This window comes from Dendrobates tinctorius, unplaced genomic scaffold (genome assembly GCF_039654945.1).
Source record: "Dendrobates tinctorius isolate UK_male_01 unplaced genomic scaffold, ASM3965494v1 ptg000162l, whole genome shotgun sequence".
NCBI classification, from domain to species: domain Eukaryota; kingdom Metazoa; phylum Chordata; class Amphibia; order Anura; family Dendrobatidae; genus Dendrobates; species Dendrobates tinctorius.
In genome coordinates, this window is record NW_027361829.1 from 25532283 (window position 1) to 25604371 (window position 72089).

Below are 72089 nucleotides of genomic sequence, written 5' to 3' on the forward strand. Positions count from 1 at the left end.
GTGTCAGGTAATGGAGCTATGTGGTGGCAAAAACACAAAGTGTACAGTGCAGTGTGTGTACGGCGCAGTGTGTGTAGCCGGCGAAAGACACATTAATCAAACATTATTATGGTAAACCATAAATTCACATTTATTTTAAAAGCAAACAAAAAATGTTTTATTTGGACCGACATTTTGGGGAAGATGGAGGGAATTTTGCGGTGTGGAGAGATGAGGAATGGCTTAAAGGGGGAAGGGGTTCTAGGGGAAGGGGCGACGAAAGTAGTGAGGTAAGGGAGCTCAGGGATGGAACTGGAGGCAGGTTGAGACACAGTGGGAGGTGATGGGGGAGGGAGGGTAAGAGTCCTTCTCTTTTTTTGTCTCCTGTAGCCTTGTGGGTCCTGCCTGGAGCGCCTGCTAGTTGTGGACCTCCTTGTGCTGGGTGACCGCCTGGAGCTGGTGGACCTGGGCCTGGTTTCTGAAAACAGTGAATGCAGGTCACCCCTCTGCTGCTGATGCTCGGTGGTGGCAGTGGCAGTGCTGGTCCAGGCAGGAGGAGCGGCGGTGGTGCTCAAAACAGGAGTATCAGTGGCGGTGCTCATAGCAGGCGGAGCGGTGGCGGTGCTCCTATCAGGAGGAGCGGTGGCGGTGCTCCTATCAGGAGGAGCGGTGGCGGTTCTCCTAGGAGGATGAGCGGTGGCGGTGCTCCTAGCAGGCGGAGTGGTAGCGATGCTCCGAGCAGGAGTTGTTTCAGCAGAGGCTCTACAAGCAGGCGGAGTGTTTTCTGCGCCGGTGTGCCAAGCTGGAGGAGTGGTGCCGGTGGTCCAAGCAGGCATGGTGGTGGCGGTGGTGGTCCAGACAGGAGCAGCGCTTGCCATGGTGGTGGTGGAGCATCCAGCAGCACTCGGACTTGGGGTGGTGTAGTGGTGTCCGGCTTGGCTTGGAATGCAGGTGGCCGTGCAGTGGTATGCAGCAGAAGATGGTAGTGATGTGAAGTGAGTCAGTGGTGGCACAGGTGGAAATGCCACCACTGACTGCTGCCCGTATTGACTCCGCTCTATAGCCTGCAAGAAAGCATTGTTGCAGGCCTGCATCACAGTCAGCTGGAGATCTGGACTAAGGTGTTCCGACATGGCCCATTCAATTTTGCTGAAAAAATGGTGTGCTGGTCTGTTGAGGTCGGCTTCCAGACGGTCAAGGCGACTGTCGACAGAGTGGAAGCGGTGGTTCATGTGGTTAAAACCACGTTCCATGATGGCAAAGCCAATTTCCACTCTGTCTGCCAGCGTCTTGAGGCCATTCTAAAAGGCCGAGCTCAAGTGAAGGAACTCGGGCATGACATTCCTGTCCGAGGCCCTCTGCCGCTGGCGAGAAGTGCTCGCAAGACCAGTGGCAGAGACCTGGGACAGGGGAAGACCTGAAAGACCAACTTCCTGGTCTCCAGTTGTCTGTGTTGCTGACCTGCAAGATGTTTCCTGGCTGTCGGATGGCTGGGACGGGTCCAAGGCAGCTTGATGAAGGACCGCTCCAGGGACAGGTTGCAGGGTGCTGCTCCAGATGCTGTGAAAAGCAAAGAAAAACATTAGTATCATGCATTTACAAGCGCCAACTGCTGAGGAATAGAAAAGCACTGGTTAAAAAACAATACAATACACCAAAATACTTACGCTCTGGTGGTAAGGACCGGTCTTAGGAACGCCAACTCCCGATGATATGTGTATTTTGTTCTGGTCCTTGCCGCTGAACCACTGCGAACCTGGCCCTCATCACGAACATCCCTGTTGAAGCGGTCCTTCATCGAGCGCCAACGGGTTCCGACTTTGTTCACTGTGGGAAAAACAAAGAAAAAAAATTATACAATGCACTGATGACAAAACAAAATCTCTATCTTGACACACACCTGTGTGAACATGGCCAACAGTCATTGCGGCATCACACAGGAATACAATAGACAATGCACTCACTGTTGGCCATGATAACACAATTGTGTATCATGCTAGAATACATCTAGCATGACACACACCTGTGTGAACATGGCCAACAGCCAATGCAGCATCACACAGCAATACAATAGACAATGCACTCACTGTTGGCCATGATAACACAATTGTGTAGTATGCTAGAATATATCTAGCATGACACACACCTGCGTGATCACGACCAAGTGTCACTGCGGCATCACAGAGCATTGAAATACTTACGAAAATCCTTGCGGACCCTGGTACAGGCGTTGTCCCAGCCATCCATTAGCGCTGCGGCAACCTCATTCCAGAGCTGCCGGGTCACCAACGTGTTCGCGTGCTGCGGATCACAGCTGTCCCACAACGGGACACGCTCCTGGACCAGGTTAATCAGGGCTTCATTGTCCAGAAAGATGTCTTCATCCCGCTGTGGAATCTAGAAAAAAAAATTACATTCTTGGAAATATTTGTAAATGAAAAAGATAGAAAAACATACAGAAAAGAAAAAGGTTTAAGATGAAAAACAGGACAGAAAAAAAACCAGGGGAGAAAAAAAAATGGACATTCACAGTCAGTCTATACTTACAGCCCGTCTCACCGCCGGTACTTGGCTTGGCTACTCCTGCACTTCGGACACTGAAAACGTGTCCGATGATGTCTGAAAAAGAAAAAAAATTAATTTTAAACGTGTACATGTTGAAGCAGATACTTACCCAAATTGTAGGGCAGGAAGATACTCACATCACACTCTGCTTGGGCCAGTTCACCACGGGACGGCAGATATTCACCCCCAGAAGATATGCTGCAATAAAAAAAAATAAAAGGCATTAGTACATAATACATTTAAAAGGACAGGCGGACATTAGGTTTTAGAATACTCACATTCTTGAAGTTGCAGCTTTGCTCCAAATGCTGAAAGGGCTCTGGTCTCTTGCAGGCTGTCTGTAGAGTATTGTTCTGCCAGCGCAAACACCTTCTTTTATCTACACTACCCCCCAAACAATGTTGCTTTGTGTAGGAGGTGGTTTATACCAGTGTCTAGACATTGTTTACTCAAAAATCGCATGCGTTCAAAAGCGCTGGAGTGCACATGACCAAGCGCACGTCTGCTCTCCCATAGACTGTAATGTGTTATTTTGGCGCATTTCGATCGCATGCGTTTATTTGACAAGGTTGGGCGGAACAAAAAATGCAATACCTGGAAAAAGCGCATGAGCACGAAAACACTGATGAACGCGTGCAAGCGCTAGATCATGCGTCCACCACGTTAAACATAGGGGCGCATGCGACTGATAGCGCACGATGCACTGCAAGCAAAAAAGCTAATGTGAAACCAGCCTTAGACATATGGAGAGATTTGGGAGGAACGGAGCACTATTTGCTCTCATATTCTGTCTGTGCACATATCATATCTCCACGGATCGTGTGTCCGTGGGCAAAACATGCTGACATGTCTGTTTTTAATGTCAGCACAGGCCGCAAAAAGTCCCGCATACGTGCACACACATGGATGTCATCTGTGTGATATGCATCCGCGCCAGGGAAGAAGTGTTAGAGTAAGCGCTGTTCACCAGCGCCGGGTGCTGAACACGGCTCTCATCATTCTCCCCTGCTCGCCGGCGATCGGCACAAGGAGAAAATGATGAGTTACATTTAAGTGATAAAATAGACAACAGGCAGTGGCGGATGGAACTATTACTCCCATCAGCCTGCCCCTGCTGCTGCTAAGAAGAGTAATAGCAGGAGCGGCTGTTGGGGGTATTCATCAGCTGTGGTCAGCGCTATAAATAAATGAATGAAAAAAAACATGTGGGTTCCCCTGCATTTTCTATAACCAGCTAGGCAAAACTCACAGCTGGGGGCTGCAACCCTCAGCTGTCAGCTTCAGCAAGGTTGATTATAAAGAATAAAGGGGTCCCCATGCTGTTTTTTTAAAAAAAGAATTACTGTATATACTTGTGTATAAGCCGACCCCCCTAATTTTGCCACAAAAAACTGGGAAAACTTATTGACTCGCGTATAAGCCTAGGGTGGAAAATGAAGCAGCTACTGGTACATTTCAAAAATAAAAATAGATACCAATAAAAGCAAAATTAATTGAGACATCAGTTGGTTAAATGTTTTTGAATATGCATATTGAAGGAGCCCCATATAATGCTTCATACAGTTCATGATGGCCCCATAAGATGCCCCACACAAAATATACCCCATATAATACTGCACAAAGGATAATAATGGCCCCATAAGATGTTCCATAGATTATGCCCCATATGCTGCCCCATAAAATGCTCCATAGATTATGCCCCCATAAGATGCTCCACAAAATGCTCCATAGATTATTCCCCATGAGATGCTCCATAGATTATGCCCTGTTGTGAGTTCATTTTCCCCTTCACTACTGAGGCCCAAGGAACTCCCTCTTCTGGTGAAGAAAGGTAGTGAGCCTGATTGTCAAACACCTGGGGCTGATGATGATGACTGGCTGAGTGGAGTTAATGACTGGATATAAGGCTGCCGACGCCCTTCTGGCCTGCGGGTGATTTCTCTGTGGACTTCTAGGAAACCAGTCTGATTCCTGCTCATCTAAAGCTAAGATTTCTGCTTTGCCTTTTTGCATTAGTGTTTTGTTTTCCTTGCTTTTCTGGATTCTGCCATTCCCTGCTGGGGTGAGCTGAATCTCCTTTTGCCTGTTGCTCTGTCTTCAGAATATTCCTGAGTACTGACATAGCTTTTTGAAGCCTAGCGTCTTCAGGGCCTTTTTTACTGTCAGTTTGTTGGCTCTTATTTTCATAGGGTTTTTCACGGATTGCAGACAGCAGCCTTCCTGTCCTTTCCTATCTAAGCTAGCGTGGGCCCCATCTTTGCTCAGTCTATCTTTCTGTCTGTTTTGTTCTTACTTCTTGCTTCACCGGCATTATATGTGGGGGGCTGCCTTTTGCTTTGGGGTCTGCTCTGGGGCAGTTTAGATTTCCCTTTCTGTCTTTAGGCTATGTAGTCCTCCGGCTGTGATCGAGGGGCCTAGGGCATCGTAGGAGCCCCCACGGCTACTGCTAGTTGTGTTGATAGGTTCAGGGGTCTGCAATCTGATAGCTGCCAACTTCTCTGGTTTTCTGGACTTAGCTAGCATTTCTATTTTTGCCTCCTACGGTGACTCAATCATAACAATGCCCCATAAGATGCTCCATAGATTATGCCCCCATATGCGGCCCCATAAGATGCTTCATAACATGCCACATAAAATGATCAATAGACTATGCCCCATATGCTGCTCCATAGATTATGCCCCATAAGATGCTCCATAGACTATGCCCCATATGCTACTCCATAGATTATACCCCCATAAAATGCCCCATATGCTGCCCCATAAAATGGTCCATAGATTATGCCCCCATATGCTGCCGCAGAAAATAAAAAAATGACATACTCACCTCTCCATCGCTGGGGTCCAGGTGCCGGGGCTCTAAGCAGGTGGGAACAGGTGCCGGTGTCACCACTGGCTCAGAGCCCCGGTACCTGTGATATTCACCTATCCCCGCTCCATCACTTCGCGCCACATTGTCTCTTCTGCGTCTTGTCAGTGACTGCTCAGGCAGAGGGCGTGGTGCGCACTAACTACGTCACCGCGCCCTCTGACCTGAACATCACAGCCAGAGGATGTGGACAGGGTAGTGCGCAGCAATGGACCAGGGACAGGTGAATATTGCATATACTTACCCCCTCCTGGCGTGGTCTCTGCAGCCCCGCTTCTCCCGATCTCAGGCTCCTTCCTTCAGCGGTCATGCTGTACCGCTCATTAAAGTCATGAATATGCGCATTCATGACTTTAATGAGCGGTACCACCAGACCACTGAAGGAAGGAGCCTGAGACCGGGGGAAGCAGGGGGGCTGCAGGGACGTGCCGGGGCGGTGTAAGTATGATCTGACACCCCTGCCGAATGTGACCCGCGTATCAGCCAAGAGGGGGGCTTTCAGCCCCAAAAATGGGCTGAAAATCTCAGCTTATACGCGAGTATATACAGTATTTAAATTAAAAAAACCGCTTGGGGTCCCCCCCATTTTTGACAACCAACCTTGCTAAAGCTCACAGCTGGGGGGCTGGTATTCTCAGGCTGGTAAGGAGCCATGGCTCTTTCCACTTTCCTGTAGCCGTGGCATGTGGGGTTGATGTCACCTTTATATTGTCAGGTGACATCAAGACCATGGCTTAGTAATGGAGAAGCATCTATAAGGCCTGTTTCACACTTGCTTTTTTTTGCAGCGCGTTTTTCCCGCAAAAAAACGCATTGAAAAACGCATACAAAAGCATACAACTGCTGCGTTTTTTTCAAGCATTTTTATGAGCATGCATGAAAAAAACGCAGCGTTTTTATGCGTTTGTATGCGTTTTTAGTGCGTTTTTACCGCGTTTGCGTTTTTTTCCAACATTAGGTGGCCCCTCACGCTAACCCAAACCATGACTTTACTAACCCTAACCCTGACCCTAACCCTTAACCAAACCATACTTAACCCTAACCCTGACCCTAACCCTTAACCAAACCATACTTAACCCTAACCCAAACCCTAACTAACCTTAACCCTAACCCTGACCCTAACCCTAACCCTTAACCAAACCATACTTAACCCTAACCCTGACCCTGACCCTAACCCTGACCCTAACCCTAACCCTGACCCTAACCCTTAACCAAACCATACTTAACCTTAACCCTAACCCTGACCCTAACCCTTAACCAAACCATACTTAACCTTAACCCTAACCCTGACCCTGACCCTAACCCTTAACCAAACCATACTTAACCCTAACCCTGACCCTAACCCTGACCCTAACCCTAACCCTGACCCTGACCCTAACCCTTAACCAAACCATACTTAACCCTAACCCTGACCCTAACCCTGACCCTAACCCTAACCCTGACCCTAACCCTTAACCAAACCATACTTAACATTAACCCTAACCCTGACCCTAACCCTAACCCTGACCCTAACCCTTAACCAAACCATACTTAACCCTAACCCTGACCCTAACCCTAACCCTGACCCTAACCCTTAACCAAACCATACTTAACCCTAACCCTGACCCTAACCCTTAACCAAACCATACTTAACCCTAACCCTGACCCTAACCCTGACCCTAACCCTAAACCCCCTTAACTAACCCTAACTTTACCCAAACCCCTAAATTCCATTGTCTAAACTAATGGTAAAAAAAAAACGCATGTGCAAAAAAACGCATACATAAGCATGCCAATGCACACATATGCTCACCATAGACTTTTAATGGGTGTCTTGCTGTAAAAAAACGCATTGCGCGCGCATGCGTTTTTTTGAGGCAAATCGGACGCACAAAAAATGCAACAAGTTGCATTTTGTGCGCCCGAGCGCATACCGCAAAAAAACGCATGCGCGGTAAAACGCGTACAAACGCATGTGTATGCGCACATAAGCGCATCCCATGCAAAGTATAGGAAAAAAAACACGCATGCGCTATTTAGCGCTAAATTACCGCGAAAAAAAACGCAAATGTGAAACCAGCCTAAGACACCTATCCATTACAAATAGTATAGTTACATGGTAAATAAAGACAGCCAGAATAAAGTCTTTTATTAGAAATAAAACAAAACATACTTTTCCATTGTCATTTAAAAATAACAAACAGTTATACTCACCTAACACCTATTCCACCGATGCCTCGTTCTCCTGTAATAAAATAAAAAATAATATCCCTCACCTGTCTGTGGTTCTGTCCCACGCCATAATCCATGTCAGTGGGATAATTAGTTTTCAACCTGGACGGTGTCGAGATATGACCGTCCAGGCTGAAAACCACTGGTGAATGAGCTGCTGGGAACAGTGAGGCTCCGTTCCCAGCCAGTCTGCTCTGCGGTGAGATCCCCGCTAGCACCGTGAGCACAAAGGTAACATTGACATTGTGAGCGCTTGAAGTGCTAGCGGGGATCTCATCGCATTTCAGACCAGATGGGAACGGAGCCTCAGTGACCGGAGGTAACCTCTATGACATCACCGCCGGTCACTGACGCTGCGTTCCCAGCAGCTCATTCACCAGTGGTTCTCAGCCTAGATGGTCGCATCTTGGCACCGTCCAGACTGAAAACTATTTATCCTCCAGACATGGATTACGGCTTGGAACAGAACGACAGACAGGTGGGGGATACTGTTTTTTTATTTTAGTTTATTACAGGAGGAGGGCTTTGGTGGAATTAGGCGTTAAGTGAGTATAACTGTGTTTGTTATTTTTCAATAAAAATAGAAAAGTGTGTTTTTTTATTTCTAATAAAAGACTTTTTCTGGCTGTGTCTTTATTTACTATGTAACTATATGATTAGTAATGGATAGGTGTCTTACAAACACTTCTCAATTACTAAGCCTTGGACTTGATGTCACCTGACAACACAAAGGTGACATCAGCCCCACAAATATGAACCCAACTTGCCACCGCTACAGGGCAAGTGGGAAGAGCCGTGCAAAGCACCAGAATTGGCGCATCTAATAATGTGTCTTTCCAGCTGCGGGCTGCTATTTTTAGGCTTGGTGGGGCCAATATCCATGGCTCCTAACCAGCCTGAGAATACCAGCCCCCAGCTGTCTGCTTTAGCAAGGCTGGTTTTCAAGAATGGGGGGACACCAAGCCATTTTTTTTTAATTTATTTAAATAATTTAAGAAAACAACTTGGGGACCCCTCTATTCTTGATAACTAGCCTTGCTGAAGCTGAGGGTTGCAGCTCCCAGCTGTGAATTTTGCCTGGCTGGCTATAGAAAATACAGAGGAACCCATGCCATTTTTTTCATTTATTTATTTAATTATAGCATGGCTGACGTATACTTCCATCAGCCATTTCTGTTGTCTCTTTTATCACTTGAACATAACTCTCATCATTCTCCCCTGCTTGCGCCAATCGCCGGCAGAGCAGGGGAAAATGATGAGAGCCGTGTTCAGCACCTGGCGCTGGGAAACAGCACTTAATGTAATGCTTCTTCCCTTGCGCCCATCTGTGTGGTACGGATGCCACACGTGTGCTGCAAGTATTACACCCATGAACACTGACATCTCTGGTACCGGAAATATCAGGACGTGTGAAAGAGGCCTTATAGCGGGTTTTTATGTTTGGCTGCTGTCACACACTAAAATACGCTTTTTATTGCAAAAAAATTGTGTTTGCATCACATTTTGAGAGCCATAATTTTTCCATATTTTGGCCCACAGAGTCATGTGAGGTCTTGTTTTTTGCGGGATGAGTTGATGTTTTTATTGGTACCATTTTCGGGCACATGACATTTTTCATCGCTTTCTATTTCGATTTTTGGGAGGCAGAATGAACAAAAACCAGCAATTCCTGTATTTCTTTTTTTAAGGGGAGGTTTATGCCATTCCGTGTGTGGTAAAATTGATAAGGCAGTTTTATTCTTCTGGTCAGTATGATTACAGCGATACCAAATTTATATATTACTTTATATTTTGGCGCTTTTATACAATAAAAACTATTTTATAGAAAAAATTATTTTTGCATCGCTTTATTCTAAGAGCTATAACTTTTTTATTTTTCCACTGATGGAGCTGTATGGCAGCTTGTTTTTTGCGGGACAAGATGCATTTTCAGCAGTACAATGTTTATTTGTATTTGTCTTTTTGATCGCATTTTATTCCACTTTTTGTTCGGCGGTATGATGATAAAGCATTGTTTTTTGCCTTTTTTATGGTGCTTACTAAAGGAGTTAACTAGTGGGACAATTTTATAGGTCGGGTCGTTGTTGACGCGACAATACCAAATATTTGTACTTTTACTGTTTATATTTTTTTCATTCAAATATTTATTTAGAGATAGAATATATATAGATTTTTTTTTATATTTTTGATTTTTTTAAAATAGTTTTACAATTATTAATTTTTATTTTACTTTTTGCTAACTTTTTTACTTTGTCCCACTATGGGACAATCATTGTTTGCAAGCTGATCGTTTCTATAACATGGAGATGAAGCAGCATCGCCATGTACTGTGCATGATCAGCAAATTTCCTAGCTCTGGTGACCCGGTTGTCGTCATGACTACATCGGGTCACCATGGCAACGATCGGGACCCCGCGTCACACCAAGGGACTTCTGATCCAAAGGCAGATGGGCTGTCAGCCCTCTGCTGGCTTCCGGAATGCTGCGATCAAACACATTTGGGGGTTAAAGTGCTGGGAGTGGTCTGTAACCGCTCCTGGCACCTAGTGCCAGGTGTCAGCTGTCAGAATCAGCTGACACCCGGCGACGATCGCCCGTACACCCCCATGTGTGCGGTGATCACGATGACGTAATGATCCATCCGTGGTTAAATAGGCCCAGGGCACATGGATAGATTATTATGTCTAATGTCATAAAGGGGTTAAAGAAATTGCAGCCCTACCTTTACGGCAAGGAATTCACTGTCATCACGGACCATAACCCTATAAGTTGGCTAAATCGGACTGCTGGGGATAACGGACGTTTACTCAGATGGAGTCTGGCCTTACAATCCTATAATTTTTCTGTGTCCCAGAAAAGGGCAAAGATCATGGAAACGCCGATGGACTGTCCCGACACGTAGAGAAGGATGACCGGAAGGAAGCCTATCACTAATACAGGTTCCAGTAGTCTTCGAGGCTATTTAAGAAGGGGGGGGAATGTGACAACTCAACATTTTATCTTAATTTTGCCAGATGTAAATTGTGTAGACCCAGAATCATAAACTGTTGACTCTTCTTGTGGGACGAATATTGGACCTCAATGTTGTCTCCTACAGTTTGTCTTTTATCTTTGGAAAACAGTGAGGCATGGCCACTAAACAATGATGTTTGCTGATATGCTAATTATGCATTTGTTACAGAGCCAGTTTGCTGACTTCAAAAGCAGAGGGAAAACTATGCAAATAGCTTAAATATTCAAATAATGCTACTTGATCTCATCACCATTCTTCCCCTTATCTGCGATGCTAGACTGAAGGATATTTGCTAAATCTAAAAATAGAATACATGCCACTATATAAAGACTTTTTCTTCTGGTCAGTATGACTCTTAAGGATCTTAGCTTAGGGTACTACAGCCCCAGCTGGACGAACACAGGACTGCTTCATTGACCATCACTGAAACCTCAGTCATATACTTCTCTGCTCTCGGTTAGCTTCCTAGGTTTGTCATTACCGTCTCACTCCGGGGGCCTGCCAGAAGTGGGGAGCCACTGGTCAGGGTATGTAACACTGGAAGTGGCTCTAATCCCGGTGACTCAGCAGAAGGGTGAGACTCTGTAATTTGCACCATTTAGGGTATTTGCTGGGATTGTTCTGTATGCCATTGTGTGTTGTGGTTCAACAAAGTATTGCCACACTGTTTTAACCTCACCCTGTGTTGTTTGAGTGGTGTTCTGCAAATGGGGAGAGAGAGCAGGCGTTCAGTGGAATGAGCCCTGGTCCATGCAGTCTTGCTAAAGACTATAGTCTGCCTATGGGGGTGCATTATACAATATAGAATATGCCTATGGATGGTGCATTATACAACATAGAGTCTGCCTATGGGGAGTGCATTATACTCTATAGTCTATGGGGAGTTCATTATACTATATACAGTCTGACTTTGGGGAGTGAATTATACTATAGAGGCCTATGGGGAGTGCATTATACTAAAGGCCTTTGAGGCGTGTATTACTCTATTTGGAGGCCAATGGGGAGTACATTATACTATATAGCGGCATATGGGGAGCAAATTATACTATATTGAGGACTATCTTGTGCATTATACTATATGGAGGCTATTTAAGGGTCAATCATACAGTGTGGGAATTACAGTGAGGGGTCCTTCATACAGTGTGGGAGATAACATGGAGGTCTTTGTACGGTGTGGGGGCCATCATACAAAGTTGGAGCCATTCAAACACTTTGGGGGCTACTAAATGGGTATACTGTCTCAGGCCAGTATATGAGTTTCAAGCCAGCATATAAGAGCACCCACTGTACCCAGTGTCTGAAATCTTCACAGCTCCCCTATAGTGTTAGATGTTCCCGTTAGTAGTCCAATGCTGTATCATCATACATACTGTTAGAGAGATCCCTTAGTATCCTCCACACTGTATCATGGCTCATTTAATAGCCACCACTCTGTAAGAAAGATCCCATAGTAGCCCCCACACTATATCATGGCTTCCTTAGAAGCCCCAACTCTGTATGAGGGGACCCTTAGTAAGCCCCACACTGTATCATGGCTTCCTTAGAAGCCCCCAGTCTGTATCATGGCTCCCTTAGAAGCCCCCACACTGTATGAGGGACCCCTTAGTAGACCCCACTGCATCATGGCTCCCTTAGAAGCCCTCACTCTGTACGAGAGCTCCCATAGCTATATCATGGTCCCTTAGTGGGCTCCGCTCTGTACAAAGTGTCCTTTAATAAGCCACACACTTTATCATGACTCCCTTAGAAGCCCCCACACTGTAAGAGGGGTCCCTTAGTAGACCCCCACTGTATCCATGGTTCTCTTAGAAGCCCTTACTCTGTATGAGGGGCTCCTTTTTTGACCCCACACTTAGTAGTCCCCCATCGGTATCATGGCTCCCTTAGTAGCGCCCACTCTGTATGAGGGGTTCCTTAGTAGTGCCCACACACTGTATCATGGCCCCCTTAGTATCCCCCACTGTATCATGGCTCCCTTAATAGCCACCACTCTGCATGAAAGACGTCGCTCTCGTAGATGGTCTTGGATTCTTGTTAATAAAGTGGACACTGTTCAAATCTGAAATAATCCTGTGATGTGGCTACGGGCGTACCAGGGTGAAGGTGTGGCAGAGGGGGCACCACCATAGGAATTCAGCGAATGATGTCAGGCAGGGAAATTAACTGCTACGTTACGGACACACCCAATGTCTCTGAGCAGCCATGAATACGTACCCAGAATCCTGCGGAGCGTCCACATGCCGTCAGGGTGAGCCGCTTTATTTCTCTTAATGGAGAATATGCTTGAAAAGCTAATGTCAGGTGTGAGGGAAGGCGAGTGTGAAGATCTCTGATGACCGTCAGCTCCATTACAGCCACGTCAGATGTTGTGTCGTCCGGCTCATAAACAAACGCAGCCTGTAAATGGTGGGCTGTTATTCTCTCCACTGACTGATTTATGACGCTGACTACTAAGGTCAGTGACCTAATGCTCGGACCAACATATTGTATTTCACACGTTTTTGTTTCCAACAGTTTGATGAAATTGCTGTTCTATACAGCGGAAAAAAACAGCATACAAAAGTGTAAATTATTTATTCCAAAGAAATGAATCTGAGGGAAGACGTGATGTGCGCGTCCTCATGTGTCGGAGGTGCGCAAAAAATTTCTATGAGGAGACGCCGCAGCTTGTCTGCCTGTTCCCCTCTCAGAACAAATTCAGTTTTGACTTTTGCATTAAGGTAGATCTGAATGACCGCGTTCACATTACCATATGATGTGCTGAAAACCAGAAACAAATCCACATGGGGTTAAATGATGAAAAATCCTCAATTCCTCCATTTTGGGGGATATTTTTATGACATTCACTGAGCAGTAAGGATGACCTGAAAGGTATTGCCATGACTGTTCTGACTGGGATGATTTTCTATAGGGTCTTCCCCATAACAGCCTGATTGCAGCCAGGGATATTAATCTCTCAAATGTTCTGGCATTTCATAATCGGGGACCAGACTATCCTGGCGCTGCCCCAGACGGCTCTTCCCAGCGCCGCGGTCAGTGATTGACGGGTCTCTCCTCTTGTACACGTGAGGGGGAGATGCCGCAGGATTTGTGAAAATACTATACCTGGCTGTACTCTGATTCCCAATGCCCACGGTTTTGGGTAAAACAAATTACCTCACAAATTCTCATTAAATATAAAAAATACTAATAAAAAAAGAATTCATGAAAATTCATTATTGTGGCAGTCATATGAGCCGGAGAATCCGGTTTCCAGGCCGTTTTCACCATACAATGAATGCCATAAATACCCCAAAACAATGGTGAATTTGTGCTGTTTCTTTCGCCATTTCATCCAACCTGGAATTTTTTTCACATTATTTGAATGACATTATTCAAGAGTCAAGACAGAACATGTCCTGCAAAAAAACACTCAATGAAAGGACAAAAAGGAAAAATCGTCCCGCCCGTAAAGGTTTTAAAACTGCAATTGTCTGACCAGACACTGGAGGCTTCAGTATCGCAGTATGGAGTACATGTAAGGATCTACGAAGAAGCCCAGCATGATGCAAAGGAGTACAAAGATGGCAGCAATGATGGTCTTCAATTGGCTCCAACTGCCATGCTAATCCGGTAACCTGTAAGGGTGATGGGAACCCAGAGAGGGCAGAAGAGCTTGTTTAAAATATTTAGAAGTGGCTTCCAGAGAATGACTTTGGCAACTCAATGGTTAAAACAGCAGTGATCAAACAACCAAACAACACTTGGTGCATGACGTAACCATGTATCGCGGTTCTGGTAAGGGTTAATATAGGAGAAACAGCGATTACACCTAACTTAAGAGCCATTAAACAAAAAGACCAGAGGTCAGTGATCCTTAGATCTATATCACACAGTCTCTTAAGAGTAGCTACGCCTGTGAAAAGTGTTTTACATTCATTAGTACGTGCAGATCAGTGGAGGTCTGGGTCCTCAGACCATCACTAATTGCTCCAACCTTCCTTCCTCAAGAGGTGCACAACTCAAAAGCTCCTGGCTGTGTGTACGCCTGGCTGAGCGTGCCCCTGGCTGCGCATGCTCTCGGCTGAGCATGCTCGTAGCTGCATGTGCCCCTGGCTGCACGTGCCCCTGGCTGAGCCTGCTTCTATCTGCGAGTGCCACTGGCTGAGCGTGCTCCTGGCTGCACGTGCCCCTGGCTGAGCCTGCTCCTAGCTGCAAGTATTTATAGCTGCGCGTTTCCCTGGCTGCACGTGCCCCTGGTTCAGCATTCTCCTAGCTGCACGTACCCCAAGGGGTCTGCTCCTGGCTGCGGGTGCTCCTGGCTTAGCCTGCTCCTAGCTGTGTGTGCCACTGGCTGTGTGTGCTCCTGGCTGTACGTGCTCCAGGCTGCGAGTGCCCCTTACTGAGCATGCCCCTAACAGAGAGTGCCCCTGGCTGCATGTGTTCCTGGGTGAGTGGCGTATGTGTTCCATAGGAAGCACAAGCTCTGTAGCATGTTTTCTGCTCCCTCCGTACTCTGGGTTGTATGTGCTACTGTCTTCTGACCTGTTCCCTATCAGGGGAGACTGAGCAATCGGTAGGGGTATCAGGAGCAAGACCCGGTAGGGGTATCAGGAGCAAGACCACCACCAATCTGCCTGTAAATAGTAGGGCAATCAAATATGAAAACAACATTTCAAAGGTTTAGTTAACTCTTTACAGATTGCCAGGCAAACAAGTCGGAACTTGGTAGATCTTGGATTGATCTGCCCGGATCCTCAGGATCATTTCAGTATGGTATTTAGTGCTGAAGGGTGGACGTCTGCGGCCTGTAAAGCTTCCCACAGATCCTGCATTGTCGCTTTCCGTCCACTTTGTTGCTTCCATTTGATGAACCCTTCCATTGCTTGTGAGTGCACACAGTAAGGATGCTGTGCTTTACATTTGTAGAGGTCCACATGATCCAGTCCTAGATAACCAAGTACTTTTTCCCATTCTGCACCCAAATGATCTGCCAGAAAGCTGAGCTGTTTATCGCTGGGGCAGATGTCTTTAATATTATGAGGCAGATCGGATGTTTTTCCTACCAAACTTTCTTTGCATATTTCCTCTAATTTATCATGGATCCATGGAAATTCAGATAAGGATGCCAAAAAAACATCAAATGCCTTGGGCCCTCGGGTAGGAAGAACATCCAGAAGCTTCATAGCCCGTCTCTGACTGGTGGCCTGCGAGGTGATGTCCTCAAGCTGCTCACTTGTGATGACACCTTCCTGAAACAAATACTGAGGCACCAGTCCCTCAGCCAGTCCCTGTGAGCAGAGGTCCAGCCGCATTCTCCGGAGAACGTCCCGATGTGTAGGATCCATCGTCTAGTAGATGTCCTGTAGGACTACAAGCAGAACTGTCATTACTTATGCATGCTCACTATGAGGTGTCGTATGTTCACACAAACACATTATTTCCATGTGGAGAACAGACAGTACATAGCCTTAACATTAGCCATTATATCAGTGCACACGGGCCATCTTCTCACACCGACCTAAGCTGCATGAGAAAACAAATTGCAGCATGTGCTAATCTGATTTATGAACCAGCTTCAGGTAATAGCAGGTGGCTCATGGGGAAGTTCACAGAGACATAGTCACAGGCTGTGTGAACGTGGCCTACTGAAATACATTTAACGTGTCTACACATGACTAATAGCTCCCAATGCCACAAACACAAGTAAAATAGGTCTGAAGCTACATGCGCCATAATCAGTCAAGAACACAAGAACTTCTACAAAACCAATGACATTAGTGAACAGGTTCTGAGCAATTTATTCAAATGTAATGCTTCACTTACAGCGCCGACGCTACAGTCTCCCGCACACAAAAAATAGGGGTCTCCTGAGCCTCTCATACATAGGAACACTCGGCCCATCGCTCCCTCCTTCTCTATGATAAAGCCACGGCCACACTTCCAAACACATGATACCGTGTTCGGGAGTGTGGCCGTGGCTTTATTTGCCCCTGTGGCGCATGCTCAGTTCCTGAACTGGCCTCACACAGCAGTGGTATCAGCACCTGCCTCTAACTTCAGCAACTGGAGCTCGTTTGCCTGGTATTAGAGGAGAGCAAATTCCTAAGGCCTTTTTCCTCATAAGGGTCCCAGCGCTTCAAGTCCAGCACTGCACTGATAATATATATTCTGCATTATCAGTGCACTTACTGAGGTTACAACTGCAGCAGGACTTAAATCAGTCCTGGGACCATGTAACATCAGTCATGGGAGCATGATGTCACCAAAAGTCCTTTACACTGCTGGATGCTAGAGGAGCTAAAGGGGAGACAGGCTCGAAAGTCCTCTGTAATGTGTGTGCGTGTGTGTATATGCTGTGTTTATTGTGTATGTGCTGTATGTATTTATGTGTGTATCTTCAGTATGTATATACTTGTGTGTATGTGCCGTATATATACTTATGTATACAGTGGGTACAGAAAGTATTCAAGACCCCTTTACATTTTTCACCCTTTGTTTCATTGCAGTCATTTTGTAAATTTAAAAAAGCTCATTTTTTTCCTCATTAATGTACACTCTGCACCCCATCTTGACTGAAAAAAAACAGAAAGGTAGAAATTTTTGCAAATTTATTAAAAAAGAAAAACTGAAATATCACATGATCATAACCATTCAGACCCTTTGCTCAGTATTGAGTAGAAACACCCTTTTGAACTAGTACAGCCAAGAGACTTCTTGGGAATGATGCAACAAGTTTTTCACACCTGGATTTGGGAATCCTCTGCCATTCTTCCTTGCAGATCCTCTCCAGTTACATCAGACTGGATTGTGAACGTAGGTGGACAGCCATCTCAGGTCTCTCCAGAGATGCTCAATTGGGTTTAGGTCAGGGCTCTGGCTGGGACAGTCACGAATCGTCACAGAGTTGTTCTGAAGCCACTCCCTTGTTATTTTAGCTGTGTGCTTAGGGTCATTGTCTTGTTGGAAGGTGAACCCTCGGCCAAGTCTGAGGTCCAGAGCACTCTGGAAGAGGTTTTCATCCAGGATATCAATGTACTTGACCACATTCATATTTCCTTCAATTACAACCAGTTGTTCTTTCCCTGCAGCTGAAAAACACTCCTTAGCATGATGCTACCACCACGTTTCACTGATGGGATTGCATTGGGCAGGTGACAAGCAGTGCATGGTTTTATCCACACATACTGCTTAGAATTATCACCAAAAGGTTGTATCTTCGTCTCATCAGACCAGAGAATCTTATTTCTCATAGTGTGGGAGTCCTTCATGTGTTTTAGCAAACTCTATGCGGGCTTTTATATGTCTTGCACTGAGGAAAGGCTTCCGTCGGGTCACTCTGCCATAAAGGCCCTACTGGTGGAGGGATGCAGTGATAGTTGCCTTTGTGGAACTTTCCCCCATCTCACTATTGCATCTGTGGAGCTCAGCCACAGTGATCTTGGGGTTCTTCTTTACCTCTCTCACCAAGGCTGTTCTTCCACGACTGCTCAGTTTGGCTGGACAGCCAGGTCTAGGAAGACTTCTTGTGGTCCCAAACTTCTTCCATTTAAGGATTATGGAGGCCACTGTGCTCTTAGGCACCTTGAGTACAGCAGAAAATCTTATGTAACCTTGGCCAGATCTGTGCTTTGCCATAATTCTGTTTCTGAGCTCCTTGGCCAGTTCCCATGACCTCATGATTCTCATTTGGTCTGACATGCAGTGTGAGTAGAGATGAGCGACTTTGCCTTTTTTAGGGTCGAGTCGGGATTCATGAAACCCGACTTTCGCAAAAGTCGGGTCGAACGAAATCAGCCGACTAGAGGGAAAAGTCGGAGGCCGACTGAAACACGAAACCCAATGCAAGTCAATGGGGAAGCAAAGTCGGCAGGGAGTGGAGGACAGTAAACACACCTACAGTGCCCATTTCAATGCCAAAAACATCAATTCTTATTACTGAAGCTTGTAAACCTTAATTTACTTCATAACAGTTACGCATTGAAAACTGGGGGTTATTTGGCTAAAGTTGTGGGGGGGTAGGGCTGGCTCCAGGTTTTCGTGTGCCCTGGGCCAAAGAGTGTCAGTGCGCCCCTTTAACACATACCTCAACTCATGATGCTCCGATACGGCACAGAAATATAGGTATAGTACAATGAAAAACACTTCACTGCTTACATGACATGACTGATCTATTTTAAACTGTACAATAGCTCAAAAAAAGGACAGTATATTACTCCATACAGTATTATGGCCACCACATTGTCCGCCATACAGAATAATGAGCCCCATATATTTCTCCATACAGAATAATTGGTCACATATAATGTCCCATACAGTATATGATGAGCTCCACATAATGCTACAGTATATGATGGTCCCTATGGACGATGCTCCAGTGTGTTATAGGCCCAAATAATGCTCCAGTATATAATGTGCCCCATAGATGCTGCTCCAGTGTCTGATCTGCCCCATTTAGAATGCTCCAGTATATGATGGGCCCCATGGATGATGCTCCAGTGTATGATGGGCCCAAATAATGCTCCATATATAATGGGCACCATTTCTAATGCTCCAGTGTATAATGAGCCCCGTAAATGCTGCTCCAGTGTCTGATGTCCCCCATTTGGAATGCTCCAGTATATGATGGGCCTCATGAATGATGCTCCAGTGTATGATGGGCCCAAATAATGGTCCATATATAATGGGTGCCATTTCTAATGCTCCAGTGTATAATGTGCCCCATAGATGCTGCTCCAGTGTCTGATCTGCCCCAATCTGGAAAGCTCCAGTATATGATGGACCTCATGGATGATGCTCCAGTGTATCATGGGCCCTAACAATGCTCCATATATAATCGGCTCCATTTCTAATGTTCCAGTGTATAATGGGCCCCGTAAATGCTGCTCCAGTGTCTGATGTCCCCCATTTGGAATGCTACAGTATATGATGATCCCCATTTTTAATTAACCCAGGCATGGTATGTGAAAAGAGCTCCATGGAGTAATCTGAAGTGTGTGCTGCCGCATCCTTCACTTTTGGTGTGGGTGAAGGACACAAGGAAAGGGGTTGCTCCTGACCAGAAGCCTGCACTGATAACTCAGTGCTTGCATTTTTTGAAACTTCAGAAGAGGAGGCGATAGAGCTGGAGGCGGTTTCAACAATGTAAGCCAAAAACAGTTCCTGATGCTCCGGCTTTAAAAGCAGTCTACCTACTCCCAGAAAAGGGAGCCTTACTGGCCTTCCTGTTATGATGAGTCACCGAAGGAGGAAAAAACAAAATACCAGCTAAGTCCAGAAAAACCAGAGAGGTTGGCAGCTATCGGATTGCAGACCCCTGGACCTATCCACAACTAGCAGTAGCCGTGGGGGGTTCCTACGGTGCCCTAGACCCCTCGATCACAGCCGGAGAACTACATAGCCTAAAGACAGAAAGGGGAAAAACTAAACTGCCCCAGAGCAGACCCCAAAGCAATAGGCAGCCCCCAACATATAATGACGGTGAAGCAAGATGAAAACACTAACACAGATAGAAAGATAGGTTGAGCAAATGATGGGGCCCAAGCTAACTACATAGGACAGGATAGGAAAGCTGCTGTCTGCCATCCGCAAAAACCCTATCAAAATGAGCCAACCGACTGATAGGAAAAACAGGCCCTGAAGTCGCTAGGCTTCAAAAGACTATATCAGCACTCAGGTATATTCTGAAGACAGAGCAAAAGATCAACAGATCAGAGACAAAAATGGAATTCAGCTCACCCCCGGCCGGGGATGGCAGAACTCCCAAAAAACAAGGCAAAACAAAAACAAAAACTGAAGAGTACAAAGCAGAGCAGAAAAACTTAGCTTTGAGATGCAGGAAACAGACTGGTCTCCAAGAATCCAGCAGGAAAATCACCAGCCAGGAAGAAGGGCGTCGGCAGCCTTATATCCAGTCCTCAATTCCAGCCACCCAGTCATCATCTAGCTGCCTAGGTGTTTGGTAATCAGCCTCACTACCTTCCTTCACCAGAGGAGGGAGTTCATCAGACCTCAATGGTGAAGGGAAAAATGAACTCACAACACCTTCCAGAGCTATACCATGACGCAGGCTCAACACCTCCTGCCTTAGCTGCTATTGTGTTTTTGGCATTACCAGCAGATGTACCACCACCACCACCAGTACCAGGTGGCCCCCCACGCCCACATCCGCTTCCTCTTCCACCATACTTCCTAATGTTTTGGAAAATGGACCCAAAATACCAGCAGATATATGGTACTGTATCAGAAGTGTAAAGCTCTATTAGGGATAACAGTAAATCTCTGTATATATTTCATGAGTCATACACAGACACTCACAGGCTCAGTATGGATTACACAATAAAATAAAAAGATGAAAAAGGGTACAGTATCAACAGATACAAGGTATATATAGTATAGTGTAAACATTATGAATCTCCGTATATATTTCAGGAGGCAGACACAAACGCTCTCAGGCCCAGTATGGATTACACAAGAATATGAAAGGCTGTAAATGGGTAATGTAACACAAGCGTACAGCTGTATACAGTGTTGGGGTAATCTTAAAGGTCCAAATATATTTCCGGAGTAACAGACAGATGTTCACAGGCTCATTATGGATTACACCATAATATAAATAGCAAAAAAGGTTACTGTATCAGAAGCGTACAGCTGTATACAGTGTTGGCCAAATTTGCAATCTCTGTATATATTTCCGGAGTCAACCTCAGACGCTCACTCAGTCTGGGTTTGACCATAATAAAAAATGTTGTAAAAAAGGTACTGGATAACATGATAGCAAGTATATATATTATAGGGTACAATTGAAATCTCCATATACATAGTCTCATAGTCACTCTCAGACGCTTACCCAGTATGGATTTGACCGTAATACTAAATATCGAACAAAGGTACTGTATAACAAGATACAAGCTGTATTGTGTATAGGGTAAAAATTGGTACCTCCGATTCACCGTATAAATAGAAGGCGTAAACCACACACGCTCACTCACTATGGATACCATAATAAAAAATTTTGAACAAAGGTACTGTATCAGCACATACCAGGTGTATCCAGTCTAGGGGTAATTGTAAATTTCCGTCTATACTTCCGGAGTCAGACACAGACATTCACAGGCTCACTATGTATTACACCAGAATTTAAAAAGTAGAAAAAGGGAAAGGTATTCGAAGCATACAACAGTAAACAGTGTTGTGGTACTTAAATCTTCATATATATTTCGATCTCAGTAAGCAAGTCCAGACTCTCCGCTACTGGAAACTACATGGATACAAGTACAGACGGAAAGTCGAGTGTTAGCAGAAATTTGGGAATTACTCATCGCGGAAAAACCTCCCGGTAGATGTTGCAGAGGCGATGTAGACCCTCAATTACTGTGTCTGTGGAGACAGCGAAAACGGTTCTTTGTGAAGAAAGGATTGCTTTATCGCAATAGCGTGGATCACATCACCGTTACTCGTCTCCATCAAATTGTGATCACAGGGAGAGATGTAGACATGGTCCTCACTGCCTATAATGATGTGTCTCGTCATTTTGGAGGGCAAAAGACAGAAGCCACAGGCCGTAGGCGATTCTATTGGATTGGCATGAGAGGAGACATTGAAAAATGGTGGCAGGAATGTCACACGTCTGTGACTATCACAACTGTGAAATGTGATCATAAAGCAAAACTGCATCCGCTTGTAAGTTGACGTCCATTACAAATGGTAGCCATTGATCATCTGAAGGTAGATGCCAGCAGGACAGGCCATAGCTACATCTTAACCATCATCGATCAATACACCAAATTTCTAGTGGCCGTCCCTGTGAAGGATTTAACTGGCCAGACTACACAGCGGTGGAGCAGGGAGAGGTAAGTATTGCAACTTGAAAGTGCTGTGGCCATGACCAAACAGGGGGGGCACACTCGTGGGCGACGGTACTGGCACAGGGCCCCTCATAGTACGCTGGTGTGTCAGACGGCGAGTGGGCCCCCCACCATCAGAGACACTGTATTGTACTATGAGGGGCCCTGTGCCAGTGCTGTCGGCCATCAGTAGGCCCATCCACCTGTCCAGAGCAACGGCACTTGCCCGGGTGCACCAGGTGTTTACCCCAGTCCTTGGGGGGGGGCAGCCCAGTTAGGGAGGTTTAAAAAATGGCATATGTTGATGTGTAGGCTGAACATTCAGCTGCTGCAAATGGTGGAATAGGGCAAGTCCGAGGAAGAGGAGGACAAAAGCGAGGCAGATTTCTGGTAACCTATGTGTCATCAGGGGAAGGTGGGACTAAATCCTTTGAAACCCATGCATGGTTCATTTTAATGAAGGTTAGATCATCAACATTTTGGGTCGACAGACGGGTCCTTTTTTTCTGTCAGGATTGATCCAGCAGCACTGAAGACTCTTTCAGATAACACACTAGCAGCAGGGCAAGCGAGCTCCTGTAAGGCACAGTGTGCCAATTCAGGCCAGGTGTCCAGTTTAGAGGTCCAATAGTCAAAGGGGAATGACCTGTGAGGGAGAACATCGATATGTGAGAAGTAGTTTGTAACCATAGTTGACAACTGCTGTCTCCTGTCACTTGTAATCGATGCAGTATTAGCAGTCGTGTGAGCGGTACTTGAGAAATCATTCCACAACATGGTCATTAAACCCGTCTCCAACGCCACTTCGGCTGTGTGCACCACGAACACCTCTTCGATTGTGCCCACTACGGCTCGTGGGAGAACCAGCACCGCTGCTGTGTGAAAGCCTCGAACAAACGGTTTACCAGAGTTGCTTGTTTGTTAGCCAATATTATCTCTAGGTTCTCCTGTGGCATGATGTTGTGTAATTTGCCTTTGTAGCATGCATCGAGGATACTGGCCAGCCAGTATCGTCATCCATCATTTTGGCAATGTGGGGGTCCCTTTTTAGGATCCGCAAGGCAAAATCACACATGTGGGCCAATGTTCCAGGTGTCAATGCGCTGCCACTGCTGGGTGGAGCACTTTCTGGCAAAGCCACATCCCTATAGTCACGCACAAACACTGTACCTGACCTTGGAACGCAAACATTTTCTCTTGCCCCCTGAGAAGCATCCTCCTGCCCAAAATAATCATCCCCCTCCTCCTCTTCTTCCTCCACCTCGTCCAGGACAGATCCCTGACCAGACAATGGCTGACTGTCAGCAAGGCTTCCCTCCTGCTCCTCCTCCTCTGCAGACGCCAGATCCTTAATGTGCATCAAACTTTGCATGAGCAGACGCCTAAGTGGGATACTCATGCTTATGATGGCGTCGTCTGCGCTTACCAGCTGTGTGCATACCTCAAAACACTGAAGGACTTTACAGAGGTCTTTCAGCTTTGACCACTGCACACACGACAATTCCATGTCTTCCCTCAAACTGACTGCCCGTGTATCCTCCCACAAATGCATTACAGCCTGCCTCTGTTCGCACAGCCTCTCAACCATGTGCAGGGTGGAGTTTCACCTTGTTGCAACGTCTATGATTAGGCGGTGCTTGGGGAGGTGGAGCAATCGCTGCAGCTTCTGCATACGAGTAGAGTGGATGTTTGAGCGATGAATGTGCGAGCACAGTCTTCGCACCTTATGGAGCAGGGATGTTAACTCTGGATAATTATTAAGGAAGCACTGCACCACCATGTTCAAAGTGTGAGCCAGGCAAGTTATGTGTGTGAGTTTTGCACGGGCTATGGCAGCCACAAAATTACGTCCTTTATCACGGACTACCTTGCCTGGCTCAAGATGTAGAGTGCTCAGCCATGACTCAGTTTGTCGCTGCAAGTAGTCGGCCAGTACCTCAGCAGTGTGTCTGTTGATGCCCAAAGACATCATCTTTAACACAGCATGCTGACGCTTACCACTAGCTGTTCGATAGTGGCACACCTCGTGTGCAACACTGGATGGAGTGTTCAGGCGACCGCGCTCTGTGAACGAGCTTTCGCTTATGGAGGAGGAGGGTCGAAAGCCTACAGCCAACTGTTTCCTATACCGTGGACTAGGCAGCACTGTTCCACCACCGCTGTCCCCTGAGGAGCCTGCATCCACCACATTAACCAAGTGCGCAGTGATGGACACGTAACGGTCCTGGCCATACCTACTGGACCATGCATCTGTTGTGAGGTGCACCTTTCCACTCACTGATTGCTTGAGTGCATGAACAATGAGGTCTTTCACATGCAGGTGGAGGGCTGGGATGGCTTTTCGAGAAAAGAAGTGCCAACTGGGTAGGTCATAGCGTGGGACTGCGTAGGCCATGAGCTCGCGGTAGGGCATCATCTCTAATGAGATTAGTCTGGCAATGTAGGCGTGCAAACACAGTGTACGCGGATGAGAGGATGAGTACTTTCTTGTCCTACTCAGTGTCTGGTAGGCTGAGCTGGACTGGAGAGCTGCATATGGGGGAAGTAGATGTGGACCAGACGGAGTGAGCGGGAGTTGGTGATGGTATTGGTGGTGATGGCCTAGATTCAGTGTTGTGTTGCAAAACCATTGTGATTCCCTGAGTGCTTTGGCCTTGTGACGACACCTCAACATTTAGTGCTGGTGGTGTGCTTAACGGTTGCGGTGGTCTTACAGTGGGGGAAGCGATGGAGCGTTGCTGGCTACCTTTAGTCGGAGCAGGTGCACATGTGCTACCTGAGGTTGTGTAGTCCATCCACGCTTGCAAGTGCATGTTGATAAAATGTCTAAGCATGCAACTGGTATTCAAATTTCTGAGTTGTTTACCTCAGCTAAAGGTCCTTCCGCACTTCTTACAGGTAACCTTTGCCTCATCAGTAGGATTTTGGACAAAGAAGTGCCACACTGCACTCTTTCTACTATGGTATACATTTTCTGGCCTTGCACGCTGTGCTAAGTTGACCGTCTGGCCAAGCTGTCCTGCAACTCTTTTAGTTTTTGGTCCACGTTATTGGACAGCTATGGGCCTGCCAGATAACCGCTGCTGCGATGTCAATGCCTGCTGCGGATCCTTCTCCTTATCTGAACTATTGCCAGCGCCACCCTCCTCCCCCAATGGATGTCAATCCAAGTCAAGAACTGGGTCATCCATCACCTCCTCTTCAAAGTCACCTTCTTCTTTACCTTCCTTTGTGTCACCGTGTAAGGTGGTATAGAATGTGGGAAGGGGCACCTGAATTTCATCAGGGTCAGATTCTGGCTCAGTAGACTGCGAGGGCAATGTTGTGCTCTGGGTCAATGTACCAGCAGAATCATCTAGCAGTGGCTGTGCATCAGTGCGCTCCATGTTAGATTCATCTTGGACTGGGGAATTCAGGATTTGACTGGATAACCCAGGCATGGTATATGAAAAGAGCTCCATATAGTAATCTGAAGTGTTGGCTGCCGCATCCTTAACTTTTGGTGGGGGTGAAGGACACAAGGAAAGGTGTTTTTACTGACCAGAAACCTGCACTGACTACTCCGTGCTTGCAGGTTTCGAACGTTCAGAAGAGGAGTAACATAGTAACATAGTTTTGAAGGCTGAAGGAAGACCTTATGTCCATCTAGTTCAGCCTATTTTTAGTGCAGCTGTTCTGCATTGTTGATCCTGGGGGGAAGGCAAAAAAAACTCAGAGTAGAAGCCAATTTTCTCCATAGGGAAAAAATTTCCTTCCCCTAAGCTGAGTCAACCATCTACCTACAGTTGTGGCCAAAAGTATTGACACCCTTGCAATTCTGTCAGATACTACTCAGTTTCTTCCTAAAAATTATTGCAAACACAAATTCTTTGGTATTATTATCTTCATTTAATTTGTCTTAAATCAAAAAACACAAAAAGAATTGTCCTAAAGCCAAATTGGATATAATTCCACACCAAACATAAAAAAGAGGGCGGACAAAAGTATTGGCACTGTTCGAAAAATCATGTGATGCTTCTCTAATTTGTGTAATTAACAGCACCTGTAACTTAACCTGTGGCACCTAACAGGTGTTGGCAATAACTAAATCACACTTGCAGCCAGTTGACATGGATTAAAGTTGACTCAACCTCTGTCCTGTGTCCTTGTGTGTACCACGTTGAGCATGGAGAAAAGAAAGAAGACCAAAGAACTGTCTGAGGACTTGAGAAACCAAATTGTGAGGAAGCATGAGCAATCTCAAGGCTACAAGTCCATCTCCAAAGACCTGAATGTTCCTGTGTCTACCGTGCGCAGTGTCATCAAGAAGTTTAAAGCCCATGGCACTGTGGCTAACCTCCCTAGATGTGGACGGAAAAGAAAAATTGACAAGAGATTTCAACGCAAGATTGTGCGGATGTTGGATAAAGAACCTCGACTAACATCCAAACAAGTTCAAGCTGCCCTGCAGTCCGAGGGTACAACAGTGTCAACCCGTACTATCCGTCGGCGTCTGAATGAAAAGGGACTGTATGGTAGGAGACCCAGGAAGACCCCACTTCTTACCCCGAGACATAAAAAAACTAGGCTGGAGTTTGCCAAAACTTACCTGAAAAAGCCTAAAACGTTTTGGAAGAATGTTCTCTGGATAAGACAAAAGTAGAGCTTTTTGGGCAAAGGCATCAACATAGGGTTTACAGGAGAAAAAAAGAGGCATTCAAAGAAAAGAACACGGTCCCTAGAGTCAAACATGGCGGAGGTTCCCTGATGTTTTGGGGTTGCTTTGCTGCCTCTGGCACTGGACTACTTGACCGTGTGCATGGGATTATGAAGTCAGAAGACTACCAACAAATTTTGCAGCATAATGTAGGGCCCAGTGTGAGAAAGCTGGGTCTCCCTCAGAGGTCATGGGTCTTCCAGCAGGACAATGACCCAAAACACACTTCAAAAAGCACTAGAAAATGGTTTGAGAGAAAGCAATGGAGACTTCTAAGGTGGCCAGCAATGAGTCCAGACCTGAATCCCATAGAACACCTGTGGAGAGATCTAAAAATGGCAGTTTGGAGAAAACACCATTCAAATATCAGGAACCTGGAGCAGTTTGCCAAAGAAGAATGGTCTAAAATTCCAGCAGAGCATTGTAAGAAACTCATTGATGGATACCGGAAGCGGTTGGTCGCAGTTAGGCTAGTTTCACACTAGCGTTTTGGAGCGCAGCGACGGCCTGCGCACGGCCGCCGCTAAGCCCCGCCCCTGCCGCGCCCCCGCCGGTAGCTCCGCCCACCGGCGCATGACGCTGCATGTGCCCTGCGTCCCCTATCTTTATCACAGGGGGCGCAGGCCGTGCGCAGTATGCGTTTGGCGGCGCATGCGCCTTTTTGACGGTGCGCCGACGCAACCAAAATGCAGCAGGTTGCGTTTGGCGCAGGTCGGCGCACCGTCAAAAGGACGCATGCGCCGCCAAACACATACTGCGCACGGCCTGTGCCCCCTGTGATAAAGATAGGGGACGCAGGGCGCATGCAGCGTCATGCGCCGGTGGGCGGAGCTACAGGCGGGGGCGCGGCAGGGGGCGGGGCTTAGCGGCGGCCGTGCGCAGGCCGTCGCTGCGCTCCAAAATGCTAGTGTGAAACTAGCCTTATTTTGGCTAAAGGTTGTGCAACCAAGTATTAGGCTGAGGGTGCCAATACTTTTGTCTGGCCCATTTTTGGAGTTTTGTATGAAATGATCAATGTTTTGCTTTTTGCTTCATTCTCTTTTGTGTTTTTTCATTTAAGACAAATTAAATGAAGATAATAATACCAAAGAATTTGTGATTGCAATCATTTTCAGGAAGAAACTGAGTATTATCTGACAGAATTGCAGGGGTGTCAATACTTTTGGCCACAACTGTAGGAGCATATCGGGGAGATTACACAGCGTCACATAGGAGCACCATGGGGAGTGTACTCAGCACTACATAGGAGCACAGCGGGGAGTGTACACAGCGTCGCATAGGAGCACAGCGGGGAGATTACACAGTCACATAGGAGCACCACGGGAAGTTTACACACATAGGAGCACAGCGGGGAGATTACACAGCGTCACATAGGAGCACCATGGGGAGTGTACTCAGCGCTACATAGGAGCACAGCGGGGAGTGTACACAGCGTCACATAGGAGCACAACGAGGAGATTACAGAGCGTCACATAGGAGCACAGCGGGGAGTGTACCCAGCGTCACATAGGAGCTGTGAGGAAAATATGAGTCATTGCGTAAATAACCGAAGCATCCATCCAGGACTGCCTGCTGCATCTCCTTGGTTTGTGAATGACATGCTGCCCCACTCCCCCTCCCCAGGTTTGTGCAGTGTAATCCAGCCCCCCCTCTTTCTCCCTGTTGGAATGTCCACTCTCCCCTCCCTTCAGGTAAGCAAGCTTGTGTAATGTGAGCTCCTGACCAGTTAAATCTGGTTGTTTCCAGCACATGGTTCTTTGTCCATTCAAACTCGACTTTAATAACTCACCATAATCATAGGGACAGGACAAATATATTTCAGGAATCAGCATAATTAAATCTAAGCACAGCAACGTTTTGCAGCCGTGCGTCCACCAGAAACCGGGAAAAGGGTATATGCCTCCCAGTAATACAAAGACATATGATGTTTGGTATCTAAAGAAAAATAAATCCGTAAGCGAACATATGATACCCGTCGTCACTCTGTGAGTTTCCCAACAAGAGATACGAAAGACAGAATTTTCTAAGAACTTTTTAAGAGGGGGCGTATATCCTCTAGCTCGGCCCCCCCAGTGAGATTAGCAATGGAAAGGTATAAAGCTCAGATGCTGAATCCGGGGGGGGGGGGGGGATTGTCACTTGCCTGGAAAATCAGCTACATGAAGCTGTGCAGACGTTCCCTTTGTTCTGGGACGATTCTCCTCCCTTCATCAACACGTCATACCAGTGACTGAGATGTAGTAAGTTCTTATTTTAATCCTCTTTTATTAGTAAGTTTGTATATACCGTATTTTGTCTCCTTTTGTGATATCTTCTGAATTTTTGTAAACACTGCCTATACTTTTGGAGTAAACGTATAAAATTTACTAGCTTCGATTTCCTTGCTCTATGAACGAACCGCCACATCCTCCGCGCTAAACTACACTATCTTTGGGTGCGTTCCTAACCCGATTTTGGTTTTAATATCAAACAAGGAGCTGGTGACAGCAAAGTGTTCTGGGGGATTTCGGAGACCCTAGCAGTGACAGAACGAGGGTTTATGTGTGTATTTCCTGCCTGAGACTGGGGGATATACATATCACCCTCACTGCAGAGTGCCCAATAGCCAATACACAGCAAGGAAGTCTTTCTGGCGACTACTTATCCTAAGTGTAGCTCCCCGACTGACCTGAGGGTGAGGCTGGTTTCACATTTGCGTTTTTTAGCGCTGGAAAAAAACGCTAACCTGCGCATGCGTTTTTTCCCCTATATTTAACATGGGTGCGCATACCTGCGCGGTTGTAAGCGCATGTATGCGATTTTCATGCGCTGCGTTTTTTTGGGGTGTGCGATTGGATTTTCCAGACGCATCATGTTGCATTTTTTGGCCCTGCAAAAAAGCGCATGCGCACATATGCGCACGTTTTGCGCTAAAAATGGCCATTATAGCCTATGGATGCGCATATGTGCGCACTGGCATGCTCATGTAAGCGTTTTTTTGCATATGCGTTTTTTTTTTTTAACCATGGAATTTAGGGGTTTGAGTTAGAGTTAGGGTTAGTTAAGGGGGTTTAGGGTTAGGGTTAGGGTCAGGGTTAGGGTTGGGTTTTGGGTCAGGGTTAGGGTTTAGTATGGTTTGGTTAAGGGTTAGGGTCAGGGTTAGGGTCAGGATTAGGGTTAAGTATGGTTTTGTTAAGGGTTAGGGTCAGGGTTAGGGTTAGGGTCAGGGTTAGGGTTAAGTATGGTTTTGTTAAGGATTAGGGTCAGGGTTAGGGTCAGGATTAGGGTTAAGTATGGTTTTGTTAAGGGTTAGGGTCAGGGTTAGGGTTAGGGTCAGGGTTAGGGTTAGGGTCAGGGTTAGGGTTAAGTATGGTTTTGTTAAGGATTAGGGTCAGGGTTAGGGTCAGGATTAGGGTTAAGTATGGTTTGGTTAAGGGTTAGGGTCAGGGTTAGGGTTAGGGTCAGGGTTAAGTATGGTTTTGTTAAGGATTAGGGTCAGGGTTAGGGTCAGGATTTGGGTTAAGTATGGTTTGGTTAAGGGTTAGGGTCAGGGTTAGGGTTAGGGTCAGGGTTAGGGTCAGGATTAGGGTTAGGGTTAGGGTCAGGGTTAGGGTCAGGGTTAGGGTTAGGGTCAGGGTTAGGGTTAGTAAAGTCATGGTTTGGGTAGTGTGAGGGGCCACCTAAAAATGTTGGAAAAAAACGCAAACGCGGTAAAAACGCGCTAAAAACGCATACAAACGCATAAAAACGCTGCGTTTTTTTCATGCATGCTCATAAAAATGCTTGAAAAAAACGCAGCAGTTGTATGCTTATGTATGCGTTTTTTCAATGCGTTTTTTTGCGGGAAAAACGCGCTGCAAAAAAAAGCAAGTGTGAAACTAGCCTGAGGGGGGCACCAGAGAGCTGCAATTTCCTAACCGGAACTGAAAGTGGAAACAAAAGTTGTGTGGGTTTACATACCTCACGACAATATATATAAGTAGATTTTTAACCTTTGGGGGAGACTTTCTTAAACCCTGACATATTGGTGTCAGCAGTGGGATAGACAAATAAATCCCTGACATATTGATAGTGTGGCAGACCGGTGGGATCAAAGAGCATTAGTGACCTGGTTTGAGCAATCATCCCTCTCACTAAAAACGTGCACCGTTCTTGCGAGGACACTGCGCAAAAGGTTTGGAGAACGAACTCAGTGTTTGTTAGTGCAAAGACAATACTGTGTGTATAGCAGTTACCCCCTCTCTTTCTCTTTGTTTTCTGTGATATCTTCTATTTGGCAATTATGGCTACATGGTAGAGGTCTGGTATAAATAAGGACACTCTTTTGCCATTTGCATGCATAAACAGATTGTCTCCATGGGCAAAACCAAGGCCAAACTGGTTGCTGCCCTGATGCAATGTGGTTTGGAAGCCAGCCCAAGCGTAGGTGGTGCTGCTTCAGAGGTTCAACCGATGCCTGCCAGCACTACTCGCAACAGGGGTAGTGTGGACCCCTACCTCCGAATGGCCTTGGAAAAACTCCCCGCAGATGATCAGGAGAGATGTCTTCTATTGGCCCAAATTGGGGACAGATGTGACAAACTACTGCCTCTTCTGTATCACCGTCAAAGAGTGCGGAAGTCAGGGCCTGCGCACAAAGCTCCCCTGATCTCTTTGCCAGTGATAGAGGAGCCTTTCCAGAGGACTGATGTTGACACTGTGGGACCACTAGCCATTCCCAGAAGCTCTGGAAAAGGTTTCTATCTTACTGTGGTAGACTATGCTACCTGGTACTCAGAGGCAGTGGCTGTCCTCAACTAGGGCAGATAGGGTGGCGGAGGCCCTGTTGGCCTTCTTTTCAAGAGTAGGATTTCCCAGGAAGATGCTTACCAACCAGGAAGCTCAATTTAAGTCTCAAAGAATGGAGGTTCTCTGTAAAAAAAATGCAGGTGAAGCATCTGGTATCTGGAGAAAACACCCCCAAACCAAAGGTTTGTGTGAGCGATTCAACGGTACCCATAAACAGATGCTAAAAGTGCTGGTTGAGACCCAAGGACGCGACTAGGAGAGGTACCTCCCACACCTGCTATTTGCTTACCGAGAGGTTCCGCAGGCCTCGACAGGGTTCTCCCTCTTCGAGCTCCTGTAGGACAGCCGAATCCGGGGACCCCTTGGGTTGGTAAGGGAATCCTGGGAAGAAGAGCCGAGCCCTTCAGAATTTTCTATCATGGAGTATGTCAGGCGCTTCAGTGACAAGATGCAGTTGGTGCATGACAACAGGGCGCAGGCCCTGGCTGACCAGAAGCACTGGTACGACCAGAACGTGGACCTACCAGGTAGGTCACAAGGTGTGGGTGCTGGTCCCCATACCAAAAGCCTCAGGTGGCCTGGGAAGGCACGTATGTCGTACACCAGCAGCTCAACCCAGTCACCTACGTGGCCACCCTTGATCTCGCTCGGGGTAGGCGGAAGGCCTTCCACGTTAACATTATGAAGGCTCATCAAGAACGTGGAGCCTGGGTCCTACCGGTCTGCAACCTGCCTGAGGCTGGGGAGGAAAACCCCCATCTTGGACATGCTGGCTCAAGCCAAGGCGGACAGGTCCATAGAGGACGTGAAGGTAAGCGCATTGCTATCCGCACACCAACAGTCACAGTTGCAAGCCACACTGGAACCCTTCCAGGCCGTGTTTAGCAACAGACATGGAAGGACTGATGGTCCACGAGGTGGACACCAGGAGTCACGACCCACTACAATGGACATCCTATCGCATCTCAGATGAGGTGCAGCACGTCATGTGCCAGGAGATCAATGAGATGTTGCAGCTGAGGGCCTCACCTGTAGTCCTGGTGCCAAGGAAGGATCGGACCACCCGGTTCTGTGTGGACTGCAGGGGGCTGAACGCCATAACAGCCTCCGATGTGCACCCAATGCCACGCATCGAGGAGCTGCTTGAGCAGTTAGCTGGTGCGCGCTATCTATCCATTATGGATCTGAGTCGGGGATACTGGCAGATTCCCCTGAGCCCCGAGGCACAGAAGTCCCCCTTTATCACCCCCTTCGAACTATATGAGTCTACGGTCATGCCTTTTGACATGAAGAATGCCCATGCCACATTCCATCGGATGGTCAACCACCTGCTTCATGGACTGGAGAGGTGCGCGGTGGCATATCTGGATGAAATTGCCATCTTCCGTTCCACCTGGGAGGATCACCTTCAGCATCTCTAGGTGTTCTGGCGCATTCACCAAGCAGGCCTGACCATCAAGTCGGGAAAGTGTCAGATGTCTGCAACTAGCTCCACGTGATCCACAACCTCTTTACCTCCCGCAACCTTTCCTTCCTGGCCCTCACTGAGACCTGGCTGCCACCCCCTGACACGGCCTCCCCTGCCTCACTGAGTTACGGTGGCCTCCACTTTACCCACACTCCTCACTCTAGCAACAGACATGGTGGAGTGGGTTTCCTTCTTTCGAAAAACTGATCCTTTAACCCTATCCAACCCTCTCACCCTCATTTCAAGGTTCACTCTGTCCGTATCTACTCTCCCTCTAATCTCCAAATGGCTGTCATAAACCGACCACCGGGCTCAGCCACTGCCTTCATCGACCAATTCTCCACCTGGCTCCTCCACTTTCTCTCTGCTGACATCTCCACCATCATCATGGGGGACTTCAACATCCCCATTGACACCCACCAGCCAGCAGCCTCCAAACTCCTGTCACTTACCTCATCCTTTGGACTTACTCAGTGGTCCTCCACAGACACCCACACAGATGGCCATACATTAGACCTCATCTTCACCCGCCTCTGTTCCCTACCCTATCTCACAAGCTCTCCCTTCCCCCTATCTGACCATCTACTCACCTTCTTATCCTTGTCCTCCTCACCTGCCCCCCATGTCCAGCCACTAGCACATCCTCGCACACCTAGACACTCACAGACTCTCAGACTCTATTCTACCTCTGTCCTCCATAACTTCACTCCACGATATGGACACCGCCACCGCTTTCTACAACGCCACTCTTACATAAGCCATAGACTCAGTCGCCCCTCTCATGCATGGCAAAGTGCGACAAATCAGTAGGCAACCCTGGCACAACAACCTCACCAAAAAACTTCGACAATCATCCAGGGTTGTGGAGCGGCGTTGGAAGAAAACACGCCTTGCCAGACGACTTCACTGCTCTCAAACAAGCTACACTTGCCTTCAAATCAGCCCTCACCTCTGCTAAACAGACCTAATTCACAAACCTTGTATCTTCATTATCCCACAATCCAAAACAACTGTTTAGCACATTTAACTCTCTCCTCCGCCCACCACTGCCACCTCCAACTCCCCTCATCTCTGCCGAGGATTTTGCCACCTATTCCAAAAACAAGATCGGCCAAACAAGGCAAACCTTTACTGTTCCACCACCCCAACCACTCCACATACCAAACGTCTGCCCTTCCCTTATAACCTCCCTCTCCAACATCACTGAAGGAGACCTTACTCATTCCTTTCAAAATCACACCTCACCACCTGTGCACTTGACCCCATCCCTTCCCACCTGCTCCCAAACCTCACTAACACGCTCATTAGGGTGTTTCATTTTTCCAAAGTTATGATTTTCATATGACTGCTTGAATCCTTGGTCTAAGTCATCTTAGTGATCCATGTAAAAATTTTTAGCAAAATCGATTAATGCTTAGGGGTTGCACACTTTGATCTGAAAGTACTGAAATTCATGAAAATGTATCGACATCACACTAATGTGTATGTTGTGTTTCTATTATGTTTTGCAGGTAGTTAAACTGAAAATGAGTACTAGAAAGGGAATTTGGTCACTTGAAAAGGTGCCTGGTGGTGAATTTTTGGGAGCTCGGATCCCTTCCAAGAGACAAGTGCTTTTAGTTTTCATTTACCATCACAAGGAAATGAAAGAAACACTTGTGTGTGCTGCTAAATCTACAAGTATTAAACTACAGGAAGTGTGGAAGAAAGCAAGTATCCCTGTCATAACAGAGGAGAATATCCAAACTCGTACACAGAAGTTTATACAAGGAATATCAACATCTGGGTAAAGAGAAATCAAGAAACATTGACAAAGCAAATATGAAGCGGCAGATTTGGAAAGGTGATCTTGTTGAGTTATTTGATATTGCCAGGCAAAATATCATGTCCATGAATAGCGTACTAGAAGACGATAAAGCATTCCTTATGTCACAAATAGAGGATCGTATGAGTTCATCAATGAGTGGTGTAGATAAGGTTCTTGCCTCACAAATTAAAAGGAAGAAAATAAATACAGAAAAAAGGAGGCATACAAGATGAAACATTATAAAGAAATCGCCAAAATGAACAAGACAGTTTTAGAGGAGCACTCAGTCTCATCTCCATCATCATCAATTCACAAAGAGGACAAATTTTCTGCACCACCAGTGAAAAAATCTTGTGCAAGTCGTAGATTAAAACCTCTTGATCACACACTCATGGCTACATGGGATCGAGAACAACTCTCCATTGACAAGCAAGTACTTCATTTATTGCAACTGCAAAAAGCTTTGGTCACGATGTTTCATGCATTTCCATATCTCCATCTACCGTTTTCCGAGCTCGGGCGATTAACAGAAGACAAATGGCTGAGAACATGGAAAAGTCTGTTTGAAAATCCTCCTCATTTAGTCTTACATTGGGATAGTAAATTGTTGCCCTCGGATGCCTGTGGGAGTGTCAAAACTCTGGTATCTGGTACCAAAAATTTGGTATCTGTCAGAAGCTAACATAGGATTGGCATTTTTGGATGAACATATCAGTGAGGCTAGTTTCACACTAGGATATCTCCACGCAGCGCACGGCGCCGCTAAGCCCCACCCTCTGCCGCGCCCCCTCCTCCCTATTATCGCACAACACTGCATGCGATCTGCGCACCCTATCTTTAGCATAGGGTGCGCTAGTAGGATTTTTGCGTGCGCTGCGCACTTTTGAAGGTGCGCCGAGCGCACCAAAATGCAACATGGTGCGTTTGGCGCACCTTCAAAACTGCGCAGCGCACACAAAAATCCTACTAGCGCACGGTCTGCGCACCCTATGTTAAAGATAGGGTGCGCCGATCGCATGCAGCGCTGTGCGATAGTAGTCAGATGACTGGAGGGGGCGCGGCTTAGCGGGGCCGCGCGCTGCGTGAAGATTCGCTAGTGTGAAACTAGCCTCAGGCTGAGAAGGATAAGATGTTTGAAAATTTAAGAATGAAACCTGCAAAGAAAAAGGAACTGAAACGGTTGGAAGGTAAAAACCTTGTTTTTGAAGGAAAAGACCTCAGCGATTTTGTTACAAGTAAAACAAAGACATTCTTTGAATTGTTTGGGATCCACGACGTAGAAGAATATTGTAGTGATACACTAAGAACCTCCATCAATGCTCTTAAGGTGGTGAATGACACCGCGGAAAGGGGCATTACTCTGAGAAAGAAGTTTAATAATTCAATCAGAGATGAACAACAGAAACAGTTCTTGTTAAGAGTTGTCGAGTATCATAGAAAAAGCTGTCACCAAGCGAACAAAAGAAGGAGTTGCATCTTTCACAGCACATTAGTGTAAATCATTTAATACGTATGATACTGCCTATCAATGTTACTGTTTATTGTCACTATTATTCTAAGTTTTTAATTGTTTGAATTTCTAATAAAAAATACTTAACACTGAAAATCTGTTTTTTGCGTACTGTTATTAAACTGATAAAAGTGTGCAACCTCTAAATATTGTTCGATCGTCTTGAAGTTTGGCATACGGTATATACTCGTGTATAAGCCGAGATTTTCAGCCCATTTTTTGGGGCTGAAAGTCCCCCTCTTGGCTTATACACGGGTCATATACCTGGGGTTCGGCGGGGGAGGGGGAGCGGGGGTGTCAGAGATCATACTTACCAGTCCTGGCGCGTTCTCTGCAGCATCGCTTCTCCACTGTCTCCCTTCCTGTCTTCTGCGGTCACGTGGTACCGCTCATTACACTCATGAATATGCGCATATTCATGAGTGTAATGAGCGGTACCACGTGACCACTGAAGACAGGAAGGGAGACAGTGGAGAAGCGAGGCTGCAGAGAAAGCGGCAGGATGGGTGAGTATAGTGACATTCACCTGTCCCCCGGTCCATCGCTGCTCACCGCTGTTTCTGCTGCATCCTGTGTCAGTGACGTTTAGGCAGCAGGGGGCGCGGTGACGTGGTTAGTGCGCGCCGCCCCTCTGCTGGCTAAAGAAGCGGCAGACAGCGGCGATGGACCCAGGAGAGGCGAGTATGGCTTTTTTTTTTTTTTTTTTGAAGCATATGGGGGCATAGTCTATGGAGCAGCATATGGGGGCATAGCCTAAGGGGCAGCATATGGGGGCATAGCCTAAGAGGCAGCATATGGGGGCATAGTCTATGGGGCAGCATATGGGGGCATAAACTATGGAGCAGCATATGGGGGCATAAACTATGGAGCAGCATATGGGGGCATAAACTATGGAGCAGCATATGGGGGCATATACTATAGATTCCACCCTAGGCTTATACTCGAGTCAGAAAGTTTTCCCAGTTTTTTGTGGCAAAATTTGGGGGGGGGGGGGGGTCGGCTTATACACGGATCGGTGTTGTGAGTTCATTTTCCCCTTCACCATTAAGGTCTGATGAACTCCCTCTTCTGGTGAAGGAAGGTAGTGAGGCTGATTACCAAGCATCTGGGCAGGATGATGATGACTGGGTGACGGGAATTGCTGACTGGACATAAGGCAGCCGACGCCCTTCTGCCTTGCTGGTGATCTCTCTGGGGGATTCTAGGAGACCAGTCTGATTCCTGCTCCTCAAAAGCTAAGTTTTCTGCCCTGCTTTTTGCATTTGTGTTTTGGTTTTGTTTTTCTGGATTTCTGCCATTCCCTGCTGGGGTGTGCTGAATTCCTTTTTGCTCTGTCTTCAGAAAATACCTGAGTACTGATATAGTCTTTTTGAAGCCTAGCGTCTTCAGGGCTTTTTTCCCTATCAGTCTGTTGGCTCTTGTTTTGATAGGGTTTTGGCGGATTACAGACAGCAGCTTTTCTATCCTGTCCTATGTAGTTAGGCTGAGCAAACGATGGGGCCCAAACTATCTATCTGTGTGAGTGTTTTTTCATCTTGCTTCACCGTCATTCTATGTTGGGGGCTGCCTATTGCTTTGGGGTCTGCTCTGGGGCAGTTTAGATTTCCCTGTCTTTAGGCTATGTAGTTCTCCGGCTGTGATCGAGGGATCTAGGGCACCGTAGGAACCCCCCACGGCTACTGCTAGATGTTGTTGATAGGTTCAGGGGTCTGTAATCCGATAGCTGCAAACTTCTCTGGTTTTCTGGACTTAGCTAGTATTTCTGTTTTTGCCTTCTACGGTGACTCATTCATAACAATCACCAGCCATACCGCAGATCCTAGGGTACTCAATAGCAGGAAAGAATTGTGTAAAAAAAAAAAAAAAAGTGTGTATATTTTTTCCTCTATATCTCTGAGGCCGTAGGGGGAATTTTTTTTTTCTCTCAATAGAGATAAAGCAATTGTCTGATCGTGTGGAGCAGTTCGCTGCGGAAGTGCGGGGAATTTCAGCCTACCTTGCTCATTCACATGCTGCTGAACCAAAGATCCCTATTCCTGATGTGTTTTTTGGGGATCGGTCTAAATTTTTTAATTTCAAAAATAATTGTAAATTATTTTTTGTCTTGAAGCCTAACTCGTCAGGGAGCTCCGCGCAGCAGGTTAAAATTGTCATCTCTTTGCTGCGTGGCGATCCCCAGGATTGGGCGTTTTCTTTGAAACCAGATGATCCTGACTCATGTGAACGCATTTATTCAAACCTTGGGGTTGTTGTATGACGAACCTAATGCTATTGATCAGGCTGAAAAGACCCTGTTGGCATTGAGCCAGGGTCGAGATTCTGCAGAATTGTACTGTCAAAAATTCCAAAAGTGGGCGGTCCTTACTACCTGGAATGATAATGCCTTGGCAGCTCTCTTTCGGAAGGGTTTGTCAGAAGCCGTAAAAGATACTATGGTGGGATTTCCTGTTCCCTCTGGTCTTGACGATTCTATGTCATTAGCCATTCAGATTGACCGGCGTTTACGTGAACGCAGGACTGCACAAGAGGTGTTGCCACCTGTTGAACAAGTGTCTGAACCTATGCAATGTGATAGAGTTTTGTCCTGGGAGCAATGTCAGGAGTTCAGAAGGCGTAATAAGCTGTGTTTTTTTTGAGGAGATGCCTCGCATATCATTTCTGTCTGTCCTAAACGAGAGAAACGTTTTGCACACACGTTTTCTGTGGGTGGTGTTCAACCTAAGTTTCTTCTGGCAATTACTCTGATCTGCTCCCTGTCCACATTTTCCGCCAAGGCTTTTGTGGATTCGGGAGCAGCCCTGAACCTAATGGACTTGGATTTTGCTAAACGTTGTGGATTTCCGATGACATCTCTGCGGACGCCTATCCCTTTGAGGGGGATTGATGCTACTCCTTTAGCGAAAAATAAACCTCAGTTTTGGACCCCGGTGGTAATGCGGGTCGCCCCAGGCCATCAAGAAAATTGCAGATTTTTGGTGTTGCATAATTTGCATGATACCATTGTTCTGGGGTTTCCCTGGTTGCAAATTCATAATCCAGTTTTGGATTGGAAATCTGTGTCTGTGGTGAGTTGGGGTTGTCGGTGTGCCCTTAGTGAGGCTCCGGTTTTTTCCACCTCACCTCAGTCGCATGATGTTCCTGACTATTTGGCGGATTTTTATGATGTATTTAGTGAGAATGAGTCTGCGTCTTTGCCTCCTCATAGGAGTTATGACTGTGCAATTGAACTGAGCCCGGGGTGTAAATTTCCCAAGGGTCGGCTCTTCAATTTATCTGTACCCGACTACGAGGCTATGCGATCCTATATTAAGGAGGCGTTGGAGAAGGGTCATATTAGACCATCCTCTTCACCCTTAGGTGCTGGGGTTTTTTCGTGGCAAAAAAGGATGGTTCATTAAGGCCTTGTATTGATTATCGTGCCCTCAACAAAATTACTATTAAATATCAGTATCTGTTACCCCTGATTTCGGATCTATTCTCCAGAGTTAAAGGTGCTTGCTGGTTTACCAAGCTTGACCTCAGGGGGGCATATAATCTTATCCGCATTAAGCATGGGGATGAATGGAAGACGGCGTTTAATACTCCGTAGGGACATTTTGAGTACCTGGTGATGCCTTTTTGGCTCACTAATACCCCTTCTGTCTTCCAGTGCTTCATGAACGATATTTTCCGAGACTTTGTCGATAAATTTTTGATTATCTATCTGGATAATATTTTGATCTTCTCCAAGGATTGGGATTCTCATGTGGAACATGTTCGGACTGTGTTCCGGATCTTGAGGGAGAATTCCCTGTATGTCAAAAGGATCGAAATGCCTTTTTGGGGTACAGAGGATTTCTTTTTTGGGATTTATTTTGTCTCCGTCAACTATTGAAATGGACCCGGCCAAGGTACAGGCCATTTATGATTGGGTTCAGCCCACTTCTTTGAAGGCCCTCCAGAAGTTTTTGGGTTTTGCTAATTTTTATCGGAAATTTATAGCAAAATTTTCTAGTATTGCCAAGCCATTGACTGATCTGACTAAGAAGGGTGCTGATGTGTTGAATTGGTCTCCGGAGGCTGTTGCTTCCTTTCAGGAGCTGAAGCGAAGATTCACTTCTGCCCCGGTTTTGCGGCAACCTGATGTCTCACTCCCGTTACAGGTAGAGGTGGACGCTTCTGAGATTGGTGCAGGAGCTGTTTTGTCCCAAAAGGATCCTGTAACATCTAAAATGAATCCCTGTGCTTTCTTTTCCCGAAAGTTCTCTCCATCTGAACGTAACTATGATGTGGGGAATCGGGAACTGTTAGCCATGAAATGGGCATTTGAGGAGTGGAGACATTGGTTGGAGGGAGCTAAACATCAAGTCGTGGTCCTCACTGACCACAAGAATTTGATTTACCTGGAGTCGGCCAAACGCTTGAACCCTAGACAGGCTAGGTGGGCCTTGTTTTTTACACGTTTTGATTTTGTGGTCTCTTTTCTTCCTGGCACTAAGAATGTCAAGGCTGACGCTCTCTCTAGGAGCTTCTTTGCTGATTCTCCTGTGGTGACCAAGCCTGCTTCCATCTTAGGCGAAGGGGTAGTTCTTTCTGCCATCTCGTCCGATTTGAGACGTGCTCTGGAAGAGTTCCAGGAGGACAAACCTGAGCGTTGTCCCAGTGGAAAGTTGTATGTTCCTGACCAGTGGAAGAAGAGGGTGATGTCTGAAGTTCATTGCTCTGCATTGGCTGGTCATCCAGGTATTTTTGGTACTAGAGATCTGGTGAGTCGGTCTTTTTGGTGGCCCGCCTTGTCTCGTGATGTCAGGAATTTTGTGCAGTCCTGTGGGACTTGCTCCCGGTCTAAACCTTGTTCTCGCTCTAATGGGTTGTTGATGCCTTTGCCGGTCCCCAGGAGGCCATGGACGCATATTTCAATGGATTTCATCTCTGATATGCCTGTATCTCAGAGAATGACTTATTTGGGTGATATGTGATAGGTTCTCTAAGATGGTTCATCTTGTACCACTCCCTAAGTTGCCATCTTCCTCTGAGTTGGTGCCCCTGTTTTTGCAACAGGTGGTTCGCTTGCACGGGATTCCTGAGAACATTGTATCTGACAGAGTTCAGTTTGTGTCTAGATTTTGGAGGACTTTCTGTTCCAAGCTGGGAATTCAGTTGTCCTTCTCCTCTGGTTTTCACCCTCAGACCAATGGGCAGACGGAGAGAACAAACCAGACCTTGGAGTCGTATTTGAGATGTTTTATTTCCGCTGATCAGGATGATTGGGTTTCATTTTTGCCCTTGGCCGAATTTGCTTTAAATAATAGAGCTAGTTCTGCCACTTTGATGTCACCTTTTTTTGTAACTTTGGGTTTCATCCTCTATTTTCTTCAGGGCAGGTGGAGCCCTCTGCCTGCCCAGGTGTTGACACTGTGGTGGAGAGAATGCACCAGATCTGGGACCAAGTGGTGGATAAGTTATCTCTCTCCCAGGAAAAGGCCCAGCTGTTTTCCAACCGACATAGGACCATTGGTCCCCAGTTTAAGGTTGGTGATATGGTTTGGTTGTCATCAAAAAATATCGCTATGAAGGTGGCTTCTCCTAAGTTTAAGCCTAGATTTATTGGACCTTACAAGATTTTGGAGATTATTAGTCCGGTCTCTTTTCGTTTGGCTCTTCCTGTCACATTTAAAATCCATAAAGTGTTTCATAAGTCCTTGTTGAAGAGGTTTGTTGAACCAGCAGTTCCTGGGGTGGCACCTCCGGACCCTGTATTGGTTGAAGGTAACATGGAATATGAGGTAGAGAAGATACTGGATTCCCGTCTGGCTAGACGGAGACTCCAGTATTTGGTTAAGTGGAAGGGTTATGGTCAGGAGGATAATTCCTGGGTCTCTGCCTCTGATATTCATGCCAAAAGATTGGTGCGTGCCTTTCATCTGGCTCACCCTGATCGCCCTGGTGGCGTGGATGAGGGTTCGGTGACCCCTCCTCAAGGGGGAGGTACTGTTGTGAGTTCATTTTCCCCTTCACCATTGAGGTCTGATGAACTCCCTCTTCTGGTGAAGGAAGGTAGTGAGGCTGATTACCAAGCATCTGGGCAGGATGATGATGACTGAGTGACGGGAATTGCTAACTGGATATAAGGCAGCCAACGCCCTTCTGCCTTGCTGGTGATCTCTTTGAGGGATTCTAGGATACCAGTCTGATTCCTGCTCCTCAAAAGCTAAGTTTTCTGCCCTGCTTTTTGCATTTGTGTTTTGGTTTTGTTTTTCCTTGTTTTTCTGGATTTCTGCCATTCCCTGCTGGGGTGTGCTGAATTCCTTTTTGCTCTGTCTTCAGAAAATACCTGAGTACTGATATAGTCTTTTTGAAGCCTAGCGTCTTCAGGGCTTTTTTTCCCTATCAGCTGTTGGCTCTTGTTTTGATAGGGTTTTGGCGGATTACAGACAGTAGCTTTTCTATCCTGTCCTATGTAGTAAGTTTGGGCCCCATCGTTTGCTCAGCCTATCTTTCTATCTGTGTGTTTTTTCATCTTGCTTCACCGTCATTATATGTTGGGGGCTGCCTATTGCTTTGGGGTCTGCTCTGGGGCAGTTTAGATTTCCCTTTCTGTCTTTAGGCTATGTAGTTCTCCGGCTGTGATCGAGGGGTCTAGGGCACCGTAGGAACCCCCCACGGCTACTGCTAGTTGTTGTTGATAGGTTCAGGGGTCTGTAATCCGATAGCTGCCAACTTCTCTGGTTTTCTGGACTTAGCTAGTATTTCTGTCTTAGCCTCCTACGGTGACTCATTCATAACAGGTCGGCTTATACACGATATGCTGTATATACTTTTTACATTAGTGAAACTCGGGGCGTAAGGAAAGTCAGCAAAAATTTGACATTTTAATTTTTACCAAATGAAACACCCCAACGCTCATCCCAGCCCTAACCCATCTCTTCAACCTATCGCTATCTTCTGGTATCTTCCCCTCTGCCTTCAAACATGCCACCATCACACCCATCCTCAAAAAAACAAACCTTGACCCAACTGCTATGCCCAGCTATCGCCCCATATCACTCCTCCCGTTTGCTTCATAACTCCTTGAACAGCATGTCCATGCTCAACTTTCCTCCCATCTCTCATCTAACTCCCTCCTTGACATCCTCCAATTTGGCTTCCACCCCCCCCACCACTCCACTGAAACTGCCCTGACCAAAATTACTAATGACTTACACACAGCCAAAGCTAACAGACAGCTCTCCATCCTCCTCCTTCTCGACCTGTCCTCTGCCTTTGACACAGTCGAGCACTGCCTACTTCTACAGATTCTTTCTTCCCTTGGCATCAAAGACCTTGCCCTGTCCTGGATTGCCTCATACCTTTCTGACCTCACATTTAGCGTTTCCCACTCCCACACTACCTCCTCATCCCGCCCTCTCTCTGTTGGAGTCCCCTAAGGCTCTGTCCTGGGGCCCCTACTTTTTTCCATCTATACCCATGGCCTAGGACAACTAATAAAGTCCCATGGCTTCCAGTACCACCTGTATGCGGACGACACTCAGATCTACCTCTCTGGCCCAGATGTCACCTCTCTGCTGTGCAGAATCCCGGAGTGTCTATCAGCCATATCCTTTTTCACCTCTCGCTTTCTAAAACTCAATGTAGACAAAACTGAACTCATTATCTTTCCTCAATCTCACGTATCTTCCCTACCCGATCTATTATGGTGAACGGCATCACGCTCTCTCCCGCACCTGAAATCCACTGCCTCGGAGTAAATCTCGACTCTGCCCTGTTCTTCAAGCCGCATGTCCAAACTCTTGCCACTTCCTGTCGCCTCCAACTCAAAAATATTTCCAGAATCCGTCCCTTCCTCAGCCCTCAATCTACTAAAACTTGTACATGCCCTCATCTCCCGCCTTGACTACTGCAACACTGTCCTCTGTGGCCTCCCTGCTAACTCTCTTGCACCACTCCAGTCTGTCCTCAACTCTGCTGCCCGACTAATCCACCTCTCTCCTCACTACTCCCTTGTCTCTCCCCTCTGAAAATCCATCTACTGGCTACCAATTCCCCACCGAATCCAGTTCAAACTATTAGGCCGGGGTCACACTGGCAAGGAATACGGCCGAGTGAGAGGCGCTAAAAGCACGCATTAGACACGGACCAATGATTCTCTATGGGGTCCCTTGCACCAGCTGTATATTTCTCATCCGTATTCTATCCGTATTCTGCGATTGTCAGCGTACTACGCCCGTAGTACGCCAATGCAAGTCTATGGGTGCGCAAAAAATACGTATTACACACGGACCACACATGTGACTTGTGAGAAATACGCACCCGGTGTCTTTTAGCAAAGCCAGCAATTCAGTGCGCTATACAGTAAACTCACACTGACAGTTTTAATAAAGAAAGAAAGAATAGATATATACACATAGAATACACACATATATATATATATGCATTCTATGTGTCTATATCTATTCTTTGGTTTCTGTTAGAAACCCTGTCATAGGGCTCCATTATATGTCCATTTTGCAAGCCTGCGAGAAAATCTCGCCATACGGATTACATACGGATGCTTACATGCGCAAAATACGCGACCACACCTTGATTACGGATGACATATGGAGCACTGTTTAGGGGCCATTGATCCGTATTACGCATGTAAAATACTGACCGTATTTTGCGTCGGTTAGTGTGACCCCGGCCTTAACCCTTACCTACAAAGCCATCCACAACCTGTCCCCACCCTATATCTCTAAACTAATCTCCCAATATTTTCCCTCACGTAATCTTCGATCCTCCCAAGACCTCCTACTCTCCTCCACACTTATTCTTTCCTAACACAACCGCCTCCAAGATTTCTCCTGAATATCCCCCATCCTCTGGAACTCCAAGCCTCAACACGTCCGATTATCCACCACCCTCGGATCCTTCAAACGGAACCTGAAAACCCATCTTTTCAGGAATGCTTACAGCCTACAATAACCATTCTGCCACCACACCACCGCCTCATCACCACCAGAACAAGATTGTACCGTAGGACACTACATCCATGCTGTTCCTGACAGTTGACATGAACCTTAAAGAGAATCTGGGAGAAATGTGAAATCCCCCAATCACATCTGACGCCGCAACCCAAAGATGAGAGAGATAAGAGCCGTCCCTTTATGACCCCAAGGTGCAGCAGAAATTGGACTCTGAGGTTCTGTACGTGTGGGGGGATGATGGAGCGCGGCATGACAGATTGCAGGGGGAGGGACGACGGAGCGCGGCGGAGGGACGACGGAGCGCGGCGGAGGGACGACGGAGCGCGGCGGAGGGACGACGGAGCGCGGCGGAGGGACGACGGAGCGCGGCGGAAGGGAGGGATGACAGAGAGCGGCGGAAGGGAGGGGGATGATCACAGAGGAGTCACCTGCTTTCAATATCTGGCAGCGGACACGTGCTGCATCCATAGAGCTGCCAATTCCTGATCGTCTGCACAGACATCATTTTTGGTGGTGATTTTTCGCCACGCACTAGTACAAGTGAAATCTGCATGTCCCTAGTATCACTCCGGAGTGTGAACTACGTCCAGAACTGACAATCCAGCCATCAGTCACGAGGGGGCGCCAGTGGACGCACTGGAGGAGGAGAGGGCCAGGTGCAGACGGCAGCCATGTCACCTAGCAGCGAGAGGACGTGAGGGCGGCGGCGGCTCTAGCGGTGCGGCTCTCTCCCAGGTACCAGACCTGCCGCCACTGGTGTTCTGACCTTGCTCCACTCTACTGCACCGAAGAGCTGCCGCCTCTCATTCCCGGCACTGACCTGTGATTGGCCGCCGCTTCTTCGGTTTCCTGCTCAGCTGCACAGGTCACGTGATATGCAGGGGTGTGAGCGACGTCTGTGAGGGGCAGGACAGGAAGCTGCACTGCTGCTCCCCAGAGCGAGTGCGCGCCGTGACTAACACTGCCAAGTGTCCAGCAGGGGTCGCTACGCCACACGACTTCAGCAAGAATTTTAGTGTGGGGTTTGTGGTGAGGGGCGCCCGGGGGTCACACTATTTGTTGGGCGCACACCTTCTTACTACAGCGCCTCTCCACATGGTGCACGCGATGAATGGGGGCCAGCGGACAGCACCAATGAGCGGTCGCGCACCGTCTGTGATGAATGCAGGGAGTCTGTACTTTCTGCTGGGAGAACTGACCACTGATCAACAATCAGGGCCGGACTGGGACAAAAATGCAGCCCTGCCGCACAAACCCCACCAGCCCACATACTATAGCTCTCAGCCCCGATCAGTGAATTTTTGCTGTACTTTGTCGTCCCCTCATCACTCTCTTTAACCCCTTTACTCCCAAGAGTGGTTTGCACGTTAATGACCGGGCCAATTTTTACAATTCTGACCACTGTCCCTTTATGAGGTCATAACTCTGGAACGCTTCCATGGATCCCGGTGATTCTGACATTGTTTTCTCGTGACATATTGTACTTCTTGTTAGTGGTAAAATTTCATTCATATAACTTGCGTTTATTTGTGAAAAAAACGGAAATTTGGCGAAAATTTTTAAAATTTTGCAATTTTCCAACTTTGAATTTTTATGCCCTTAAATCACAGAGATACAGCACACAAAAAAATAAGTAACATTTCCCACATGTTTATTTTACATCAGCACAATTTTGGAACCAAAATTTTTTTTGTTAGGAAGCTATAAGGGTTAAAAGTTGACCAGCGATTTCTCATTTTTACAACACCATTTTATTTTTAGGACCACATCACATTTGAAGTCACTTTGAGGGGTCTATATGATAGAAAATACCCAAAAGTGACACCATTCTAAAAACTGCACCCCTCAAGGTGCTCAATACCACATTCAAGAAGTTTATTAACCCTTTAGGTGCGTCACAGGAATTTTTTGAATATTTAAAAACAAAATGAACATTTAATTTTTTTTCACAAAAAAAAACTTCAGGTTCAATTTTTTTTATTTTACCAAGGGTAACAGGAGAAATTGGACTGCAAAAGTTATTGTGCCATTTGTCCTGAGTACGCTGATACCTGATATGTGGGGGGAACCACTGTTTCGGCGCATGGCAGAGCTCAGAAGGGAAGGAGCGCCGTTTGACTTTTTCAATGCAAAATTGGCTGGAATTCAGATCGGACGCCATGTCACGTTTGGAGAGCTCCTGATGTACCTAAACAGTGGAAACCCCCCCCAAGTGACCCCATTTTGGAAACTAGACCCCCCAAGGAACTTATCTAGATATGTGGTGAGAACTTTAAACCCACAAGGGCTTCACAGAAGTTTATAACGTACAGCGGTGCAATTAAAAAACCATATTTTTTCCAAAAAATGATCTTTTCAATCCCAATTTTTATTTTCCCAAGGGTAACAGGACCCTAAAAAGTTATTGTGCAATTTGTCCTGAGTACGCTGATACCCCATATGTGAGTGTAAGCGACTATTTGGGCGCATGGCAGAGCTCGGAAGGGAAGCAGCGCCATTTGACTTTTTTGGCTGGGATTGAGATCGGACACCATGTCGCGATTGGAAAACCCCTGATGTACCAAAACAGTGGAAACCCCCACAAATGACACCATTTTGGAAACTAGACCCCCAAGGAACTTATCTAGATGTGTGGTTAGAACTTTGAACCCCCAAGGGCTTCACAGAAGTTTATAACGTACAGCCGTACAATTAAAAACTCATATTTTTTCCACAAAAATGATCTTTTCACCCTCAATTCTTATTGTTCCAAGGGTAACAGGACCCTAAAAGTTATTGTGCAATTTGTCCTGAGTACGCTGATACCCCACATGTGGGGGTAAACCACTATTTGGGCGCATGGCAGAGCTCGGAAGGGAAGCAGCGCCATTCGATGTTTTTGGCTGAATTTGAGATCTGACACCATGTCGTGTTTGGAAAGCCCCTGAGCACTTTGAACCCCCAGTGCCTCACAGAAGTTTATAATGCCCGGGCATGAAAATAAAAAAATCGTATTTTTTCAACAAACATGATCTTTTAGTCACCAATTTTTTTATTTTCCCAAGGGTACCAGGAGAAATTGGACCCCAAAAGTTGTTGTCCAATTTGTCCTGAGTACACTGATACCCCATATGTGGGAGAAAACTACTGTATGGGCACACGTCGGGCCTTGGAAGGGAAGTAGTGACGTTTTGGAATGTAGACTTTGATGGAATGTTCTGCGGGTGTCATGTTGCCTTTGGAGAGCCCCTAATGTACCTAAAAAGTGGAAACCCCCCACAAATGACCCCATTTTGGAAACTAGACCCCCAAGGAACTTATCTAGATGTGTGGTGAGCACTTTGAACCCCCAAGGGCTTCACAGAAGTTTATAATGCCCGGGCGTGAAAATAAAAAAAACATTTTTTTCCACAAAAATGATATTTTTGCCCCCAATTTTTTATTTTCCTAAGGGTAACAGGAGAAATTGGACCCCAAAAGTTGTTTTGCAATTTGTCCTGAGTAGGCTGATACCCTACATGTGGGGGTAAAACACTGTTTGGGCGCATGGCAGAGCTTGGAAGGGAAGGAGCACCATATGACTTTTTCAACGCAGAATTGGCTGGAATTGAGATCAGACGCCATGTTGCGTTTGGAGAGCCCCTGATGTGCCCAAACAGTGGAAACCCCCAATTCTAACTCCAACCCGAACCCCAACACACCCCTAACCCTAATCTCAGCCCTAGCCCTAATGGGAAAATGGAAATAAATACATTTTCTTTTAATTTTATTATTTTTCCCTAACTAAGGGGGTGATAACGGGGGGTTTGATTCACTATTTATCACGGTTTTTATGTTTGGCAGCTGTCGCACGCTAAAAGACGCTTTTTATTGTAAAAATAGTTTTTGCATCACCACATATTGAGAGCTATAATTTTTCCATATTTTGACCCACCGAGTCATGAGAGGTCTTATTTTTTGCGGGACGAGTTGACGTTTTTATTGGTATCATTTTCGGGCACGTGACATTTTTTGATCGCTTTTTATTCCGATTTTTGGGATGCAGAATGAACAAAAACCAGCGCTTCATGAATTTCTTTTTGGGGGTGCGTTTACACCGTTCCGCGTGCGGTAAAATTGATAAAGCGGTTTTATTCTTCGGGTCAGTACGGTTACAGCGATACCTCATTTAGGTCTTTTTTTATGTTTTGGCGCTTTTATGCAATGAAAACAATTTTATATAAAAAATAATTATTTTTGCATCGCTTTATTCTGCGAGCCATAACTTTTTTATTTTTTCGCTGATGATGCTGTATGGTGGCTCATTTTTTGCGGGACAAGATGACGTTTTCAGCGGTACCATGGATATTTATATGCGTCTTTTTGATCGCGCGTTATTGCACTTTTTGTTCGGCGGTATGATAATAAATCATTATTTTTTGCTTCGTTTTTTATTTTTATTTTTTAAGGGGTTCGCTAAAGGGGTTAACTAATGGGACAGTTTTATAGGGCGGGTCATTACGGACGGAGCGATACCAAATATGTGTACTTTTATTGGGGTTTTTTTATTTCCAAAAAATGAATTTATTAGGGAATATTTTTTTTTTGTAATTTATTTGGCGATTTTTTTTTTTAAATTATTTTTACACATTTTTTTTTTAAACTTTATTACATTGTCCCTGGGGGGACATAACTGTCATGTGACAGATCGCTGATCTGTCACATCACAGGCACTGCACAAGGCTTCCTCGTGCCTGCGCTTTGCAGGCATGAGGAAGCCAGCTCCCTGCAGGCCCCCGAAGGTCCCCGTCGCCATCTTGGATTCGGGGACCTGCAGGGATGGAGCCCCCCGCAGCAGCACTGCACATTGCGCTGCTGTGGGGGGCTCAGGGAAGCACGGAGGGAGCCCCCTCCCTGCCGATGCTTCCCTTTAACCCCCGGTACACCGCGATCGTGTTTGATCGCGGTGTGCAAGGGGTTAACGTGTCGGGGGGCAGTCCGTGACCGCCCCTGACACATTGTGCAGGGTGTCAGCTGTGATAATGAGCTGACACCTGGCCGCGATCAGCGGCGCTCACCAAGTGGGCGCCGCTGATCGCTGTGACGTACTATCCCGTCCCTGGGAATTAAGTCCCAGGGCACATGGACGGGATAGTTCCTCACATGGCAGAAAGGTGTTAAGGAGTTATTTGAAGAGCAACATGTGAATGGCGTCACAGTGCATATGATTGGACCACAGCTCCATTTACATGGTGCTCTTCAAAGCTAAGTTTCCTAGGATCATGGGGGTCCCAGCCGTCAGATCCACAACAAACAGAAAGTCATCCCCTATCCAAAAGATAGGGGAGGACTTCCGAATTTGGATAACCCTCCATACAGTATTATGGGCACCACATAGTCCTCCATATAGTATTATAGGCACCTCATAGTCCGCCATACAGTATTATGGGCACCATATAGTCCTTCATAGAGTATTATGGGCACCACATAGTCCTCCAAACAGTGTTTTGGGCACAACATAGTTCTTCATAGTATTATGGGTACAACATAGTCCTCCATACAGTATTATGGGCACAACACAGTCCTTCATACAGTATTATGGGCACAACATAGTCCTCCATACAGTATTATGGGCACCACATAGTCCTCCATACAGTATTATGGGCACCACATAGTCCTCCATACAGTATAATGGCCCCATATATTGCTCCATACAGTACAATGGACCCCACATATTCCTCCATACAGTACAATGAGCCCACATAATACTCCATACACTATTATGGGCCCCATACATTACTGCATACAGTTTTATGGGTCCCATATAATGGTCCATACAGTATAATGGGCCCTCAAACTGTATATTACTTCAAACAGTATAATGGGCCCCACATATTACTTTATACAGTATAATGGGCCCCATATAATACTTCTCCCTGTCCCCACTGCTTTGGTCTCCTCAGTGTATTCTGATCCTCTGCACTGCTTGGCACAGACGTTTCGCTGTAGTGATGTCATTGCCCCCTCTGCACTAAGACGTCACAGAGCTCAGACGCAGAGGGGGAATGATGAGAGAGGGCGCATCAGCAGATGGCTCCCTCACTCATCATTGTTTTCAACTGTGTCGGCGCTGGCACAGGAGCCCCACTACTTACGAGCCCCATAGCATGCCAAGTCCCCGACAGCACTTGCCCGCTTTTGCCGGGTGGTGATGTCAGCCTTGATATGTGTCATAACTCAGCACCACCAAATATTAAGCAGTGGGTGAAATGCTTTTAGGGCACACACCCTTACATCAAAGGCATTTATAAAAAGAAAATAATCAGCACACTGACTAAATGATTAAATAAGAGAAAAGTGGAGGACTCTTTATTAGCTCATGTGGTAATATTTCAATTCCATAGCAGAGAAATGATCTGTTATAGATCCAAAACTTTGTCACAAGGGCTAATAAAGAGTCCGCCACTTTGCACAATTCATCGGAGCGCTTTTTATTTTCATAGATACACACACTTAGAGTAGATACTTATATTTACACCATGTATACAGGACAGGAGGAGTATACTCAATGTACACAGCTCCACACTATATACTGTGGTAAGGAATATAGAGTGGAGCTGTGTATATACTATATAGTGTAGAGATGTGCCAATGTATATAGTGTGGATTCCACACTATATACTATATACACAGCAACATACTATATGAACAGCTCTACACTATCTACACACACAACTCTACATTATAATTAAGACAGTATTATACTATATTATGTTACATACTGCTTTATATATATCACATTGAGACTAATGTATATACATATGTATATATGGGTGCTGGGGCTGATGTACAGTATATATGATGCGGGGGGCTAATGTATATACAGGTGCTGGGGCTGATGTATATACAGGTGCTAGGGCTGATGTATATACGGGTGCTAGGGCTGGTGTATATATGGGTGCTGGGGCAGGTGTATATATAGGTGCTGACTAGAGGCTGATCAGCGATGTATATACATACAGCCCGTATATACATCAGCCTCAAGTCAGCATCAGTATATACATCAGCCCCGGCAGCACCTGTATATACATCAGCCCCAACACCTGTGTATTATACAGGTGCTGGTGTATATACTAGTGCTGAGGCTTACGTATATACTGTTTCTGAGGCTTACGTATAGATAGGTGCTGACTCGAGGCTGAGTGTATATACATCAGCCTCGAGTCAGCACCTATCTATACGTAAGCCCCAGCACCTGTATATACATCAGCTCCAGGTGCTGGTGTATATACAGGTGCTGCCGGTGCTGATGTATTTTAATTTAAACGTGTTTGGCCTGGGATTACACTCACCCAGACCCAGACTGAATACAGGCAGAAGATTACAGGTGCGGGTATTAGCTCCGCAATTCCTGTGCTGTGTGTCTCAGTACTTGATACTTCAGGCTGCAGCCAGGGGCGAGAGAGGAGAGCGCGCTCTCCCCGCTCACATAGAACGTCCTGATGCCAAAGTCAGCACGTTCTTAATCCCTACAGCAGGGGTCCTGCTATATGCAAGCAACGACAGCTGCTTGCACGCATCTGTATAACCGGGCATACCTCCAAACTTTTGAAGAAGGGAAAGAGGGACAAAGGGTGCTGCAAATTTTAGGCCATGCCCTGACCACACCCATTGCTGAACTAGTCACACCCATGTCCACATCCCAACCACACCCATTTAGTACTGCTGATCACACTGACTGGTACTGAGGGCACAGTGGCTGGTACTATGGGCACAGTGGCTGGCATTTTGGGCACAGTGGCTGGTACTGAGGAAAAGAAAGAACAGAGAGAAAAAAGAAAACATTGAGAGAGAAAGAACAGAGAGAGAAAGAAAGAGGGGACAGAAAAAAAGAACAGAGAGAGAAAAAAAGAAAGAGGGGATAGAAAGAACATAGAAAGAAAGAAGGGAAAGACAGAAAGAGGGGAAGAAAGAAAGAACAGAGAGAGAGAAAGAAAGATGGAAAAAAAAGAACAGAGAGCGAGAGAAAGAACAGAGAGAGAGAAAGAAAGAGAACAGAGAGAGAAGGAAATAAAGAACAGAGAGAAAGGAAGAATAGAGACAAAGAAAGAACAGAGAGAGAAAGAAAGATTAGAGAGAGAAAGAAAGAACAGAGAGAGAAAGAGGGGAAAGAAAGAAGGAAAGAAAAGAGAGAAAGAGGGGAAAGAAAGAGGGGAAAGAAGGAGAACAGAGAGAAAGAAAGAAGAAAGAAAAAGAGCAGAGAAAGAGTGGACAGAAAAAAAGAACAGAGAAAAAAAGGGGAAAAAAGAACAGAGAGGGAGAGAGAGAGAAAGAAAGAGGGGAAAGATTAAAGAAAGAAAGAACAGAGAGGAAGAACGAGTGGACAAAGAAAGAAAAACAGAGAAAGAAAGCTGGGAAAGAAAGAACAGAGAGAAAGAGAGGAAAGAAAAAGAGAGAGAAAGAAAGAACAGAGAGAGAAATAAAGAGGGGAATGAAAGAAAGAACAAAGAAAGAAAAAAAGAAAAATTAGAGAGAGAAAGAAGGAAAGAACAGAGAGAAAGAAATATTCTATAAAGATACTATAGCAGCCCGACTCCCAATGTAGTGCGGGACTGTCCCGTTGGATCCGGGACGGTTGGGAGGTATGAATGCTCCCCACCATACACCTCGTACATGCATGGCTTCGCACGCCTCATACACATACGGCTCCGCTCCATACACCTCACGCACACACGGCTCCACTCAGTACACACATGGCTCTGCTCCGTAAAACTCGTACACATGCGACTCTGCTCCGTACACCTTGTACACACGCAGCCATGCTCTGTACACCTTGTACACACATGGCTCCACTCCGTAAACCTTGTACACATGCGGCTTTGCTCCATACACATGCAACTTCACTCCACTCCGTACACACGCGGCTTCATTCCGTACACACTCGGATCCGCTCCGCTCGGTAAACACACAGGGCTCCGTTCCATACACCTCGTACACACACGACTCCGCTCCGTAGACCTTGTACACACCTCCACTCCGTACACCTCGTACACCTCCGGCTCCGCTCCGTACACCTCATACACATGCGGCTCCGCTCCTTAACCTTGTACACACCCGGCTCTGCTCCACTCCGTACACATCCGGCTCCGCTCCTTACACCTAGTACACCTCTGGCTCCGCTCAGTACACCTCGTACACAAGCGGCTCCACTCCATACACCCCGTACACACCTGGCTCTGGTCCACTCCGTACACCTCGTACACACGGCTCCGCTCCGTACACCTCGTACACACACAGCTCCACTCCGTACAACTCATACACACGGCTCCGCTCCTTACACATGGCTCCGCTTTGTACACCTCGTACACACGTGGCTCCGTACACCTTGTACACATCCGGCTACGCTCTGTACACCTCGTACACACACTGCTCTGCTCTGTACACCTCATACACACACAGCTCCGCTCGGTACATCTTGTACACACATGGCTTCGCTCCGTACACCTCGTACACACGGCTCCACTCCGTACACCTCGTAAACACACAGCTCTGCTCCGTACACCTTGTACACACACGGCTCCGCTCCGTACACCTCGTACACACACAGCTCTGTTACATCCACCTTGTAAACCCCTCCTGACCCCACATAGAAACTTCCCTCATCCAACACCATGACAACCAGCACAGCAGACTCCTGCAGACAATAAGAGGCAGGGCTGTGTGCACAGGACCTATGATGAGGTCACAGGAGGGGAGGAGTCAGGGGTCACATGATCTGGGGTCTCGGACAGAAACTGCATAGCGGCGGTGAAACGCGCGTCAAGGTGTCTTTTTATAGGCAGCACCCCCTTACATCATGACGGCAGGTATATATATATTTCTATGGCATCTGATGGTATATGAGTGAGGGATAATCTGGATGTTTCTATTCAGTATTGGTGGAGCTCAGTTGAGTATTTGCTATATGTCATTTGCATTTCTATTAATATACTGAGTGGTTACACAATTGATTGCTATTGATGATTTTGTTCCCTTTCTCATATTAAGCTATTGTAGGTATATATGCGCTCTGTATATTATAGCGCATATCCTTATATATATCTTCTAGTCTTGGGGGTTGCACCTGTGTGCTTCATTGTATCCTTTTGACCCTGCTCTTTGGTACTCTAATCATTGTGATGTCATATGTTATAGTTTTAATTATTATAATAAATTTTGAATTTTTTTTAATATAATCTTGATCTTGCTCCTTCATTTGCTCTTTTTGGTATCTATGCTGTTTGAAGGGATCATATTGATTGTTTAGGAGGATCTTCTTTTCTTGTTTGCGCTCCAGGAAGCAAATAGCGTTCCGTTTCTCCCGAATCTCTCCGTATGGCTAAGCAGTACTGTACAGCCACATATGGGATATTTCTACATTCAGCAGAAATTGTGGGACAAATTTTGAGGCCATTTTTACCCATTTCTTGTATGAAAATTTAAAATCTTTGGCTAAAACAAAACTTTGGTGGTAAAAATGTACGTATTTTGTCTTCACTGCCCAATTATATAAAATTCTGTGACACACCCGTGGTGTCAGGCTGTGTTCACACACAGCATTTTTTTTCGCGGATTTACCAAAAAATCCGCTCAAAAAACTCTTAAAAGAAGCTTCCCATTCATTTTTATGCATTTTGCACTTTTTGTGCATATTGATTCGCGGAAAAAAACGCTTTGCGGTAAAAAGCGCAGCATGCTCATTAATTTCGTGGTAAATTCCGCATTTCTAGCTATTTTCTATGTGTCTGGGGACGCGCGGAAAAAATCGCCGCAAACATCACGTCAAAAACGCACGGAAAAAAACGTGCGTTTTCTGGGAAGGAGTCCGGTTTTTATGCAGAAATTTTCTGCATACGTGTGCACATAACCTCAATATAATCACTGCACCCCTAGATGAATTCATTGAGAGGTGTCGTTTGTAAAATGGGGTCACTTTTGGGAGGTTCTGCTGTACTGGCACGGCATGGGCTCTTCCCAGTGGATCATGGCACCTGCAAACCATAACAGTAAAATCTGGCGCTCCTTTCCCTATGAGCTTTGCACTGTGCCTGAAAAATATTTTCCGATTACATGTAGGTTACTGGCGCACTCAGGAAAAAATGGACTTCAGTTTCTTGTAAAAAAAATTCCTATAAGCCCTTAGAAAAATTAAAAACTTGGGGCTAAAACAACATTTTAGTGGTAAAAATGTAATTTATTCTTAGTTCACTGCTCAGCGGTATAAAATTCTGTGTGTCACATGTGGTGTCAATATGATCACTGCTCCCATAGATGAATTCATTGGGGAGTGTAGTTTGTAAAATGAGTTCACATATAGGTGTTTCTGCTGTTCTGGCACCTCAGGGGCTCTACCAATGTGACATGGCACCCATAATTTTTTCCTCAGAATTGAGTGATTCCATAATTTTTTCCCTATGCTTGGTTTAAAAAAGTATGGTAACCATTACTGACGACCACATTTTTTGTTCTTGATTTCGTTTAGTGTTTCTTAAGGCCAGAACGTTGCCATTTGAATTTACTTCAGTTTTGTGCCATGTTTATGATCTGCTTTTTATCTACAAAAATTAAACAACTGAACGAACATCCTCCAAGGCCGGTGATTCCATAATTTTTGCCAGGGGTTGTAGTATTCCCCTACATATGGGGTATTGTGTGCTCAAGAGAAATTTTGCAACAAGTTGTATGGTGCAATTTCTCGATACCCTTATGGAAATACAATATTTGTAGCTGAAAAAACATTTTTGTGAGGAAAATGTGATTTTATTATTTTTACAGCTCAACGTTATAAACTTCTGTGAAGCACCTGGGTGTTCAAAGTGCTCACTACACATCTAGATAAGTTCCTTGGGGGTCTAGTTTTCCAAAATGGGGTCACTTGTGGTGGGTTTCCACTGTTTGGGCACATCAGGGGCTCTCCAAACGCGACATGGCGTCAGATCTCAAGTCCAGTCAATTTTGCACTAAAAAAGTCATTCGGCGCTCCTTCCCTTCCAAGCTCTGTCATGCGCCCAAACAGTAGTTATCCCCCACATATGGGGTATCGGTGTACTCAGGAGAAATTGCAAAACAGCTTTGGGGTCCAATTTCTCCTGTTACCCTTGGGAAAATAAAAATAAATTGAATCTAAAGTAATTTTTTTGTGAAAAAAAGTTAAATGTTCATTTTTTTAACCATAACAAAAATTCCTGTGATGCACCTGAGGGGTTAATAAACTTCTTGCATGTGGTTTTGAGCACCTTGAGGGGTGCCTTTCTTAGAATGATGTCGCTTTTCGGTATCTTATATCATGTAGACACCTCAAAGTGTGGTCCCTCATAAAAAATGGTATTGTAAAAATGAGAAATCACTGTTCAACGTTTAACCCTTATAACTTCCTAACAAAAAAAATGTTGGTTCCAAAATTGTGCTGATGTAAAGTAGACATGTGGGAAATGTTACTTATTAAGTATTTTGTGTGACATATCTCTGTGATTTAAGGGCATAAAAATTCAAAGTTGGAAAATTGCAAAATTTTCAATATTTTCACCAAATTTCTGTTTTATTCATAATAAAACGCAAGTTATATCAAAGAAATTTTACCACTATAGTGAAGTACAATATGTCACGAGTCTCAGAATCAGTGGGATACATTGAAGCGTTGTAGAGTTAACGTGCAAACCACCCTAGGGGATAAAGGAGTTAAAAGGAAAAACCTTTGCAAAACGCTTCAGGAAACAAAAATTTACTCAGTTTCTTGAAGCGCTTGCCATTAGAAAACGCCATTTTTGACTGCCTCAAAAAACGTCATGTGCTCATACCATTAAGCCCCATTTCTTAAAAATGTTTACCCCAGAAAACAGTCAGCTTAAAAACATTGCAAAATTGAGGGTCATTGTCTTGTTGGAAAGTGATCCTCCGTCCCAGTCTCAAATCACTGATGGACTGAAACAGGTTTTGCTCAAGAATATCCCTGTATTCGAACCCTTCATGTTCTCCTTGACTCATACCATTTTCCCTGTGCCTGCTGTTGTAAAACATCCTCACAGCACGATGCTGCCTCCACCATGCTTCACTGTAGGGATGATGTTTTTGGGGTGATGAGCTGTGTTAGTTTGGTGCCAGACATAGCACTTAGCTTGGTGGCAAAAAAGTTAAATCTTTATTTTTATATAGCGCTAACACATTCTGCAGGGCTTTACAGTTTGCACACATTATCATTAATGTGTGCAAACTGTAAAGCCCTGCAGAATGTGTTAGCGCTATATAAAAATAAAGATTATTGTTATTATATTATTCCTTTATGGAGATGGCTCCAGGGATAAATTGGACACCATTTGAAGTGTACTGATTTCTGTATCATTCTTTAACCTAATAAATCAAGCAGACAGCTGCCTTCACAGTAATGGGCTATATATACACCATTCTTATGATCATGTAAGGAGTTTGCTGAAACTATTATTAACCGACCAGTACTCATCCACATATGCTGGTAAGTGACATATATTTAGGATCAACGACCTGTACCTGCATGAGGAGTAACGGTCCGATGTTTCTAAATAGATATGCTGTGTTCTCACACCCATAAAGGTGTTACTACAATGACCACCGCAAGGGATGACCCAGCATTAAGTAAGAATTGTAACAGTCTCACCGGACATCCTAAAGGAAGGGTCTATGAACACCCTCGATTATCCTCACTGGTATACCGGACGTCCCCCCCTTGAGACTCCCAACGCATTTTGTTATCTTCACTCATCAGGGGAGCAAGATCGGGGTATATGACCCACTGTGGAACAAATTCTGATGTTAGCAAACTCCTTGCATTGTCATATTGCCTATTTTATACTAAGAATGGTTTGTGTATGTGTGTATATATGATATATCCCATGACCTGATACTGTGAATGGAAGGCAGTGGTCTGCTTAAATTATTGGGTTAATGAATGGTGCAGATCCCAGTGCAGAGGATAACAGAACCCAGTACACTTCAATAGGTGTCCGATTAATCCATGGAATAATCTAGGTTACGCCCGACCATCTCCATAATAGGGGCATGCTCTCCGGTCACCGATCTACTGAGGAGCAAAAAAGCTCTGGTCATTTTGCTACACCACTTCTATTTTTGTGGGTCCATTTATGCACTTTGGTTTTGTTTGTTCTATTGAGGTCTTAGGCTAGTTACACATTTGCGGACGGAGGAGCTGCGGACTTCCTCTGTGAAGCTCCGCCCCCTGCAGCGCCTCCTCCGGTCGCATACTTCTCCATGCGGCCTGCATACCCTATCTTTAACACTGGGTACGCAGGTCCTGCGGATGCCTCCACGAGTCGTTTTGACGATGCGGCGACCTCCGCTGAACGCAACATGTTGGAATTTGTTTTGTTCGCCGCATAGTCAAAACAACGCATGCGGAGGCATCCGCATACATCCGCACCTTTGTACCCAATGCTAAAGATAGGTACGCAGGCCGCATGCAGAAGTATGCGGCCGTAGGTGGAGCTGACCAGAGGTGCGGCAGGGGGTGGAGCTTCAGAGGAAGCACCCTTCCGCAGCTCCTCCGTCTGCAAATGTGAAACCAGCCTTACTTTAGCGAAAAGTTAATTTTTAACCCTTTGCTATTAAATTGTTGTGGTATCACAAGCTTTCCTTTTGATAAATGAATTTTATAGTGCTCCAGGGATCATCAAAGATTGGGATTTTTTTTTTTTTTATATCCTGACCCTGACACGTACTTCTTACAACTGTATCCCTGACTTGTTTGGAGCTCTCCTTGATCTTCATAGTGGTGTTTGGAGATCTCCTTGATCTTCATGGTGGCGTTTTCTTAGTGGTGCCTCTTGTTAATCGTGTTGAAGCCTCTCTGGGGCCTTTCAGAGAAGGTAGCGTATATACTGACAGGCACGTGACATTTGGATTGCCCACAGGAGGGACGTCCTGTCACTAAGCATGAGACTTATGAAGGGAAATGTTTGCACCAAAAACTTTTAGGGGCTTCATAGCAAAAAGAGTGAAGACATATGCACATGCAAATTTTATTCCATAAATGTAGTTTATATGCCTATATTTTATCAATTCACTTCGTTAAGACTATTTAGTGCTGATACTTAACACAAATCAGATCACAAAAATGTTTACTCAACAAAACAGGTAAAAATTCAAGGGGAGTGAATACTTTCACAAGGCTCTGTATTTGTGCTTAGCATCACTATCACTGCACTGACCATCAGAATAAGGATTACAAGTCATTTTCACCACACAGTCAATGTGGGACCCAGGAAAGAGTTTGTATGTTCTCCCCGTGTTTGCGTGGGTTTCATCTGGGTTCTCCGGTTTCCTCCCACACTCCAAAGACATACTGATAGGGAATTTAGATTATTGGCGCTGTCCCCGAAGGGGATCACAATGTCTGTAAAGCGCTGTGGAATTAAAGGCGCTATTTAAATGAGTAAAAATAAAATAAAAAATATGGCGGACTGCGCTATTTTTCCTCATTGGATGGTAAATTCGTAAATAACTGGTAGCATAAATCTACAGCTTGTCTCACAATCAGACCCTTTTACTGCTATGTAGGCAGAAAAAATGTTCACGATATGACAAATTATGGAATGAGGCTAAAAAACATGTAGATGACAAAAGGCAATGGAAAGGTTTGGATTTCTATCCTCTGACACTCGGCAGAGTAAAGGGACTTTCTGGACTCTTCTCGATGCTGAGGAAATAAAAACGCTGCAAGATTTTTGTTTTGCTTCATTAGCTATTTAACCACTTCACGACCTTTGACGCCACGTAGGCGTCATGAAAAGTCGTGCCAGAACGACCCATGACACCTATGTAGCGTCATGACTTTAAAGCCCCCCTGCGGGTCGGGTGACCTAGGTCACTGAAAGGTCACCCGACCCGCAGATACAGGGGGCTTTGTTCTTCGCCACAGGGGGCGTGGCTTCGCCCCCACGTGGCTACGATCGCTCTGATTGGCTGTTAAAAGTGAAACAGCCAATCAGAGCGATAGTAATATTTCATCAATGAAAATTGATGAAATATTACAATCCAGCCATGGCCGATGCTGCTGTAGCATCGGACATGGCTGGAGACACCGATTCCACCCCCCACACCGGCGATCGCCCCCCCCGCAACTGAATGACAGCGGCGATCTGCCGCCGCTGTCATCATCTGCCCCCCTCCCATTCCCTCTGCTCCCCGCCAGCTTCCGATAACCCCCTCACCCCATCTCACCTCCCCCGGCACCTTCTAAGTCCCCCTGTCGCTCCCGGTGTCCGGCGGGTCCGGTTCATGGGCGCCGCCATCTTGAAAATGGCGGGCGCATGCGCAGTGCGCCCGCCCGAATCTGCCAGCTGCAGATTCCATTCTTTCATTTTGATCACTCTCACAGTGATCAAAATGAAAGAAAAAGTAAATAAACCCCCCGATTATCACCCCCATAGGTAGGCACAACTAATAAAGTAAAGAAAATATTTTTATTTTTATTTTTCCATTAGGGTTAGGGTTAGGGTTGGAAAGAGGGTTAGGGTTGGAAAGAGGGTTAGGGTTGGAATTAGGATTAGAATTAGGGTTAGGGTTGGAATTAGGGTTAGCGTTGGAATTAGGGTTAGGCTTGTGGTTAGGGATGTGTTAGGGTTAGGGCTGTGGTTAGGAGTGTGTTGGGGTTAGGGTTGGAGTGAGGCCATGTGCACACGATGCAGATATGCAGCGTTTCCGCAGCGGATTTTACCGCGCAGAAACGTTGCATATCCGCATTGTGATGTACAGTACCTTTAAAATGAATTGGAAAAAAAAAACGCTGTGCAAACGCTGCGGATTTTTCCGCGCGGTTTTCCTGCGGTACAAAATACGCAGCATGTTACTTCTTTTGTGCGGTTTTCTATCTCCCCTGTCACCAAATCCGCAGGGGGAAAACCGCAATGGAAAACCGCACGAAAACCGCATGAAAACCGCGTTAAAAATGGAAGAAATCCGCAGGAAAAATGCAGGTCATTTGACCTGCGGTTTTCTTCCATTCTGCACGGAAAAATCCGCAGGGCTCAAAACTCCGTCTGCACTCAGCCTTAGAATTGAGGGGTTTCCACTGTTTAGGCACATCAGGGGGTCTCCAAACGCGACGTGGTGCAACCATTGATTCCAGCCAATTTTGCGTTCAAAAAGTCAAACGGTGCACCCTCCCTTCCAAGCCCTGACAGTGGTTTACCCCAACATATGGGGTATCAGCGTACTCAGGAAAAATTGCACAACAACTTTTGGGGACTAATTTCCCGTGTTACCCTTGGGAAAATAAAAAATTGGGGGCTAAAAAATTATTTTTGTGGAAAAAAATGATTTTTTCATTTTCACGTCTCTGCATTATAAACTTCTGTGAAGCACTTGGGGGTTCAAAGTGCTCACAACACATCTTACATACGTTCCTTGGAAGGTCTAGTTTCCAAAATGGGGTCACTTGTGGGGGGTTTCCACTGTTTAGGCACATCAGGGGCTCTGCAAACGTAATTACGACCGCAGACTATTCCATCAAAGTCTGCATTTCAAAACGTCACTACTTCCCTTCCGAGCCCTGACGTGTACCCATACAGTGGTTTTCCCCCCACATATGGGGTATCAGCGTACTCAGGACAATCTGTACAACAACTTTCGGGGTCCAATTTCTCCTGTTACCCTTGTGAAAATAAAAAATTGAGAGCTAAAAAATCATTTTTTGAGGAATAAAAAATTATTTTTTATTTTCATGGCTCTGCGTTATCTTCTGTGAAGCACTTGGGGGTTCAGTGTGCTCACCACACATTTAGGCAACTTCCTTATGGGGTCTAATTTCCAAAACGGGGTCACTTGTGGGGGGTTTCCACAGTTTAGGTACATCAAGGGCTCTGCAAATCTAACATGACGCCCGCAGACCATGCCATCAAAGTCAGCATTTCAAAATGTCACTACTTCCCTTCCGAGCCCTGACGTGTGCCCAAACAGTGGTTCCCCCCCACATATGGGGTACCAGCGTACTCAGGACAAACTGTACAACAACTTTTGGGGTCCAATTCATCCTGTTACTGTTGTGAAAAAAAATTGCGGGCTAAAAATCTTTTTTTTTTTTTGGAGGAAAAAAAATGATTTTTTTATTTTCATGGCTCTGCGTTATAAACTTCTGTGAAGCACTTGGGGGTTCAAGGTGCTCACCACACATCTAGATAAGTTCCTTGGGGGGTCTAGTTTCCAAAATGAGGTCACATACCAGGGGTTTCTACTGTTTAGGCACACAGGGGCTCTGCAAATGTAACATGACACCCTCAGACCATGCCATCAAAGTCAGCATTTCAAAATGTCACTACCTCCCTGCTGAGCCCCGACGTGTGCCCAAACAGTTGTCCCCCCCCACATATGGGGTACCAGTGTACTCAGGACTAACTGTACAACAACTTTTGGGGTCCAATTTATCCTGGTACCCCTGTGAAAATAAAAAATTGCGGACTAAAAATATTTTTTTTAAGAAAAAAAATGTTTTATTTTCACGGCTCTGCGTTATAAACTTCTGTGAAGCACCTGGGGGTTCAAAGTGCTCACTATGCATCTAGATAAGTTCCTTAGGGGGTCTAGTTTCCATACTGGGGTCATTTGTGGGGGAGCTCCAAAGTTTAGGCACACAGGGGCTCTCCAAACACGACATGGTGTCCGCTAACGATTGGAGTTAATTTTCATTTCAAAAAGTCAAATGGCACTCCTTCCCTTCTGAGCCCTGCCGTGCGCCCAAACAGTGGTTCCCCCCCACATATGGGGTACCAGCGTACTCAGGACAAACTGGACAACAACTTTTGTGGTCCAATTTCTCCTGTTACCCTTGTGAAAATAAAAAATAGCGTGCTAAAAAATCTTTTTTGAGGAAAAAAAATGATTTTTTATTTTCACTGCTCTACGTTATAAACTTTTGTGAAGCACTTGGGGGTTCAAAGAGCTCCCTACACATCTAGATAAGTTCCTTAAGGGGTCTAGTTTCCAAAATGGTGTCACTTGTGGGGGAGCTCCAATGTTTAGGTACACAGGGGCTCTCCAAACGCGACATGGTGTCCGATAACGATTGGAGCGAATTTTCCATTCAAAAAGTCAAATAGCGCTCCTTCACTTACGGACCCTGCCGTGCACCCAAAGAGTGGTTTATGACCACATATAAGGTATCTGTGCACTCAGGAGAAATTGCCCAACACATTTTAGGATCCATTTTATCCTGTTGCCCATGTGAAAATGAAAAAACTGAGACCAAAAGAAAATTTTTGTGAAAAAAATACTTTTTTTTTTTACCGATCAATTTGTGAAGCACCTGGGGGGTTCAAAGTGATCACTATGCATGTAGATAAGTTCCTTGGGGGGTATAGTTTCCAAAATGGGGTCGCTTGTGGGGAAGCTCCAGTGCTTAGGCACACAGCGACTCTCCAAACGCGACATGGCAAGCGCTAAATATTCCAGCATATTTTCCATTCAAAAAGTCAAATGTGCTCCTTCCCTTCCGAGCCCTGCCGTGCGCCCAAACAGTGGTTTATGACCACATATGAGGTATCAGTGTACTCAGGAGAAATTGCCCAACAAATTTTAGGATCCATTTTATCCTGTAGCCCATGTGAAAATGAAAAAAATTAATGATAAAAGAAAATTTGTGGTGCAAAAAATAAAATGTCCATTTTTTCCTTCCACGTTGCTTTAGTTCCTGTGAAGCACCTGAAGGGTTAATAATCTCCTAGAATGTAGTTTTGAGTAGCTTGAGGGGTGCAGTTTTTAGAATGGTGTCACTTTTGGGTATTTTCTGCCATATAGACCCCTCAAAGTGACTTCAAATGTGAGGTGGTCCCTAAAAAAAATGGTTTTGTAAATTTTGTTGTAAAAATGAGAAATCGCTGGTCAACTTTTAACCCTTATAACTTCCTAACAAAAAAAAAAATTGTTTCCAAAATTGTGCTGATGTAAAGTAGACATGTGGGAAATGTTATTTAGTAACTATTTTGTGTCACATCACTCTCTGGTTTAACAGAATAAAAATTCAAAATTTGAAAATTGCGAAATTTTCAAAATTTTCGCCAAATTTCTGTTTTCACAAATAAACGCAAAAATTATCGACCTAAGTTTACCACTAACATGAAGCCCAATATGTCACGAAAAAGCAATCTCAGAATCGCTAAGATGCGTTGAAGTGTTCCAGAGTTATTACCTCATAAAGGGACACTGGTCAGAATTGCAAAAAATGGCCAGGTCATTAAGGTCAAAATAGGCTGGGTCATGAAGGGGTTAATAAATGACAAACATATGAAAAACAACAATCAAAGCTTTATTGTAATAGTCTATTTCCTTCCTTCCACTAAAATAATGTGATATCCAAACTTGGTCTTTACAGGGGGGTCAGTGTAAACAGGCTTATCCATAGAGCTCACTGGGAGAGCAAAGGCCGCTTCTTGGAAAGGTCCAACCATCGAGCCTCTCGTCATCCAGCCCAGATCTCCCTGTCAAGGAGGAAAATATGTTCAGACAGGATTCACAAAACACAGCAGAAAGGAGCACAACCGATATTACATCTATTTATATAATTGCCTTGTAATGTTTCACTTCCTGTTCTGTCCAGATGTCACCGTATCCCAGAATTCCACTCGGTGAAAGTTCACTGACCACCATATTGAGACACCCAAGTGATGGGTGTCTCAATATGGAAACTGCTGCTGGTACCAAACTATTGCGCGGTACCACCAGCGGAACACTAACACCACACACTCTATACGCCATACGCACCACTCTCACGCAGTCTCTTGCGCGGTACCACCAGAACAGGGTCGTACTGCGCCTGCGCGAATTCCAGGCAGGCGCAGTGAATCATTCGGCTGATCCCGGCGGCAGATGCACGACGTGTCTACAGGCAGAGGAAGCCGGTCACATTAAAGGGGTTTTCCCATGAACGAAAGTTCATTTTAAAAACTTTGTCTCTGACCATGTACGGAGCATACCACATCTCCTGGGCAGGGGAGGAAGCAAAAGACAATACTGACATTACAGCAGGGGATCACAGAGGATTCATTTTGTGAGGGAAAATATTTCACTGACTGTTTTTAAACAATATTTTACCTCACAAAATGTATCCTCTGCGATCTCCTGCTGTAATGTCAGTACTGTCTTTTGCTTCCTCCCCTGCCCGCCATCTAGTACATAATAAGCCTCAAGCATCTGCACCCTTTATTCCCTGCACCAATTCATATTCTTTGAAAAAAGGCCTAGCAAGCAAAAATTCTACTGGGGTATGTAAACTTTTGAGCACAATTGTATACAGGTGCGTCTCACAAAATTAGATCATCAAAAGTTAATTTCCGTTCTTCAATACAAAAAAGTATTAAGAAATGCGTTATGTGAACTTATGGTCAGGGTCATTTGGATGCTTTGGGTTGGCATTAAGATTTAATAAGAGAAAACAGTAGTTTGACAATAAATGGCTTCACTCAACTACTAACCAGAACAACTGAGACAATCCAGGATGGAGAGCTCCAGGAGATCAACCATTGCCATGACAGCAAGGAAACCTGCACTGTTTAGTAGGATAGAGAAGCAGTTCTAATAAGTGCAGGAGTTTGTGTAAGCATACACCTCAATCTTCTGGCCCCTCTGCCATGGTATCTTCCCATTTTCATGGGAGTAATGTATGAAGTGGCCAGTTGTACTTGACCTTTCCAGTTCTGCACCTTAAAAAGTTCCAGAATATCATCCTGCCCCAGGACTTTGCCTTGTGGAGAGCCTTTATTGTGACCCTCACCTCAGTGATGTCAAAGTGTACAATACTTGCATGTTCTTGGGAGAAGTGTGGTCATTTAACAGAATCCTGAAACCCTTGGGCATCCACATGAGGACGTGTAGAGGTTCTCGTAGAATCTCTTTATATTCTCATTCAGCTTTCCTGTCACGGGGCTCTATGGGAAGTAATGATGCCGGAGTGCACCCCTATATTGCAGGCCAGACTCACTAACAATCTGACTTATCACACTTCATCATGGGATCTTATATATATAGCCCTCGTCCTCAGGTATAACCAGAATTTGTAGGAATGTTGGGTCTCCCACTACTTTATTCTGTGGCCACTTTCAGAAAAGCAGAATGCGCCAAGCTCAGATGTGTACAGATTACTTGTCAGACGTAAGAACAATACAAGTTAGCCACACGCTTGTCTCCCAACAGCCTCCAATAAGGAGTCTGCCCCGCGTCCCCAAAATCAAGCTCCACAAAGTCAACATCTCTAGTAATAAATTAAGGCACATAAAGCCCGTGCTCCTCAGGGGGTCGTGGTGAATCCTTATTACTGGTGCACGGTGCGATCTAATCAGCTCACGTGCTTCTTCTGACCTAATGTGTGTAGCCATGAAGATAAGAGATGCTGGCCGACCGCGAGAAATAGAGGAATTGTCTTCTAGCCGAAGTCAGCAATGTCCGAGCATCAAGCCCATAAATCCACATTTATTGGAAGATGCTTCTCTTGCCTGTACCCCCGATGCAATCATGGCTGTTCCGTGCCTCTCCTTGCAGTAGGACTGTTCGTGTCCCCGCACATTTGTAAAGCGCTGAGAAAATTATTATTGTCTCCCCCCTCAAGAACTGCTGCATCCACCTGGATGGAAACACCGGCCTCCTGAGAAAGGGTTTTCTCCATTAGGGCCATAAATAGTGTGTATGGGAAAGCAGAACTTTTTCCTGCGCTGGAGTGGTGCTACTGATGTAAGTTCCCTGCCCCTAGTGTTATACTCCCAGCCGGCATCTTCCTCCATTATCGGCACCACTCCATCATGCTTTGCAGGTTGTCACTTGCCGAATCGCTGCAATGTCTGCTGGAGGTCACAACTCCATGTAAGCCTGAGAGGCAGAAGGAGGCTCGGACATACAGTCGTCACCATTACCTCTGACAACCGGGCATTCGGCAGCAGCAATGACAAGATGGCAGCAGAGGACCGAAGTGGTGCCAGGAGGAACTGAAGATGGCAGCTGGGGAATATAATGAGGAGACTTACATTACTGGCACCACTCCAGCCTTGAAATAAAAAGAGCAAACGATGCAGTGCGGCTTTCTATTGTTCCCCTCCACGTTCGATTTCTGCGTTCCCCCTGGGACCTCACATACCAGTCAGTCATCCATCTACTTGTAACAACCCAAGCCGGGGCGGGTACACGGCACACCCACCCAAGCGAGGAAGGGGTGTGAACAAGGTGCACCCACCCAAGCCGGGGCTCATTAATTAACAAGCATAATGTGTGATAAATAGAATAACTGATGATTGATTACCCCTTGTCTGGCCTTGTCCTCGCTGTACTGTGTCGCCACCTCACTAAATCGCACTCCAGATTTCAACTTCTCCATGGCCTCCATGACTCGTCCATGTTTCTCACAGAGGATGTGTCTCACCTAAACACAACAAGAAGAACATGACTCCAGCCGGCGGAGCGCTATGACACTAATGGGACTGCATCACTTATAGAGGACAGAACAGAGGGGTCTCCAGGAAAATAAGGAGGAGATCTAACAGTCTGGGGCAATAACCGGCAATTCTCAGCAAGAAAGTGTCTGTAGATAGCACCAGACCATCTCCCCCCCCCCCCTCCTCATTCTGATTATTGGGGCAGCATCTTTCTCCCGGGCTGACACCGATGTAAAATACTATTATCCTGCAGGTTATTCTGACCCATGCAGTGCCAGCATCGAGAGCCATGCTGCCGGGAGCCTTCAGTCAGAGGCGGCGTCTAACCACCCTGGCACTGACAGCGGGGCTCTGTTCTTGGAAGCAATGGGTTTCTAGGGGTCAAACTGCCACAGATCAGCCAGTAATCACCTACAAATGTGATAGCTTTTTTTTTTTTTTTTTTCTTATGTATGTAAAGGGCTGTTACCAAGTTTTTGCCACCTCATCTAAGAGCAGTATAATGTAGAGACCCTGATTCCAGCAACGCCTCACTTACTGAGCTGCTTTATGTAGTTTAGATATAATCACAGCTGGCCCTCCATCGTGTAGGCGGGGCTACACAGCTGCCCCTCAAAGGTGCGAGCAGAGTTAGACACAGAAAGCTGCCAATCCGTGGTGTGGGCGGAGTTAGAGCTCAGCATTCGGAGAACTGATCATCAGCAGAGAATACAGGGATATTATCAAACCTGCAGCAAGCAGTCCAGTAAGTGACACATCGCTGGGTCTCTGCCCCTACATCATACGGATTTCATATGAGGGAGCAAAAACCTGGTGACAAATTTTTAATGGTTCCTTCACCAAACGTGATGTACAATACATACTGTACCTTCACCGCATTTCCACCTTTTGGGGTTTGGGATTTCTTCTCGGTGGAGTCAGCTCCAGTGGCACCGGTACCACCTGCCCAAAATAAGAAGAAAAGGACTGAAAGTCACAAACACCCAAGAGATCGGACTATAGATGAGAAGAGCAGAGAGAAAAATTCATCACAATTCACCTTCCACACAAATACAGTAACCTCAAAGACGAGAAGCTGCTGCAGCACAGACGGCCATGACACTGTGTCCTGTACACAGCGACACCACAGCGCTAACTGCTCATAATCACCCACCAAAGCGGGGACAACCACCACAACAGCAGCAGAAACCCCACTATGTGCCTAATCTGGAAAACCAGAGGCAGAACATTCACTCTACAGTCAAGGTCCATGGGACCGAGGGAAGATCAAGGTAAAGGGTGAGGGGCTCAGATGTCAGATAGACCCCACTCGGCCAGGATATTAATCAAAAACACACAAGACAATGGGGGGGGGGGGGGGGTCAGGCATTATATACAAACACATGTATTGGGGGGGGGGGGCATATATATATATATATATACACACACACACACACACACATACACACATACACACACACGTACCAGGGGGAGGTCAGGCATATATACACAGTTGTGCTCAAAAGTTTACATACCCCAGACCTTCCAGGTCCCAGCATTCACTTCATCTGACATACCCTGGCCACACTATATGGTCCATAGCCACGCCCACTGGGTCACATGACTATGATCTCATCACAGGTCCTTCACACACTCACAGTCTTACTACAAGCGTTAAACACACCCCCTAGGTGGGTTTGTAGGTAACCAGGCCAGCCCATCTCTCTAGTTACCTGGAGACTTCTCCCTTACACCTTGAAACACCACCTCAGCAATATCATTGCTGATCAATACACATACGTCTCCATCTCAAGGCCACCCACCTTGAGATACATAAGCATCCTTCAGGATTCCGCCACTCATCCTTTCTCTTGGGACATCCACACAGCGCCCCCTAGCGGACACAGTGGTTAGAACACCACACCCTGATCAAAAATTTACATACACTGGTGATTTTGGCCTGATAACATGCACAGAAGTTGACACAAATGGGTTTGAATGGCTACTAAAGGTAACATCCTCATCTGTGACCTGTTTGCTTGTTATCAGTGTGTGCGCAAAAAACCTCTGCGCTTGGAATCCAACAACACTCTCAGGAAAATTTTCCATTTTCCTGGCACCAAGTCCAACTTCTGCCGATTGGGGTACCTTGGATGGATCCTCAATGTGGATATGGTCTTCTCCCTGTGGGACCAGAGCTCTTCCACAGTCACTCAAATCCAGGAGGAAATAGTCCAGATAAGGCCCTATAATTATCCCTTTGTTCCTTAAGTAGGCTACAATCGCTATCCAATTTGGTAAATACCCGGAGGAGCAGAGGCTACGCCTAAGGGAAGGCAGCGAAATTGAAAGTGACAAGTTTGATTCTGCATTTTTACCACGAATGACGAATCTCAAGAATTTTTGGGACGCCAGGTGAATCAGGACCTGGTAATATGCACTTTTTAGATCCAGGGTGCACATAAATGCGCCCCTGTCTATACGGGGAAATGTAGATTTTATCGACTCCATCCTGAACCTTTTGTATTTTACCCTGAAGTTTAAGGGCTTTAGATTGTCATGCAAGACTCGCCAGATGGCTTTATGATACTGAATAGTGTCTTTTGCCCTCTTCTGACTGGGGAACCAGAACAATGACAGCTGTGTCAACAAGCTCTGTCTGCTACTATAAGCAAATTTGCAGACAAGGTACAGGGAGCAATAAACGTTTCGGGGGGGGGGCGGCGCGCTATAAACTATTGCGTAACTTTCCGCAATGGTTCTCAATATCCACTGGTCCTGGGTAATTTGGTGCCAACTTCACATGAACTGCTTGAGTCGTCCCCCAACCAGTATGGCGTCAATGCCTCTATGATCTTGAACCTGACCCAAATAGGGATCCCTTACTTCTCCCTCCTTTGTGGTAGATTCCTCTACTGGACTTTCCCTGGCCTCTATAATCGGACTGAGACGGTCCAGGTTTCCGAAAGGGCTTTCTAAACATATCTCTGGGGAACCCTTTTTTATCTGACGCTTTTTATAAAATATCTTTCGAAGTCGGCCCAAACACCCTTAACCCTGAGAAA

At 45.9% G+C, this 72089-nt stretch overlaps 2 protein-coding genes across 5 annotated transcripts in view; both read right to left on the bottom strand.

The window, feature by feature from the left end:
• Positions 1 to 13193: 13193 nt before the first annotated feature.
• On the bottom strand, positions 13194 to 46659 carry LOC141052668 (death domain-containing protein CRADD-like). 4 transcript variants are annotated; one of them, XM_073549912.1, is made up of 2 exons: positions 46416 to 46659; positions 13194 to 15984 (listed from the first exon to the last, which is right to left on the bottom strand). In XM_073549912.1, exon 2 carries the CDS (start codon positions 15959 to 15961, stop codon positions 15377 to 15379), a length of 585 nt encoding a protein of 194 aa, XP_073406013.1. In that variant the 5' UTR covers positions 15962 to 15984; positions 46416 to 46659; the 3' UTR covers positions 13194 to 15376. The 4 variants fall into 4 exon arrangements, with proteins under 4 accessions (XP_073406013.1, XP_073406012.1, XP_073406015.1 ...); XM_073549911.1 differs by having other exon boundaries at positions 46470 to 46656; XM_073549914.1 differs by lacking the exon at positions 46416 to 46659 and adding an exon at positions 46328 to 46348.
• Positions 46660 to 65912: 19253 nt separating this feature from the next.
• Positions 65913 to 72089, bottom strand: part of PIN4 (peptidylprolyl cis/trans isomerase, NIMA-interacting 4) — a 17458-nt gene continuing 11281 nt past the window's right edge. The window contains exons 2-4 of the mRNA XM_073549915.1: positions 69914 to 69987; positions 68913 to 69032; positions 65913 to 66105 (exon numbers count right to left, since the gene is read on the bottom strand). Of these exons, the coding sequence (XP_073406016.1) occupies positions 65947 to 66105; positions 68913 to 69032; positions 69914 to 69987 (353 nt within the window). The 3' untranslated portion in view covers positions 65913 to 65946. The remainder of the gene's footprint in view (positions 66106 to 68912; positions 69033 to 69913; positions 69988 to 72089) is intronic.

Coding starts and splice junctions, on each gene's coding strand:
- LOC141052668 (XM_073549912.1), bottom strand. CDS start 15,961: ATGGATCCTACACATCGGGACGTTCTCCGGAGAATGCGGCTGGACCTC.